This window comes from Gastrolobium bilobum, unplaced genomic scaffold (genome assembly GCF_033153095.1).
Source record: "Gastrolobium bilobum isolate Gb01-03AN ecotype WA unplaced genomic scaffold, APGP_CSIRO_Gbil_v1 utg11851, whole genome shotgun sequence".
NCBI classification, from domain to species: Eukaryota; Viridiplantae; Streptophyta; class Magnoliopsida; order Fabales; family Fabaceae; genus Gastrolobium; species Gastrolobium bilobum.
This window is the reverse complement of record NW_026898367.1, coordinates 155,844-227,932: the sequence shown is the minus strand read 5'-3', so window position 1 is coordinate 227,932 and position 72,089 is coordinate 155,844. Positions and strand designations below refer to the sequence as shown.

The 72,089-nt window shown below is 35.3% G+C and overlaps 3 protein-coding genes across 3 annotated transcripts; 1 reads left to right on the top strand and 2 right to left on the bottom strand.

Moving 5' to 3' along the window:
- Positions 1 to 3,525: 3,525 nt before the first annotated feature.
- On the bottom strand, positions 3,526 to 9,230 carry LOC133315360 (protein IMPAIRED IN BABA-INDUCED STERILITY 1-like). The gene is made up of 9 exons (XM_061516965.1): positions 8,764 to 9,230; positions 8,382 to 8,666; positions 7,978 to 8,295; positions 6,544 to 6,771; positions 6,122 to 6,216; positions 5,448 to 5,517; positions 4,801 to 5,331; positions 4,064 to 4,196; positions 3,526 to 3,880 (listed from the first exon to the last, which is right to left on the bottom strand). Exons 1-9 carry the CDS (start codon positions 9,109 to 9,111, stop codon positions 3,861 to 3,863), a joined length of 2,028 nt encoding a protein of 675 aa, XP_061372949.1. The 5' UTR covers positions 9,112 to 9,230; the 3' UTR covers positions 3,526 to 3,860.
- A 24,170-nt stretch (positions 9,231 to 33,400) lies between these two features.
- Positions 33,401 to 34,069, top strand: LOC133315367 (uncharacterized). The gene has a single exon (XM_061516971.1). The coding sequence runs from the start codon at positions 33,401 to 33,403 to the stop codon at positions 34,067 to 34,069; it is 669 nt and encodes a 222-aa protein (XP_061372955.1).
- Positions 34,070 to 58,573: 24,504 nt separating this feature from the next.
- LOC133315381 (eukaryotic translation initiation factor 5A-2) lies at positions 58,574 to 60,486 on the bottom strand. The gene is made up of 5 exons (XM_061516986.1): positions 60,231 to 60,486; positions 59,418 to 59,540; positions 59,237 to 59,293; positions 59,069 to 59,143; positions 58,574 to 58,893 (listed from the first exon to the last, which is right to left on the bottom strand). Exons 1-5 carry the CDS (start codon positions 60,351 to 60,353, stop codon positions 58,789 to 58,791), a joined length of 483 nt encoding a protein of 160 aa, XP_061372970.1. The 5' UTR covers positions 60,354 to 60,486; the 3' UTR covers positions 58,574 to 58,788.
- Between the last annotated feature and the right edge of the window lie 11,603 nt (positions 60,487 to 72,089).

Below are 72,089 nucleotides of genomic sequence, written 5' to 3'. Positions count from 1 at the left end.
AAAAATGAAGAAGAGAGGTCACAAAGCTCACAAAATGGTGGTGAAACAATGTAACAGTGGAACCAGCAGCTAACCAGCCCCTCACCCACGTAGAGAAACTGTTTTCTAGGGTTTTGTGCCCTTAATAAGGGTATTTATAGCCACTTACCCAATTAACACACAATATTAACTTTAATTGCTACGCTTAGCATTTTAATCGCAAACTCTGGATTCTAAAACTACACATTTTTCCAAGAATTATCATATTTTTCTTATAATTTTCTGAGCACCTTTCCGGTACGCGCTTTTCAAAGCCAGTACCGGTTTCTAGCACCAGTTCTCATTATTTGGACTTGAAACTCGTTTACAAGTCCTACATATCATTCTAGTAATTATCATGCATTTATTATAATTTTCCAGGATACTTTTTCGGTACGCATTTATACCGACTAGCAGAACCGGTATCTGCACTTTTCTTACGAAAAGCGACTTTCAGCATTATAACTCACTTACTATAATTATTAAAGCCTCATAATAATTATTAGGGTCAATTATGGAATCATTTCCTATTTTCTCATAATTTATTAATTAAATTCCTTAATTAACGGTGCGGGTTCTTACATTCACCCCACCTTTTTAGGATTTTGACCTCAAAATCAGAAACATACCTGGTCGAAACTCGGGGTACTGCCGGAGAAGCTCGTCCTCACGCTCCCAAGTACACTCCTCAGGAGTCCTTCCGGTCCACTGCACTTTGACCATCGAAATGATCTTGCTCCTCAGCTGCTTCTCGCCACGATCGAGAATCTTTAGTGGTCTGACGGGAGTCTTTAGGTTCTCCCGAACCTCCACATCATCCGGTTGCACCACATGCGATGGATCTGCTATGTACCTCCGAAGCTGAGACACGTGAAACACGTCGTGGATGTTAGCCAGGTTCGGAGGCAAGGCAAGCCGGTAGGCAACAGGTCCTACTCTACCAAGAATCTGGTATGGCCCAATAAACCGCGGGCTCAGCTTCCTCACTCCGAGTGCCCGTCTAACATCGGTGACAGGTGAAAGTCTCACAAACACGTGCTCACCCCGCACATCTCGCCTGCCTAGTCGCCAACTGTTTACCCTTGCCCTTCCCAGCAAACCTCTTGTCCTTCCAGGACGTAGAAACAGGAGTGGAACCAACAGTCCCCTTAGTCTCGTCGACCTTGGCCCTCTTGGCCTTGCTCGCTATGCAGACATCCTCAATGTCCTTACACTGCTGAACCAGTGTACCAAAGTCCCTCGAAGCAGCTCCAGCAATATGCTCAGCAATCACCTCACTAAGTCCTCGGCGGAACTTAGCAGCCAGAAACATCGGAGTAGGAGGAACCATCCTGAAGTGTGCAAACTTCACCAGCTCATTAGACTTGGCCAAGTACTCGTCAACAGTCATCGAGCCCTGAACCAATCTGTCAAACTCCCCCTGCTTCCTCTCCTCGTTTAGAGAACATATCTCAATTATTTTTATTTTGTGTTTTAAATTTTAACTTTAAAAAAACACAAAATCACCTATTTCGTTAGCTATTTCACAAAACAGTTTTAAAAAAATAATAATAATAAAGTACAATCAAACACAGGCTCTTACTCTCTCCTCCGTGCCCGGCCCTTAAAAAAAATAAAAATAAAAAAAGCGATAGACAAAATACATTTTTAAGAGATTAGGGTCTGTATTGGCTTTAAGGAGATATCGGCATATAAAGAAAATTATACTATTTAAGATTAAAATCAATATTTAAATCTAACATTTTTGAATTTTCAAAGAAACGAGATAAAATTCCTATATGCTACACACTAATATGATGAGAAGATTACACATGGCACAATTGATATATTCACGTCATCATATGAAACTCAAAAATCTAAAATGAGATTGAAATAAAATCTAAACTTTTTAATATATTAGTCTAAAGTTATCTAAAGTGTACAACGTGTCAACGAGGTTCCAAAAAAATAAAAAATATAATGGTAAAGACAGTATTCAAACCAAATTTCACACAACCCTTATTATTGTTAAGAAATTTAATTTAGATCTGGAATGGAACAAAAATTATGTGTATTCACATTGGGAAAAATATTTCCAGTTACTGCAGATAAATTATCTGTATTTTTTCTAAAACGATGTTGTTTTGATAATGAAATCTTAAAAAATTATAAATATAAAAACTATTATAATCCTGAAATAAATTAAAATTACAATACACCACGATTTTCGTCCCAAAATGACTTCGTATTGTACTTACTGTAGATAACTTATCTGCAATAACTACAAAAAAAACAACTCATTCACATTATCAAAAACTTTTTATTATGATTACTACTTGAAGGATCAAACTCTTTTTTTAAGTACATATATGGGGCAAAGCCCAAAAACAAGAAAACTAAAAAATAGGGGTGAAGTCTAACTCAGGCCCTGCAACAAGGGAGAGGTCCTGAGGAACAGAAGGAAATTTTTTAAAGACTTGACTCCTACGAAAAGCAAATGCAGCCATCCAATCGGCACAACGGTTGGCCTCTCGGCGTGTATGCTGGAAGCCTACGATAGAACAAGTTGACATAGAGCTCATTTGGATGAGTTTTTTTTTTTTTTTTTTTCCAAAAGCTGCTTTTTTTTATAAAAAAAAAAACACTTCTCGAAAAAAGTCTATTTGGATGCCTGCTTTTAAAAAAAACAGAAGTCATAAAAAAGTTAAAAACCTACTTTTTTCGGAAGCTAAAAATTTTAGCTTTTAAAAAAAATAAAAGTCAAAAGCCAAATGTTTTTCTCAAAAATCAAATATTTTTTTAAAAATCTAAATAGCTGTAACTTTTATAGAAAATACTTTTAAAATAAAAAAGTGATAAAAAAATACTTTCTTAAAAAAGCCAATACAAACGAGCTCATAGTGTATTGCTAGAGTGCAGGTTGATCCATGGCTTAGAGTTTGATCCATGTGATTGCAATCTCATGAATCAAACTCTTTTAATGATATATATGACATAAGTTGTTAATAAATTATTTATTTTTGACAATAAGTCAGTGCATAAGTTATTTATATCATCCAATTCTGTATATACAAATCATTACCAGAGCATGATTATCACAATTATAAAAAAAAGTCAGCTTTAATAATGTATCCACACATTCTTAGGTAATAATGTAAAAAAATTCACAATAATTTTAGATCAAAGTTACAAAATGCCGCAGGCTTGTAATCTTTTGCACGAAATTTTGTATTACGGTAACTATTTGCACCTTTTACAAGTAGATTGAAGGAGTCTAGCAAATTTTTGTTTTAAAAATTTTTCTGCCAACAGCAGTTTGCATAAGCGCAATGGCAAATTGGCAATTATAGGATGCTGAACGTGCTAGCGGTGAATATGCAAGAAGCAGTAAAAATTCCAACAAAGATGGGAAGTAAGATTTCAGGCCCACAAATGAAGCATTAGAACTAAGGAGATTATGGTATTACGCAAAATTAGGCTCCTTGCTTACTAGGAAGTTGCCAGATATAGAAATTGCTATATCGGATTCCTTTGAAGCCTAAAAAAAATCGAATAATGACGGTGACTAGACTATACCCTCAAGCCAGATGCAATATATACAATTTCCAGATGAGACTTGCAAGTAGATAATAACAATTAGCAAAGGCAAGAAGAGGGGATGAGTCTAGATCATCAGAAAAAATTATCTATAATTGACCAAAACAGTGAACTCCAACCTATATTCTTTTCTTTGCAGCAGCCCTCAGATTTCTATAAATTGAAAGTTGAAATGGAGATGGACTTCTCAGAAGTATTTGTATAATTTTGATATGATGTTCAAGGTCTACGCCGTTCCAGAGAAAACACCCTTGCAATTACTCGATTTACTTCCCAAGCTTCTTAGCTGCAATCCAGGGATCAAAGGGTTAACAAGAAATCCCATGCTAACATTCTCAAGAGTGGTTTCATTAATGGCTCGTTGAATGATTAAGCTTTGGAATAGTGTAGTTCTTTATTATTCTTTTAATGATTTCAAGTCTACGCACAAAAATGAGGTAGAATAGATAGAACAGTAATGCCATTATACCTCTTTGAAACCATGATCTACGGACAGTTTGCCGGATGTGACGCTCATGCTTTTCTAATAGCTCGTCAACTGTGTGCATTTGAGATAGTAGGGGTCCCGAAAAATCAACTTTTTCTCCTTGATCCTGGTAAAACTGAGGAGGGCAATAAAAAAGAATCATGTCTACGCAAGGACACAAAATGCACATGGTCCAAGAATTTTATACAGGTAGGGCAAAGCACAGTAAGGTAAACAAATTCCTAGGTAAAACTGAAGAGTATCAGCTTTGTCATGTATTGATCATTTATGATCATATGACAGCAAATACACAAGAAATTTTTTTGTTAAAACAATATATTATTATCTGTAAAATTGAAACGGGTCCCTAGTCTTTGCTATTGGCCTATTCCTTTAACAAATTAAAAGTCGAGAAAACAATTACTTTATCTAAGGAGTAGTAGATCGATCAATTGAATTGTTTGTCACCTAAGGAAGAAATTTAGTTACAAGCCACTGGTCTAAAACAATGCCATTATTTCATCAAAATTTGTCTTTATACAATTTTTAAAGTTCAAAATAATTCCCTGCATCATAATAAATTCCTAATTTCCTCTTTTATTTAGCACTCCATATCAATCTCTACACATGGAGACAGAATAATATGTAGGAAGAGTCAGATAAGTTTCATTTCAACTTACAGATGATGAGATCTCATGTTCAACACTATGATAGAAAATCTAGCCAACTTACAAACTTACCGGATTACTTCTCTTGGATACTGAATCTTCTCTATGATAAAGCGCCATAGACAGTTCTTGCGAGTGGTACTCATCAGAAGCATCAAATGAATCTGGACGCTCAAACTTAATCCATTGATTCTGCATTGGAAGCTTAGAAATTTCAAATAGGTCATGGTCCCTAGAGTTGGTGCGTCCCCCACAAAACTCCTTATTTTCCTGGTTTATGGTATCCAAATTGTTCCTTGAATTCAGTGTGGAAGCTTCTGATGGATTGAAAATATGTCCTCTTGACATAGTTCGACAATGGGATCGAATTGAAGTGTCATCTTTCCGGCTTTTTGCCCATGCAAAGCCACTTGAGGTTGAAACCTGTAATGGTCCAGAGAAGGGAATATCTCCTTGAGATGCATTCTTCATATGGGAAGCATCTTCAGGTTTATCAACGGATGGCTTTGGTGCCTCCTCTCCGATGTTAGTCTTCCCTTCTTTAAGGATGCGGGCAGGTCTATCACTGACCTTCTGGGAAGTCTGAGTTTGACTTGCCAAATCCTGTAAGAGAAATATTTAGTGAGAATTGGTTTTAGGTAATTAGACCATTCCTGTAAATCAGTATGCATGCAAACGAAAAGAAACACCACGATGCAAGAAGACAAAGCAAGATAGACCTCTGCTTGGACTGACTTTCTTGATGATTTCCTTGTTTCAGTTCCACGAACTCGTCCACCAATCTTTTTCCTGAAAGTTCATCACAATATGATTTCATGAAAAAAGCTCAAAGACAATACAAATGTAATGCTTGCGAAAATGGAAATCGTAAAAATAAATTTCATTCGTGGTACGTGCTGAATACTGTTGAGAGATGGAGTGTATAAAACAAAATGGAGTATTCCATTCTCCCTTGGAACAGGCATTAGTCCTTTTAATATATTTATGTTATTTTGACAAAAACAACTATGATTTGCTTTTCTCATCTTTTGAAAACATATAGTTCTAGTCTCAATAGTTGACTTACTTTTAATCACTTCATTGTTAATTTACTGCACGGGTATGTGCATTCAAATGAATTTTGGAAATAAATAACCATTCATAATCTCTCCCTGTCATTCGATGCCAAAAGCTAGACTGTGATCAAGTTGTCAAAAAAAAAAAACTCTATAATGGATCAACTTAAGAAATCCAATTATGGTAGTAGTAGACTCAACCAAGTGAAATGCACGTGAAGATATTCTCTTATTTTGATCATACCAGATAAGAGGTAATCCAGAGACATAAGTTGAAATATAACCTAAACCTTTATTTTCCAGTAACTCTGTATAAAACGAACAGTGAAGGGTCTCACCTTGACTCCTCCCTGTGTTTTGCATCAATTTCCTTGCTGGGTGGGTATATCGGCAAGCTTGATGGGTCACATGCATAAGGTTTTGTTTTGAAATACTGAAAGTAGTAAGGTAGTTGTATCAGAAGACTAGAAGAGTCCATATCATATTTAATGATTCACATAGTCATAAAGTTTGCAGAAACATGACGGATGGGTTTGTTTATTGGACTAATATTAGAAAAAGCAATTGATTAGCATGCATAGATACACATACACCCAGAAAATTGCCCAAATAGTATTATCTAATTCAAAATGGACAAGGTAAATCAACAGGCAATGTTCTGCAAAAAAGATTAATTCTATATAGAAATTATTTTTCCTGGCCATTTCCAATGGAAAAAATGACATTTCAGGAATTTCCAACAAATACAAAATTAACCTACCTCTGATGAGAGAGCAGATGTAGCAGTCCCACGTTTGTATGGTTCGACAGAAAGAAGAGTTTGTAGCAGATTTACACTAGCGGCAGGCAAATATTTAAAGGAATCTCGGAGGCAACTATCATATGGTTGCTGTGGTTTAAACAAAGTTGGATGAGGAAGTTTAGTCTTTTTCCAGAATTCATCAGGTGGGGAGCCACAAAGCTTGAAAATTTTGTGCAATTGTTCAACCTGAATATGTAACAAAAAAGAATTTAGAAGAGTTTCAAAAGAACAATTCAAACATAGTGTGGGAATTGTCGTTTCCAGTTTATTCATTTTAACTTATTAGCAGCCATCTAACGTTTTAAGAAGTGATTTTCAGACTGAATCACTTCCTTCTTTAACAGACAATGCAAATAGGTATCACATTCTTTAGTTTGATCACATTCTCCACTTCATCCATATCAAAAAATAGAATGGTGGCAACCCTAAACAACTGGACAAGAAATGATAGCATCAATTTCAAAAGGACCCATTGACAGATTTCCGTGAAACCTCATGCAATAGGTATGAGACAAAAATTTCAGCTCTGTTCAATTGTTGGCTGCAACAACATAGAATTAAATTTGAAATTTACAATGCAACTCAGATATAAGTAATATGCAATGCAACTCACGTTGTAAGCATGACCTATATTTAGGATTGTTAATTTTTCAGAAAGGGAGAAAAATGGTGAGACTGATATCTGGTGGACATGCAGTGTAAGGCTTGCTCTTGAAAGTTAAAAGTTTTAATTTTTTTCCTTAAAGTGAAAGTGGTAAGGATGGCGCATACCACAGGGCCATCCAAGCATCTGACCCAATTCCTATGTCAACATTCCTGGGTTTCAGTTTGCAAGCTGCATGTCGCTTACGTTTGATAAGATCCAGGAGCTCTTTTTAATTGCTATGCACCACAAGGATTGACCAATAATGTGCACATTAATTTATGAAACTTTCTAATTGAATTGCAATCCCAAAAGGTTCTATATAAGCATAAAGGTATGCTAAAAAATAAAGCATTTCTACATCAAGCTATCTTATTCTGAGAAGGAAATGGAGTCTTCACCATAGGGAGATAGAGAGGATATTAAAAAGTTTCTGAACTGAAATCTTACTGCACCTTGCTGGCAATAGTTATATGCATTGATATTGTTTTAAGTAGTTTGAAAATTGTAAAAGCTTAACAAAGAAACTCAAATGTCCATGCCACTCTACAATCAGGATGATCATATCGAGTGTAGTGTGGTGATGGACACTACCTCAAATTCATATTTTGTTTCCTTTCTTACTTAATTTAAGCTTATAATATAAAATTCATCCTATAAGGTTTGCCATTTTTCTCTAATAAGATCTAATAAACTTCGCTACACTAATATTCATCATGATAAGGGAATGAATCCGGAAAGGTTCCTACCTCAGTTCTCCCCTGAAGTATAGGCTTCCCAACAAGTAGCTCCGCGAAGACGCAGCCAACACTCCAGATATCCACAGCTGGACCATAATCAGTAGAACCCATCAAAAGCTCCGGAGGACGGTACCACAAAGTAACAACACGACTAGTGAGGGGATGCCTCAGCCCAGAATTAGAGAAATTGGCCAATCCAAAATCCCCCACCTTCAAAACCCCTTTATTATTCACCAGAAGATTTGATCCCTTGATATCACGGTGCATCACACCCTTCGAATGACAATGCTCAATACCAGATAACAACTGCTTCATATAGCACTTAATCTGCACAAACCAAACATAAATATAGCATCACAACAAGTTCATCTCTTTTCAATTATAACATAACATGACATGACATTAATCATTACCTGTGGTTCAGTAAACTTGATATCAGGAGTATATAAGAGCCCTGTAATGTCATGCTCCATGTACTCAAACACAAGGTATATGCTACATGACAATTTCGAAGTAATCAAACCCTCTAACTTTATGATATTTGGATGATCAAGCCTCCTCAGAATCATTATTTCCCGTGCCATGAACCTCACACTCTCTGGCTCAAAATTATCAAAACGCACCTTCTTCAATGCCACTATCTTCCCCGTCTCAATCTCCCTCGCTCGAAAAACATTGCTATACGTACCCTGCCCTATCTGTTCACATCAAAATCACCATAATCAACACTAACATAAACAATAATAATAATAATAACAAGAAGAAGCTTGTTTTCTGAATTATTATGTTACGAACCTTCTCGAGTTTCTCAAAGGCATCGGAGCGTAGCGGAACCCAGCCGTGAATGGCTTCGCAGGCGACGGCGCTGAGCCAAGCCGGCCAGCCAGCTGCCACGTGTTCGCCTTGCACGTACTTGTTCAGGTCCCCTAACCTGAAGCTCAAGGTCTCGCAGGCAACAACGGCATTGGAACTCGCTCTACCAGACTCACCGATTTCGCTCTGACTCGCTCTACATGACTCAGTCTTCTTCTTCTTCTTCTTCTTTTTCTCCGACTCGTTCACCACCGCATTGCTCCGAAACACGCCCGAGAGGTCAATTGTTGGCGTCACCAACACCGCATCCTTCGAAGTCACACAACCCATTGAATCCTTGTCAACAACGACACTGCGTTTTGTTACTTTTGTATAAGTAGCAGAGCTAAGCTAAGCTAAGCAAAGCAAAGCAATTCATTTCAATGGTTCCTCAAATCGAAACGCGGAATCAGTAACGGAATGTTTATGATATGATATTTTCAGTGCTGCAGCGATGATTGCGGAGATTGTGGACAAAAGCATTTTTATCAGGAGGGAGTATTATAAAATAAAATATTTTTTTTAAAAAAGGAAGAAATAAAATAAATAGAAGAGACAAACGAAATCAGTGGAGAGATATGTATAATGGAAACAACAACTCTGTGTATTCAATGTTTTTTTTTTTTTTGGAAATTACCTAAAATATGAGTTTTGGGTTTTTAGCTGTGACCTTATATTCTCTGCATTTGTTTGCATTCTTATTTTATTTTAGTTTATGTTTGTGAGTCAATGGATTTGAAATTATATGAAATTTGTTTGTTTGTTTGTGGTGTGTTGTTACTAAATGGCGAAGAAAAGAGAGAGGGGCTGGAATCAGGAATGGGTGGGATTGTGATTATTTTGGATTTAGAAAGCGCGTGGGTGATCATGAAATGTAATGATTCCATTCAATAAATTAACTCTTCGTTTTTTTGTCATGTCACATCACAAGATTATTTTTTTCACACACAAATCAAGTGTGGGTTCCACGCTTAAAAAAAAAAGTCAAACCAAAATCACGATACGGCGCCGTATCCTCAAGATACGTTGCCGGATCCTTGTTGCAGGAATGAACAGTGTTGCAACATGATTCTTATATTTCCCATCAATTAATTGCTAAATCAGTGTTGCTTGCGTCTTAGGTGGCTGTGAAAGTAAAAAGAGGGCCTTGAAGGCCGTAGCATGGGAGAGGGGAAAAACAAAATTTCTCCGCAAGCGGAATACACATGCATATCAAGATACATACTTTAAGACGTATGTCATACCTTGTTCGTGAAAAACTCAAGACGATCAAAGGTAGGTCTGAAGGGTTCAGACCCTCTAACGTTGATCCACACCACCTGCGTCTAGATACAGGAACTCCTTCCAGTAAAGCCGTCAATTGATCACCACAAAGAGACTTGCTATTCGCTCAATATGTGATGAGAGGAGGCTATGTAAAAGTGTTTGGAAGAGTGAAGTTTTCTGAGAGAAAACCTCACAAAAATGGCACAGGAAATTAGGAGAGAATGGCTTGGTTGGTTTTTTAAAAACCCTAGAAGGAACATATATAAAGAGGCGCACAAGAGGAGCATATTTGTTAAAAACAAATCAGATTTTTAATCAATAAAAATCCCTTCCCAAAAGGCGCTCCATCAAAGAGAGAGAGAATAGGATTTGTTGCAAATCAAATCTCATCAAATCTTGCCAACAACATCCTATCATATCTTTATGATATATTAGGTTCAAAACCTAATCAAATATCTGATCATAAATCATCATATAATCAGTTATATGGTGCGCCCCATATAGCCTAAATAATGACCAGATACATTTGAGTAATCAAATAACTCAAATATTCTCTCAACAGATTGTATCTTCTGGAGCTGATACTGATGACTAATCATCAGCCATATTAGCGCCCCATATCTCCTTGGATTATGTCAAAGAGATTTTCTCTTGATATGTTCCAATAAGATCTAATCTTGTTATGTTCCAACAAGATCTTATCTTGTCTTTTTCAAACAAGATCTTATCTTATCCTTTTTCGTAATAAAACAATTTTCATAGCCAATTCTAATTTAATTATTAAATTCAAATATTAAAATATTCAAATTTAAACTTTCAAACATTCAAATTTAAAATTCAAATTTCAAAATTTCGAATTCAAAATTCAAATTTCAAAATTCAAATTTTAAATTTCAAATTTCAAATTCAAAATTCAAATTCAAATTTTAAATTTCAAAATTCAAATTTTAAATTCCAAAATTCAAAATTTAAATGTTTGATAATTAATTAATTTAACTAATTAAATTAATTAGTAATGACTTGGATCCACCCCTTTAGGTGGAGTTCCAAACTACTTCTTGGGCTAATAACTATTATAAGGCCCAATACTTTTAATGCTAGAGCATCTAGACAATTAGGTGTTTGTGTGTGACCCATTAGGTCCAACATAGCCACTTTTATTTATTTGCGACAATATTAAAAAGGTCTACATCTATGTCCTTATTTAATCATAAGATTGTCTATAGGACACCCAAATACTAACAGGCTGTTGCTGACTTAAAAGGTCGTTTGATTAGTTTTCTATTTTCTTTTCATTTAAAAATTTGAAAGTTTTCTATTTTCTTTTAATTTAAAATTTGAAAGATGTTTTCGTTCATACATCATTTCACAGCTAAGTGTGAAATGAAATAAGAAGGAAGATAATAAAAATGAGAAATTCTTTTGCAATTCGATCCCATCATATGAATGTGATAGATCATATGGAGTTATGTTTATTTCTCAATTATTTCTTCAAAATCACTTTTTTTATTATAATTATCATTATTTTAATTTTTTAAATTTTTTTAACTTTTTTCTTATAAAAATAGTAATCAAGTCTTGAATATTTATAATATATATGACACGTAATTTTACTCAATTATTCCTCATTCATCTTCTAATATTTTACAAAATTTTGAGCATCAAAATTTGTTGAATTGATTAAATTTTTTTTAATCAAAATTGGGGTTCTGATATCGCAGTGAGAGAAAAGTGAGTTTCTCAATGGCAGATCCTGGTGTTGATGATGCTTCTGGTGTCGATGATGTTGCTGCTACTGTGACGCAACCATTGTTAACGAGTTCATCGTCCATTGCATCTTCAATGGTGCCTGATTACTACACAAATCCTTCTCATCCATTTTTTCTACATCCGAACGAATCGCCGTCCACAGTTCTGGTTCCTCAATTGCTTAATGGAAACAACTATCATACGTGGGCTAGAGCGATGACTGTAGCTCTTATTTCGAAGAACAAGATAGGTTTTATTGACGGTAGTATTAATCCACCTTTGGAAATTGATTCTTCTTATTTTGCTTGGCAGAGATGTAATAATATGGTGAATGCATGGATCCACCGTTCAATTTCGCAATCAATCGTTCAATCGATCATATGGATTGAAAAGGCTAGAGATGTATGGATTGATCTTTGTAATAGGTTTTCTCGTTCTGACATTTTTCGAATCTCTGACCTTCAAGAAGAGATTTATCGTTTAAAGCAAGGAGATAGAGATGTTACAGTGTATTTTACTGAGTTGAAAACCTTATTTGATGCATTGAATAATCTGAAACCATTGCCGATTTGCAATTGTGCTGTTAAATGTTCATGCGGTGGATATATAAAGATGAAAGAATATCGTGAAAGAGATCATATCATAAGATTCCTCAAAGGATTGAATGAGCAGTACTCACAAGTTCGATCTCAGATAATGTTACTCAAGCCTCTACCTGATGTTAGTCAAGTTTTTTCGATGGTAGCTCAACAAGAGCGTCAATTTCAGGGTGAAGGTCGTGCAGGTAATTCCATGAATAACCAATCTTTTGCTGCCTTTTCTGATACTGGTTCTTTTCGAAGAAATCATGGTGCTCTTGGTGCTCGAGGTTTTAGAGGCAGAGGCAGAACTCCTTTCAACAGTCACAATGGAGGTCGTACCCAACTTATGAGGATTTGTACTCATTGTGGTAGATCTAACCATACTGTAGAGACTTGTTTCCACCTTCATGGTTTTCCACAGGGATACAAGACACGCACTGCAGTTCCCCATGCTGCAAATAATGCAATGGGGAACACTACTGATAATTGGCTTCACAAATCCGATTCCTCTTCCACTGTTACTCTTTCCAGTGATCAGTATCAGCACATTCTAACTTTGCTTGAGAAGAATACTATGGCTTCCAACATTACTCCTCCTGTAACTCATGCTACGAATTTCACTCAAGTTTCCAATCTCAACACTGAATTGATAACTCAGCCAGGTAACATAAATATTCATTGGATTTTAGACACTGGTGCCACAGATCATGTGACATGTTTGAGATCTCAGCTCACACAATTGACAGAAATCCAACCTATTTCAATAAATCTGCCCAATTGATCCACAGTTCTTGCAGAGTACTCAGGCACTGTTCACATTTCACCCAATCTTGTTTTACTTGATGTTCTTTATGTTCCACAATTTAGAGTTAATCTCATTTCTGTTACAAAATTGCTAACCACCACCCCATGTACCTTAATTTTCCATGCTTCCTATTGTATTATACAACAGATCCATACCCAAATGAAGATTGGTATTGCTGAGCAACACAATGGGCTATATGTGATCATGGGAAAGAATATCAAAGGAGTGTCCTCGATGAAGAATATCAGTAGTGATAGAGATACTCAAGTCTGTAATGTATGAAATCATAATTCAGTTCTTTGGCATAAAAGACTTGGCCACATGCCACATACTGTAATGAAGCAAATGTCTGTTAGATTCCCTTTTATTTCTTTTGATTGTTCAAATCCTTGTGATACTTGTCATTTGGAAAAACAGAAACAATTGCCATTTAATATTTCTGAAACAAAATCACTACGTAGCTTTCAGCTTATTCATGTTGATATTTGGGGCCCTTTTGCCACTGCTTCTCTTGAGGGTTATAGATATTTTTTAACCATTGTGGATGACTACTCTAAATTTACCTGGGTGATGTTAATGAAAGTGAAATCCGAGGTTGCAGCTCATATACAGAATTTTGTGGCTTTTGTTGAGACCCAATTCAAAACAACAATCACTGTTATTAGAAGTGACAATGGCAGGGAGTTTTTTATGACTGATTTCTACTCACAAAAGGGTATTATACATCAATGTAGTTGTGTAGAGTGTCCTCAACAAAATGGTACTGTAGAGAGGAAACATCAACATTTTTTGAATGTGGCTAGATCACTTCTTTTTAGTCCAATATACCAATTTCTCTTTGAAACTATACCATCACACATGTTGTCCACCTTATTAACCGAACTTCAACCCCCATTTTGGTTCACAAAACCCCTTATGAAATCCTTTACAATCAGCCACCACCATTTCTTCATTTGAAGGTCTTTGGTTGCCTTGCTTTTGCTTCAACACTTCATGCTCATCGTTCTAAGTTTTCACATAGAGCTCGTAAGTCAATATACCTGGGACACAAAACTGGTGTCAAAGGTTCTATTCTGTATGATCTTTCATCTAGAGAAATTATTAAATCAAGAAATGTTATTTTTTATGAGCACATTTTTCCTTTTCTTGCTAACACAGCATCTTCCCTTAAAACTCAGGATGCTCTTCCTGATACCCCTGATTCAACTACCATACCTGAACCATCTTTTGAGCTTAACCATTTTTTTCCTTCAAATTCTCTTAATCATCCCATTACACCTTCAGTTCTCCCTTCCTCTCTACCTGCAAATACATCACATGATATTGCTGACCACATATCAGAAAATACACAAGTTGTATCTAACACAGAAGATAATTTCCTTCATGGTACTAGGAGTTCTATACAACATGCTGCAGAATATGACCTGTCTTCTTTGCCTCAACCTCGAAGATCCACCAGGACAAAAGCACCTCCTAGATATCTTGAGCAATATCACTATAGCCCTATTACTGTTCAGCATGCCAATTTTTGTGAAGGTAAGCCCATCTCCATACCACTCAGACATTCCATTTCCAATGTTCTCTCTTATGTCAATAGTTCATCTCAGTATTCACATTTTTGTCACAATATCTCTACTAATATTGAGCCTAGTTGTTACACTCAAGCTGTGAAATCCATTAATTGGAGGAAAGCAATGGAAGCAGAACTTCAGGCTTTAGAATTAAACAAGACCTGGCATCTTGTTGATCTTCCACCTGATAAACACCTTATTCAATGTAAATGGGTTTACAAAATAAAATACAATTCCGATGGATCCATTGAACATTACAAGGCAAGGTTAGTTGCCAAAGGATTCACACAATTGGAGGGAGTATATTTCTTTGATACATTCAGTCCAGTGGCCAAATTATCATCTGTTCGCATTCTTCTATCCATTGCAGCTGCTAAGGGCTGGTTTCTTCATCAATTAGATGTGAATAATGCCTTTTTACATGGGGACCTTCATGAGGAAATTTACATGGTGCCTCCACAAGGATTGGCTCTCTCCAAACAGGGACAAGTGTGCCATCTTGAAAAATCCATTTATGGATTGAGACAAGCTAGTCGCCAGTGGCATGCGAAGTTGTCCACTTTTCCTCTCTCTATTGGTTATACTAAAGCAAATTCAGATCACTCTCTTTTTGTCTTACATACACATCAGACCTTTACTGCCTTGCTTGTTTATGTCGATGATATTCTCATTTGTGGAGATGATTTTTCTGAGATTACAAGAGTCAAAAGCTTACTTGATGCTACATTTCGCATCAAAGATTTAGGTGACTTACGGTACTTTCTTGGCTTAGAGATTGCTCGATCATCCAAGGGCATTATCTTAAATCAACGCAAATATGTGTTTGATATCATCAAGGATGCTGGTCTCCTTGAAGGAAAATTTATTTCATCGTCGATGGATCCTTCAGTTAAACTTCAAAGCAATCAAGGAACTCTGTTATTTGATCCTTTTCCTTACAGGAGGCTTGTTGGTAGACTGTTATACCTCACCAATACCCGTCCTGACATTTGCTTTGCTGTTCAAAACCTTAGCCAATTCATCTCTACTCCTACCACTACGCATATGGCTGCTGCAAAGAGAGTGGTTTGTTATCTCAGACATGCACCTGGTACTGGTCTCTTCTTTCCAGCCGTCAATGATCTTTGTGTACAAGCCTTTGCGGACTCCAACTGGGCAACTTGTCCAGAAAGCCGCAAATCAGTAACAGGATTTTGCGTTTTCATTGGATCCTCATTGGAAACTTGGCGTACAAAGAAACAATCCACCATTAGCAGATCATCAACTGAAGCAGAGTATCGTGCACTTGCCAGTCTCTCCTGCGAACTTCAGTGGCTCCAATATCTTTTCCAGGACCTTCATTTACCATGGCCAAAACCAACTTCTGTCTACTGTGATAGTCAATCTGCTATTCATCTTTCCCATAATCAATGTTCCATGAACGATCAAAACATATTGAAATTGATTGTCATGTCACTCGAAGTAAAATCCAATCAGGCTTGCTTCGTCTTCTTCCCATTGGAACCTCTCATCAGGTTGCTGATTCTTTCACAAAGCCTTTGGGTCGTGATGCTTTTTTCGCTGCTGTCTCCAAGCTGGGGATGTTTGATATACATCGTCCAGCTTGTGGGGGGGTCTTGGAGCAAAATAAGCCCACATCAGAAAATACACAAGTTGATCCACCAAGCTGTGACACGTGGAAGAGTTAGTTAGATTAATTATAACAGATTGTTAGTTAACTCTGTAATCTGTTTTCCATGTTTGTATCGTCTCGGTTCTTTTCTTTTTCCCGTTTCTAGTGTAATTGGTTGGATGTATAAATATGACAAATCCTAATGAGAAGGGTAATTGAAATATTCAGAATGAAATGTTTTTCCATGAGTCTTAAGATGGTATCAGAGCCTCACCGTCCCCCACTTTAAAGTGGAAGCTTAAAAAAGGTAAACCAAAGATTGGGGCCTGTTGCATAATCCACGCTTCAAGCCAAGAGGGCTCTTGCGTGAGGGGGCGTGTTGAGATATATAGTCTCACATTGGTTGAAGAGCAACGAATGTGGAGTTTAAAAGACCTTGGGCACTCTCACCCTTTGAGCTAGCTTTTGGAGTGGTGTATCCCAAGGTTCTTTACACATATCATTCGTAAATCATTGAGATTAGTGCGAGTATCTAAATTTATTGGATTGATTAAAAATATCAAAATTGATTGAAATGTACAAATTAATATAGAATGAAATATTAGTGTAATATTTAACTCAATTGTTCCTTATTCATCTTCTAATATTTTACAAAATTGCGAGTATCAAAATTTGTTGGATTGATTAAAAAAAAATTAATTAAAATTGATTCACAAATCATTCATGAATCATCAGAATTAGTGCAAGCATCAAAATTTGTTGGATTGATTAAAAATATCAAAATTGATTAACATGTACAAATTAATATAGGATAAAATATTAGTGTAATATTTAATTCAATTATTCCTTATTAATCTTCTAATATTTTACTTAATTGCGAGTACCAAATTTTGTTGGATTGATTAAAACAAATTAATCAAAATTGATTGACACATCATTCATGAATCATCGAAATTAGTACGAGCCTCAAAATTTGTTGGATTGATTAAAAATATCACAATTGATTGACATATCATTCGTAAATCATCGAGATTATTGCGAGTATCAAAATTTGATGGATTGATTAAAAATATCAAAATTGATTAACAAGTACAAATTAATATAGGATGAAATACTAGTATAATATCTAACTCAATTGTTCCTTATTCAACTTCTAACATTTTACAAAACTGCGAGTATCAAAATTTGCTGGATTGATTAAAAACAATTTAATCAAAATTGATTGACACATTATTTGCGAATTATCAAGATTAATTCGAGTATCAAAATTTGCTGGATTGATTAAAATATCAAAATTGATTGATACACTGTTCCTGAATTATCGGAATTAGTGCGATTATCAAAATTTATTGGATTGATTAAAAATATCAAAATTAATTGACACATTATTCATGAATCATCAACAAATTTGTCAATTTATTCACAAAATACCAAGCAATGATTAGTTTCGTTAATAATTGTTTAATATGGAAATTTGCATATATCAATTTAACGAGGGGATTTTATATTTTTTAAAATAACACCTCTTAATCACTTTTTCAAGTAAGAATAATCTTGCATAACATATATAAAATAGTGCAAAATGAATAACAAAAAAAAATATTATATTTATTTTTTTCCTTATCTATCTTCTAATATATATTTTACAATATAATGCAACTTTGGGGTGCCATTTGTGCAACTTTATTACATTGGTTAATAAATATACATTCTGAAATTAATTAATTTTTTATAGTAAAATTTTAATATGTAAACATTGCTCACATGCCAAAGATTAGAGGTGGCAAAATGGGCAGCCCGCCCCACCTCGCCATCAACCCGCCAAAAAATGAGTGAGCCCATCCCGTCCCGCTTTTGAAAGTGAGCTGAAAAACTAAGCCCGTCCTGCCCCGTTTGGCGGGTTGAGCGGATCGACCCGCCAGCCCGAGCCTATTTTACACTGACTCGCCTCGGCCGGCCAATGCCCGCCGTCAATCCGCTAAAAAATGAGTCCGCCCCACTTTTGAGATAAAACTCAGCCCGTCTCGTCCCGTTTGACGGGTTGGTCCGCCGAGCCGAGCCCATTTTACCAATTCTACCAAAAACTGTGTGAGGGGGGAAAAGTATACATTATTAATGAAAGAAAGTAAAAGAAAGAAAACTGAAAAAGGTAAAAATAGTCATGGCTGAGGTATAGGTATTTCCCTTTCCACGTCTTCTTTTTCAACTTCCCTTCTCTTACTTACTATGCATACCTCCCCCCCCCCACACACACACACCTCTGACATTTCCTCTTTACTTTCATCACTGCTATGGCCCACCCATTATTGATTTCCATTTTTGAAAGGTAAAATAATAATAATGGTGACAAGCATCTCTATGCTATAAAATTCTTTTTGGTATGCCACTCTGGAAATGAGAATATATTAGTCTAACTTCCTAGATGTTGACATTGACCATAGTCATATCTTAGTTAGAAAGCTTTGGGATGTTGGACTTGGAAATTTCAAAGTTGGTGCAAAGGGTTGTGATCTCATTTGAATTTGATTAAAAAATAAATAACAGCAAAGCACTGAGTTTTTAAGTAAAGGAGAATTTTTTTTTATCTAGAAATTACGATTTTTAAAAATTAATCGAAAAGTGAATTTTCAGAAAATATTATCAAAAACTTATTTAATAAGCTAAAATATTTTCAAAAATATTAGGTTAATTTTCTTGATATTATATTTGATTAATTTTGTATGAAAAATTATTCTATATTTTTTCATCATTTGAGATTTCTGAAATACCACCCTCTAGATGATATTTTTCGGTGATCTTTTAATTTAAAAAATATACACAAAACAGGATTCTAAAAAAATAACTTTTCCAATTTTTTTTCTCTCTCAAATATGCTACCAAACATGAAATTCTAAGAAATTCACCCTCAGTTTCTCAAATATCTAAAAATAATCATTCTACCAAACCCTCCTAGAGATTCTAACTAGGGTCGCTTCCATTGAACTCTAAACCTTTGTCCATTTTGACAAAGCAACAATGAGCAGTCAAATTTAAATCATATCCTAATTTATTTGATGGTTTATTTAATTAATTGTTTTTATGAGAGATTTCTTTTCTAGAAAAGTAGGTATCTCCTGCATATATATGTTTATGGTTTTTAGTTAGACCAAAGAATAATGCATTTTCTGGAAGGGAAATATTACTCTCCTTTCACATAAGGTAACTTATCTCATTTTCTCTCACTTCGATTTTCGCACCCTACTTTTTTCTTCTTTTTCTTTTTTCTTACAATAGTGGGACCCACTCATTTTCTCTCTACCACATAAGATTACTATCTTATGTGAAAGGAGATTAATAAACTCTTTCTGGAAACTTCAGTAATGATTAAGCGTGGTGCCTAGTCCTCTTAACTTCTGTTTTTTCTTACTTATCGGTATGCTATTTTTTAGGCTAAACTAAGAGAGAGGGAAAAGTTTGAGTACAACCTGTCAAGGAGTTACCATTCTTAATTTGAATGAAAATTAATTGTTATTATTTGTAATTTAAAATAGTTATTACGATTTATATTTTAAATTTCGATTAATTATTATGATTTATAATTTGAATTAGAATTAATTAGTACGATTTATAAATATAATTAGAATTAATTAGTACGATTTATAATTTGAATTAGAATTAATTATAAATAATTTTTCTAATTTTATTTTATCTTAAACAACTGTAACGACGACATTCATAAATAGATGTATCTACTCTAATCATTCAAATTAATGTTATTAAAATCGGCCCGGTCAGTAACCCGGTTGATGTACTGGGTCAGTGGGTCACTGGTTCAACCGCATGATCCGGTAATTATATGCAATTTTATAATTTATATTAAAAAATTATGAATATACTCAAATATCTAAAAAAAATAAATAAAAATTTCAAATATTTTAATATAAAAAATAATAAATGAAATACTATTATCCAATAAAGGATAAAAAAAAATATAATGATCGTGATACGGGGCTAAATTCAAAAAATGATATCTCTAATTATAAATCAAGTCAAAATTTCTTGCATAATGCACAATTGAGATAATATTAGTGTTGTAGGTACAAAACTTAAATAAGTTAAAAAGCAAAAAACTATTTAAATATGTCTATTATGATTTATTTATTTTTGAAAAAAATTTGGAATTTTTTTTTTAAGACCGGTCCGGGTCACGGGTTAATCGACCGAGTCACCGATTTTCATGAAAATCGGCCAGATCGCACCGATTCTGATGCACGGCCGGTCCGTTGCTTCAACCGGACCGGTTATATGACCGGTTTACCAGTTCCCGGTTCGACCCGGCCGGGTCGGTCCGATTTTAATAACTATGATTCAAATTATGGAATATTTGATGATATAAATATATTACCTCCACTATAGAGCTCAAACATTAAATTCATCATTATCATTAGAAATATATATATACGAGATAAACATTTTTACAACCACTTTATATAAGGTTATTTACAGCTACCATTTATAACTATATTTTTCGGGGAGAACATAGTTATAACATTAAAGTTGTTTTTTTTTTCTCTCCTCATTTACTTTTCAGAACTTGTTTACTGACGTGGAAAGAGAGAAAAAAGCAACTTTAGTGTTATAATTATGTTCTTATGAGATAACATAATTATAAATGATAGTTGTAGATAATCTTATCTAAAGTGGCTGTAAAAATATTTTTTCATATATATATAATTTACAGGCAAATCTGGAATCTTGTAATCTTGTAATTCACCTTAGTATTGGTTAATCTTGTAATCTTGTAATTCACCTTAGTATTGGTTTTTGCGGATATGCTGATACAAGTAGGGGTATTAACGGGCCGAGCCGAGCCGAGCTTTGATCTTAACGGGCCAAGCCTGTATTTAAACGTGTCCGACTGGCCTTAGCCTGTTACCTGTTACGAATATAATATTGGCTTGTGGCCTGGTTTATTTACAAAAAATAAAAGCATGTGTGAAGCCTGTCTTAGCGTGTTAGCATGTTAAAGAATAAAAATAAGAGAACAGAATTCCACAAAAAATCAATTTCCAGATAGAAACCTTAGCTTCCAATTTGCAGCAATAATTTACAAAGTCTACAATAAATAAATAAAATTAAAGTGAGAGAAGGTAGATAACATGTTATATTATCTTAGCCCATTATAAAAAAAGTGCCAACAAAAATAAAAATAAAATAAATAAAATAAAAATAAATTGACACAAACGAGCAGTGCACAGTGGAACGAATGAGTTTTTGTGGGTTTGTTTGTGTGGAGGATGAAGGATAATATAGAACAACACTAGTAATTCCATAAATATACATAAATTCAATATATATTCAAATAGCATAATATAGAACAAAATCATTCAAAAAGTCTGTTAAACCAATAAAATGGGGGTGAAATAAATTGATGAGAGAGAGTTATTACAAGTAGTATAAAAAGTATAAATAAATATCTATATACTAGGCTAGCCTGGGAGTATGGGTGTAAATGGGCCAGGCTGGCCCAGCCCAGCCTACGGCTCGGCCTACATTGAGCCCAGCCCAGGCCCGGCCTTTCAGAAAAGTAGAGTAGGCTTAGGCTTATAAAAAAGCTTTTTTATTTGTAGATAAAAAAGCTTTTTTAATAAATAGGCCATAGGCCAATTTTGTGAAGCCCGGCCTACAGCCTTGTAGGCTGGCCTATTTAATTTATTAAAATAAAATAATAAAATAATATTTATTTTATGTGGCAAAGACACAAAGTACCAAATACCAATATCTCTTACTTCTTGTGCTATTTTATTTTATGAAAGGAAAACTTGTCTAATGTCTCCAAATTTTACATGCTGTTGTAGCTTAATACCATGGAGCAATGGGTACCTTGCTGGATTATGATGTTACTGATGAAGATCTTTCAATAATACTCTTCTTTCCTTTGTCTTGATGGTGGTTTAAAGATTTTTAGATGAATGACATTCTCTTGTAGACTTTATTTCAGCATCCAGTAATTGTATTTTTCTTATTTTTCCCATTTCTTTGACTCTATTCCTCTATGATATACATTCTAGAGTTGAGGTATTATGTTGACTATTTCTTGTTTGTCATTTTTTTTCTTATGAGAAGTACTAGTGCATGCATGAATGGAGCTTTATTTGCTCTATAAAATAATTTTTTTTTGCTTAGTATATATAGTGGGAGGCCTACAAGGCCCGTAGGCCATGTCAGGCTTTCTTATTTTTGAAAATGGGTCGGGCTTGGCCTACAAATAAAGCCTTTAATAGGCCAGATAGGCTGAATTTTTTTTTACGTAGGCTTGGGCCAGGATGGCCAAAGCCCAGCCCAGCCCAGCCCATTTACACCCCTACCTGGGAGGCTCTAAGGCCGAGCTTCTGAATTAGAGCCTAAGTCCTTTTTATTAAACGAACTTTTATACAAGTCCAAGCCTAGTTCCAACACGAGCTTTTATTAAACGAGCTCAGGCCTTTACGAGCCGAGCCAAAGGCCCCTGGCTCGTTTACCACCACTAGATACAAGTGTTTCAATATATATATATATACATTTTTTTGTATAGTAATGTTTCAATAATTTTATCTTAAAAGAAAAAGGCTTTTAATAATTTTCTGCATCGATCTTTTCCTTAAAACACTGGGGTGGACCACGATAGAAAATCGAGGAAGTGTAAGAAAATAGAGCATAGGGATTGGAATTTGGGGTTATCATTTAAACAATACTTAGAAAAATCAACATGAAGATTAAAAAATATGTACGTAGAAATAGAATGCATGGTCATAGCCTCGATCAATCAAAATATACATAGCTCTGTTTTTGTCTAAGATGTACTATTAATTTATTATGACAAGCTGATTACTGTCCTAATACTCCAAATTAGCAACAGAAGTGTGACACAATAATTAAAATCAATATAAACTAAGATCAGAAGGGAGTTGTTACAGCATCCATAGTGATATTATATACAAAGTGATAAAATTGATAGGTTGCTGATTTTATGGTAAATTATTGTGAATGCATTAAATATAATTAACCAACCATAAGTGTTTGACCATTTGATGGATTTTCATTATGATAAAGTTATACGCTTCCTTTTATTGGTTTTACATGTGGGTTGTCTGTGCGACATGTGCCATCACTAATATTCATTTTGATAGAAAGCCTCCTTAAAAATCCCTTCTGCTTCCACTCACACTAAAAAAAATGACTAATTTTTTTTAGAACTAAAAAGATGACTTTGATAATAAGCTATAATTGCTGCCTCCCATGAGCTAATCAAGATCTCCGTCCGATCACAAAAGCAATTATACCAGTTAACATCACAAAATTTTAGAAAATAAATAACTCTCTAAGTGAAAGAAACCCTTAAATTTGTGGTCATTATACGAGTATTCTTATGCACTTTGAAGTTTAAGGATATGTAAAATAACCAAATTGAACCGTAGTTATTTGAATCATTTTTTAGAATTGAATTTGTTTTATAAAAAACATTTTAAAAAATAAACCGAATCAAAAGAATTAGTACAAAAACGAGTTTAGAACCAATTCCAAACGGATTTGAATACTCGAACCGGTTTTGAAACATAATCTCGTTCTAAAATATAAAGGGTGTTGTTATGGACCCGTATAAGGGGCCCATTGACTAACATACTCAACTAGGGGCAATCCAAGATTTAAAAGTATAATTATATATAGATATCCATCAAGAATACTAATCCTAATACGACAGCATAACGGACAGGCCTGAGCCCTTATCAGAGGCACTAAAGGTCCACATCAGATTACCCACAGATAACCTCTATAAATAAAAGGTAAACCCTAAAGGTACGTTATGCTCTCTCTCTCTCTCTCTCTCTTACTGTTATGTTGTCACTGTGCGCACAGACACACCCCCATTGGCAAAAGCCGTTATTAGTTCGTTGTGCACAGTGATCTGCTTGACTCAAGGGTATCTCCTTCATAGATACCTTAGAGAGGGCACTAGATCCAAGATCAACATACCAGTCTATTGGGCTGAACATCTCTGTCTCCAAGACATAACATTTACGCCGTCTGTGGGAAATCTGTAAATTTGATATTCTCACAATCCTGATTGAAGATGGAAGTCCGTACAAGGAGCAATAGCCAACAGCCACAGCCTCCAAACCAACCGCTGGGTCTCGTTTTGGAAGAGGTTAATCAGCCTGATCATCAACCAGAGAACGAGGTGGACTAGAATGCAGTCCATGTTAGTGAAGATGTGTTAGACACAGCCTCTACCCCAACCCCACGAAATCGAGTTCCATATCCGACATTAAACAATCCTCCTCCCCAGCATCCTGCATGCATTGATGTTCGTGGAGCACAACCTGCAGACCCTGATTCTCGCTTGGCTCAGAATACCTTTGATGCAATTTGGCGAAGGGTGGAAGATATGGAGAATCGCAACAATCTCCAACGCCAGGAAGATTTAAGGAGAATTCAGGAGGACAATGCGAGGACAATGCGGGAGCTCGAACAACGTTTGTTGGCGATGAGAAGGCCTGAATCAGAAAGGGTCCAAGGTCGAGATGCAAATGGCCGAGATGGGAATCACAACTCGGACAGACAGGCTCGGGTTGCGGCCATTGAGAACCGAGGAACATCAAATGTGAGAACGTTGGAGGCCAAAACCCTGAAACCCAGGGAATGAATAACCGAAATATGAACATGCAACCTCTTGTCTAGAATGCTTCAGCAGAAGCAAATGCGCAGAGGAATGGGGAGGGAATGCATCTTAACCAAGATGCCCAAACCACCAGAGGACGCGTGGAATCCGATGGTTACAGGAGAAAGTGCAGTAGGGGCAGTACAATAACAGCCCTTCACTGGTGAGATATTGAATGCTCCTTTTCCTGAGGATTTTGATTCGGTACGCTTGCCGAAATATGATGGAAGTCAGGATCCACAGGTCCATATAGATGCATTTGACACGGACATGTATATCCGAGGAATTGATGAACCCCTCATATCCTGAATATTTTCCATAACTTTGATTGGGGCTGCGCAGGCATGGTTCTCAATCCTACCTGCCAACTCCATTGGATCTTTCGAGGAATTTGGAGAGAAGTTTCTTGTAAGAATCTGCACCGTTAAATTAAGAATTTAAATAGATGAATTATGAATTTAAGAAATAATTCCATAATTGACTTTGGATAAATATAGAAAGATTTGAATAATTATTGAGAAGGAAAAATAATGCTTAAATCGTTGTTCTGATGAAAAGTACATATACCGGTTCCGCTTCACGATATAAGTATGTATCGGTGAAGTATCCCGAAAAATTATAATAAGTATATGAATATTCTTAGAATGATATATAGGTTAAGAATACCAAGTTTTGAGTCATAATAATGAGTTTTAATGTCAGAACTAATACCGACTGCGTATAAAACGCGTACCGACAAAATGCAGCAAAAATTATAATAGAAATATGACAAATCCTAGAAAAATGTCTAAGTTCATAATATGAAGTTTGAGATTAAAATGATTAGAGGAGCTATTAGAACTAATACTGGCGGATTAATTAAGTGGACCTATAAATATTAAAGGGCACAAAACCCTAGGTCAGATTCTAATATTCCTACGTGAGTTTTCTGGTGCTCTTGGCTGCTGCCACCTTTCCTCCACCACCTCATTGCCTTCCTCTCCATAGAAAACCCTCAAGAGACCACTTTTCTCATTGATTCTTCCCCCTCAATCTTGTAAACACCTAGTAGTATGCCTTAGGTGGGAGAAAGACTCTTGCTTTCTATTTGGTAGCTGCTATGTGGGGTGGTTTAGGGGCTGAGTTCTTGGGTTTGTGTTGAGGGAGCCATTTACTTGATATTTGGAGTTTCAAGGAGCTATTTGATAGAACAAAGGACCTAGCTTGTTGTTCATTTTTGTGGTTTTAAACTTGCAGCATTGTGGAGTGGCATAGAAATCACCAAGCCACTTCTTTTTTCTGTTTTCACAAGCTTTAAGGTAAATCATGATCACTTCCTTTGAAATTTCATGATTTTAGCTTGTTTGAGTCATTTAAAAGGGGAACTTTGATTACTCAAGTTAATGGTTGATAATATATGTCTAATAAGTGGTAAGGAACTTCTGTTTATGGAGACAGTGGACTCAAAATCGTTGGAGGACCTTTAAAATAAAGATTATGCAGAAACTGCACGAGTTTCTGCATTCTGTCTGATAAGTATTCGAATACTTTTCGTGGAGTATTCGGATACTCATCGGGAGGTATTCGAATACTCATCAAGGAGTATTCAGATACTTTTCTGAGAATGAAAGTATTTGGATACCTTAGTAAAAGTATTGAGATACTTATGGTATTCGAATACTTATCAGGTAGTATTCGGATACTTGGTGGTATTCGGATACTGTAGTAAAAGTATTCGGATACTTTGTGGTATTCGAATACTTTAGTGAAAGTATTGGGATAGTTTCTGGAATCATGAGGTATTCAAATACTTATCGAGGAGTATTCGAATACTTCTGGCAGTTTGAGTCTAAAATCACTTAAAATAAGTTGGGAAGTTTTAAACACTATGTAGGACCTTGATGAAACCTTGGGCTATGAATATTAACGATATTTTTGGTATGAACAGACCGTGACCTTGCTGTTTAGTGACCCCAGAGATTTTAGCTTGAGGTTTTAGCTTGACCGGTAAGCTTCTGGTCCTCGGATTAATCTGTTGTTTGTTCCACTGACCTCCATGGGAGAGTGGTTTATATGCATGGTATGCTTTTGTGAAAATGATATATGCATTGGTATATGCCAGAGATATGTGGATATGCATGTTGATGTAATGTATGGATGTGATGTTGATTACTTATATGATCAGGCTGCGACCCTTATGTTTAAATAGGTCGCAGACGTGTATAAATCCTATCATGTTCCCTGACTAGTTGAACCGCACTTGCATACATCACATGAGATATGAGTTGTAGTACTTGGCTCGCTGAGCATTCATATGTATATTGTTATGATTATACTGCTGAATCTGAACATGCATTGTATTTAGCTTTTTGAACTTATTATATACTTGTAAGTGAGCTTGGGGTAGAAGAGTCCTTGAGGACCCCTTGTCTTACTGAGATTTCTTGTTAGAAATCTCACCCCGTGTTGGGGCACATTTTCAGATACAGGTACCTCTGAGGTTGAGACCTCTGGCGGCAGGAGGCCGGAGTTGAGCTGAATTATACATGATGCTTTATTGACATGATTGGTTTATCATCATGCTTTGTCATTCGATGGCTTTTGTATTTGAGACATGTCATTGTTATGTTGTTATATTTGGTGAGCATGGGAGTTATCCATGCCACATTTGTATAAGTTACATTTATCTCAGACTTGTGTTGTACTATGTATCAGAATATTGTCCGGTCTACGTGTTGTAGTTCTGTGACTTGATACTATTTATGTCATGAGGTTATTCAGTTAGTTATTTATTGCAATTTGCATACAGACGTTATTTTGAGAAGAATAAGTAAATCAACTAGGTTAATTAATATGTTCATAATTGGAAAAGAAAAAGTTAGCTTCCGCATTTATTTAGCTGCGCTTTACCATTTGTATGTTTAATACACCGGATGCACACGGGGTGTTACATTTTATGGTATCAGAGCACTTTCTAGGAAAAAAGCATGTATGTGTTACATTTTGTCCAAAATGCCCCTGTGAACTATCCACGTTTTGAACCAAAATGGTTCTTACCTTTCGCAAATCGGTCACCGGTTGTACCTGTTAATCGAACTAGTCACCGGTCGGTCGTACCCGTTCGTGGCCGTCAGTCACGGCGGTTCGCCGCCGATGGCGGTCCATCGTGACCGGTTAGTATCTATAAATAGACCCTGACCCCTTCAGAAATTTTATCTGATTTGTGCACTGAAACTCTGCTGGATTTTTTCCTCCTTCCAGTTTGCATGTTTCCTTCTATATCTCCGGTGTGCTTTCCTCTGTCATATTATTGTGATCATTTGGGTTGTTGATTGATAGTGTCATCACTCTTCAAACAAAATCTTTTCTATTCTGAGAGACAAGTGTTCATTAATCTTTGGCATCAGTGAGAGGGTAAATTGTCTTAAAGAGACACATTTTGTGGGCTCGGATTTATTCCTATACTATTCTGCATCCATTCATCATTCTGTCTCATTATCTGACATCAAGTAAGTCTGTTCTAATTTTTCATTATTGCACTGTGTATGATAATTCTGATCATTTATCTCTTCTGTCCTATACATGAGTTCAAACCTCTTAGTGATTTAATATTACCCACTGTCTTCATATAACAAATTGATCCAATAGTAATTAATTAGATAGTAAGAATAATAAGACTAAAATGATAGTAAATATAAGGAGGATTGGGATTTCAAAGGATTTTAATGGATTATTTTTGGACAAAAAAATCCATTTGAATTCAATTAGGATTTTAAAGGACTAACAAAAGTCACGCGGTATTCTATTAGGATTTTAAAAAAATTATTTTAGAGTCCATCCAAATTTGTTGGTATTCAATCAGGATTTTAAACAAACGAAAAATAATCTTGTGATATTCAAAAATCTAACGATTTTAATGAATTTTCTATTGGTGTGAATTTCGTGAGAAATATAAATAAGATGCCTCTCTCACAATCTCACCATAACCCCTAGGATTCCTTGAGATTTCTCTATTGTAGTGTTTTCTTCTTCCTTTGTCTGGTTGACTCACTCAAAATCAGGTTTCGCCATAGGAGCTTCGTCAAAGCTCAAAACAGTAGATTTTTGAGTGATTTTCATCACAAAACAACCTAAAAAAACAAACCAATAAGATTTTAATATAATCCATCTCAAAAACAGCAGATTTTTGAAAGCTTTTGAAAGTTTAAAAAATGATTTTTCAAGTTATGGGTCGCGATTTTTTTTGGCACAAAGAGGTATAATTTTTGTATTAAAAATAACATAAAACCCTCAAACCAAATTTGAGTTTTACATCAATGAAACAAGATCAATTTAAAGAAATATTGAAACTTTCATAATATAAACCCTATATTTCGTAACAATACATTCATGAACGAAATTTCTTCGCTATAGGAAACGATTTCAAATAATTTTTGTATCAATAGATAACTAAAAGCTTATTTTTCAAAAGCCCCAAAGCAATTTAAGGTTTTAATTTATCGATTGAGAATAATTTGAGAAATTTTCTAAACTTTCATGTAATAAAACCCAGATATTCAGATTCAAAATTTTCTTAGAATACTCAATGAAAATATGCAGATAATATATGGTTAGAAAACTCTCATCACGTAGAACAAAAATCCCAAAGTTTTCAAGATCAATTGCAAAAAATTCCAAACGAAATTGTATCATGAATTTTAGGTTCTATATGCAAATTTAGAATTATTAATCGGGTCTTATAATCATATATGCATAGCTCTGATACCAAATGAAGAAGATAATTTTTAGCTCATTGGTCAAACCCAAGAGCATGAACTAAAAAATGTTAATGCATGGAGGGCTAGTATAACTCTAGATACGTGGAGAGTTGTTGCTAATTTTGAATGTTTGTTAAAAATTATATTATGTTTAACTGATTGAGAAAATTATATTAGGTTTTACTTTTTTTATTAATATAATTGCATTTCTTTGTTATTTTTTTATTGATTCTTATAATTTTGAATGTTTGTAAAAATTCATATGATTTTTAAAATCTTATAAATCCATATTGTCCTTTCAAATCTTATAAATTATATTAAAATCCATAAAATTCAATCTTATGAAATCTTGATTGTAAAAAATATCTTTTAAAAAAGTCTTTAAAGTTCGTCCAATTCTAAATAGTCTTTTAAAATCTATAAGATTTTTATCTCAAAAAAATCTTTCAAAATCCTAATCAAATACACCCCCCTAAAATGATAGAAAATATAATCGCCCCATAGAATAAAATAGAATCAAATTAACGGGAAGTTTATACTTGCTACTATCTTAGTCTTACTACTCTTATTCCTGATTCGTTACTATTGAATGAATTTGAAATTAACGGCAGTTAATTTTTTCTCATTTTTTAACTGTTGATTTCAAATTAATTAAATGATAACCAATCAGTTAGTAAGAGTAATAAGGTTAAAATGATAATAAATATAACTGCACCATAAAACCAATACATATTTTATTTCTGTAAAACATATGTGAAATTGATTTAATCATTCAAAAAAGTTAATACCAATTGAGCCCATTAATAAAAAAAAAGTTATATCAATTTGAGTTCTTAAGAAAAATTGACATAAGTTTAATTTATAAATCAGAAATTCTATTATCAATTGATGTTTTGGCAATTTGTGTATAAAAGGACAATTGTAACGTCATTTTTTTTTTTTGGGAGGTTACAAGGAATTGAACACAACATCCTACACTACACACACACTTCTAACACACACCCCACACCACTAGGCTAACCCTAGTGGTGCTGTAACGTCATTTTTTATTATGAGGTAACTAAATTAAAATATTAACTTTAAAAAAAAATTGAACAAAGTAACGTCTCGTATATTTTGAGTTTTTTTTTTTTTTTTTGGTAAACAATAGTTTGAGTTTTTAAAATGGGTGTTAGATATCCATTTATTAGGTGTTTCTTCTGACTTCAGATATTTGATAAAGTTCTAGTGTGAGAATGACGACAAACCCTAGAATAGTTCCTCGTGGGCCTATGATTCAATATAGTGTGTTTGAAATTTGAGCTTGAGAAAAAAATGACAAAACGGAAGAAAAAGCGTGTGCACCTAATTAATCAAGATGAATTAGTAAATCAATTTTGTTTCATTATTTTTATTGGAGGTGATAAACAAAAATAGATCTACATCTCACAACCAAACGGCTAAGTTGGTAACTAATTAGCAGTAACTTAGTTGGAAACAAGAATCTTGAGTAAGTGTAAGGGAAAAGAGTCTCGGTTCGATCCTCACGTATCATCTCTGACCCGGTCCGTTGACCCGGTCCGTACTCCGAATTAGTCGTATAGACAAAGCTTGTGAGAATATCAGCTGAAAGGTAATTAAAGTTGGATTAATTAAAAAAAATAACATACATCTCACAAGTCCGGCATTGAAAATAAAGAGATGACTAAAAATAAGTAAATGTAAAAAAAAAAAAAAAAAGAGTTGAAGACTTTAGACTAGATTCTCTTTGTGATTTATTTTTCGTTTCATTTCATACTTGGGAGAGAAAGCATCTCCCTCTTCTCCACAAACAGAGATCTAAACGAAACCAAAAAGCAGCAATAGTAATTAAAAAACATAAAGACAGTAATCAAATAAAGAACAAAAGGAAGTGGGTGTGGTAGCTCAAAGCTTGGTCACATGATGTCATTGTCCAATTTTGTCAAGCAGCGTCACTAAACACAAGTGGGATCGTTGTCAGAATTGGCTTTATATCTATGGTTTAGTTGGTGGAAACATTCACATGAAATTTTTATCTCTATGTACTATGATTTAGTTGGTGCAAAGTACTTCCATGAAATCTCCCCCTTCCCCATCTCCCTCCCCGTGTGTCTCACGGTCAAGAGAAGATAAAAAAATATGGAGGACATACATCAACTGTATAAACGACAAATTGCAATAGTGATTGGACACAATATCTTAACAAAAATCTTAAAACTAATGAGTCAGTAAGTTTTTTATTGATATGATATTCATTTAACCAGCTCTTAATTAACGTGCAATTTTATTATTCACATTTAAATTTTTAACATTTTCTTCCTCAAATGAGAGTTTCAATATTAGTATGTTTTTCCTGTAGTGACAATCTTTTCAAGTATTCATGGGGTTACTAACTACGAGCAGCTAAGTCTTGATTAATGCTTCATAACATGGGTTTCGACACTAATCCAATGCTAACCACCACCTCCAATACTCTCCCTAAGACCCTAACTAATCCATTGACTCTGATATTACTTGTTAACACAAAAACAATTTAATCAAAATATTATAGGATTATATGAAATTAGAACATAATTTTTAAGCCTACTTATTAAGAACATGATTCTAATTGGTGTCAAGGAATTGCCACTTTTGGCTTGAAAATCCAATAAGGTTTGAAAGGTTAAGGCTTCCTCTATAGTCCAGACTCCCTATTCACAACTCTTAATGGGGTAAGTTGCTAAACAACTATATATTGCATTCTGTAAATGCAAAGAGAACCTAGTTAACTATACTAACCTCAGTCCCTTCTCATCATAGACCTATATGCTAAACTTATACTCTCACCCAAATTAATAAATGTTACAAATATTTAAACCACAACAGAAGAATCATTAAAGCTACATGTGCATCTATAAAACACTCCCATATAAATCATGACTTAACCTATTTTTATTAAAATCAAAATCATAGTTGATTACAACCTACAATAATTATTAAATAATTACAATACTCTTCCACTTACGGAAAATCAATTGAATAATTTCAATTATAAAAAATTCATTTGAAAAAGACTCTCAAACTAAGGACTAACCTGTAATGTGACTGTTAGGTGGTCTTTGCCGTCAATCAAGGGAAACTTAATTCATTTCCAAGATGATGGCCAATTGCATAAGTGCACACATCAAGTAATAAATGGAAGTTTTAATTTCCAGATTATCGTTCCCTCAGAGAAAATATTACTAATATGAATTTCGAGCTATATTAAAGAATAAAAATAATGTTTACCAAAAAAAAATAAAATAAAATAAAAATAATGGGTTAACAGTATTGAACTGTTCTGACTACTCATTCTCAGTTATCACAAGGTTGTTCTCACTATGACAAAAGGTTCAAATTAACTTAAAATAATTCCTTGTGTCGTTATGTATTTCAAGTCCTTCCTAATTCAAGGAGGAACGACAAATCATTAGAAGATATATTTGTTGTGTGGTGTGAAATAAAAGCATGATGCTTAGCTTAGGAAGTTTTTGGACCTCCTAAAATAGCTCTAGATCAGCATCTCATTGGTAGAAGCTTTAGAACAAATTCCCACGTGAAATTTATGAAAAAGATCCTCCCTAGGAAAAAGAGGCTTGAAGAATTCAAGACTGTTGCTCTTACTCAAGAGAGTAGAAAATACTTGCTGAGCAAGTTACCTCATAAATTAGAGGATCCAAGGAGTTTTACAATTCCTTGCACCATTGGTGACCACTACACTGGAAGGGCATTGTGTGACTTAGGAGCTTTGATGTCAATGAGTGTGTTTAGGAAGCTTGGGGTAGGGGAAGCTAGACCCACCACTATTACTTTACAATTGTCTGATAGATCCTTAGCCCACCCTGAAGAAAAAATAGAAGATGTTTTAGTCAGGGTAGATAAATTTATATTGCTTGCTGATTTTATTATTTTGGACTATGAGGAGGATATAGATGTTCTTATAATTTTAAGAAGACCCTTTTTGGCCATTGAAGGAGCCATAATCGATGTAGAAGAGGGTGAGTTGTCCATGAATATGAATGGAAAAAAGGTGAAGTCTAATGTCTTAAAATCCATAGAGTACCCATGGGAGATAGAAGACTGTTCTTGGATTGATGTGATTGATTGTGCTATCAAAGTAAAATTAAGAAAGGAAAAATTGAAGGAACTATTAACAACTACTATTATGGAGAACTATGAGGCAAATAATGCAGATGTAGAAGAGTGTAAAAATTGGTTGAACACCTGTTCCTAGTTTAAGAGACAAAATTTTTGAATCCTTAGAACTATCTAAGTGGGGGGTTTAGACTTCCAAACCCTTCAATTGAAGAGCTTCCTATCTTGGAGCTTAAACCTCTACCTAAATCACCATAAGTATGCTTATTTAGGAGGAAAAATCACGTTGCTTGTCATTGTGTCTAATTTCCTTACTGATTTAGAGGAAAAACAGCTACTGGATATATTAAAAAATTCAAAAAGGCCATAGGTTGGACATTGGCAAATATAAAAGGAATATGCACATCTTATTGCATGCATAAGTTTTTTTAACTGACCTAAACAACAACTCCATTGAGCAGCAAAGGATATTGAACCCCATAATGAAGAAGATGGCGAAAAGGAAGATCATAAAATGGATGGATGCAAGGGTTATTTACCTCGTTTCTAATAGTAACTCGGTAAGCCTAGTTTAGTGTGTCCCAAAGAAGGATGAGATCACTATAATTGAGAATGCTAGCAAAAAGTTAATCCCCACTAGGACATTCACTTGTTGGAGGATTTATAAGGATTATAGAAGACTTAATAAAGTTACTAGGAAGGACCATTTCATTCTCTCTTTCATAGGTCAGATGTTGGATAGGTTGGCTGGAAGAGAGTATTATTGTTTCCTTGATAGTTATTCAGGATATAACCAAATAGCCTTAGCCCCTGAAGATCAGCCAAAAACCACCTTCACATGCCCCTTTGGCACTTTTGCCTTTACAAGAATGCCCTTTGTGCTATGTGTAACACCCCGTGTACACCCGGTGTATTAAACATATAATGGTAATAAGCGCAACTTAAGTAAATTGCGGAAGCTACTTATCCAATTATGAAGACTCATTAATTTAACCAATAGAATTAACTTTTTCTTTTTAACAATATTTATGTAATTCCAATACAAACAAAAATCTGAAATATCACATAGTCATAAATAATACTTAGTCATGAGCCTACATAGTGTAGTCATGACAACATCCATACCCAATGGTGTAAACCAATACATGTCCTCAACAACAATAAGCATTATTATTAAATAGTGGCATAGACAACCCCTATGCTCACATCAAATAAACATAGTCAATACTATCAATATAAACATACCTCAGCAATAATATGTCTCATAATTATAATGCATGCACATCATGCAATCAACTCTACTCTGGCCTCTTGCCTCGAGATGCACCAACATCATGGATATTTGTACCTGAAAAATGTTCCCCACACGGGGTGAGATTTTGACATATCTCAGTAAGACAAAGGTCCTCAAGGATTCCTCCGCCCCAAGCTCACTTACAAGTATAATAAGTTCAACAGAATACTAGAATGCATAATGCTGAATATATATAGCATGACATGTGAGCAATAACAATATCTAATGGCCAGAGACAAGTATGCATTACGCACATCTGCAACATACTAAAAATATAAGGGATGCTGCCTTATGCCCTACACTCAGGGATGTCGCCTGCACATGTAGGTAACTAACACATTCACATATATATCAACACATTATGCCTCAAATCATTTCCAAATGTATCAAATATACAACAGTGCATAAAATCATTTATAAAGACATACCATGCACATAAACAACCTCTTATGGAGTTTGGTGAAACAAACAATAGATCAATCTGAGGACCAGAAGCTTACCTGTAGCGGTATAGTCCTCCAACACAAACTCAGTATCAACAGGGTCATCCACAGCCACACAATCCGGCAAGTACAATCTATTTTATGTCAAATATACCATTAATAATCAGATTCTACAATTTCATGACATTTGAACTACATTTTCTTTTTCACTTTGTAATTGCATGCTTCTTTCAATGCCACAAATACAAAATCGTATTTACCATTTTTAAAATTGCAGTTGCGTCTCTTAACCAAAAATTCTAAGATTTTATTGTGTTAAACTCTACATACTAAGATTTCTAACGACATATTTTATGCTTTAATTGGAGTTTTATAACTCCGATTATGTTTTTCGCAAAGTGACTACAGCAAACTAAATATTCAAAAGCAATGCAGAAACTTCACACTTAAACCGAGATCAATTCAATTGTACAATGGATATGAAATTTCACATGGTTATATCCCTATGTGTTTAGCTTCACATAGGTCCAAACGGCACTCGATTTGGAGCTCTGTACCTCAAGATATCGTGATTTTACCAAACCATATTTTTGCTGCACTTAGGGATTCGAATCCCTAAATGATGGATTCAAATCCTTCTCTGCCAGAAACCAAAATTCGACATTTTAACGGGAAGGATTTGAATCCTTCCCTGACAGAAGCCAAAATTCATCGTTTTTTGCTAGGGATTCGAATACCCTTTGAAAGGAATCGAATCCCTCTTCGACAGAGGACAAGACAGCAGCCTTTTTGCTCGAAAATGGTCATACCAATGACCCCTCAATGGCTCAAGCTATCATTTTTATATGACAAAGGGTCCAACCAACTCATTTACTCTTGGATTACCAGTTCAACACTTAGGTTACCATGTTCTTCTCATTTACGTGTTCAAGAATTAATATTTTTCATAAAATTCAAAGAGGAGTAGTGAGGCATGTACCAAGAGCTTTCAAAACAAAGAAAAAGAGTGGTCTTGAAGGTCCCTAGTTCGGTCTTCACTACTGTCTAGCTCAACCCACAAAGTTGGCTCACAAAGGTTGACCTTTTCTCCGCAAAATGGCTTCTTGAAGTTTCAAAGGAGTGTGTAAATGACTCACAACAAGGGAATGAATGTAAGAACCCGCACCGTTAATTAAGGAAATTAATTAATTAAATATGGGAAATTAGGACATAATTCCATAATTGACCCTAATAATTATTATGAGGCTTTAATAATTATGGTAAGTGAGTAAAAATACGGAAAGTCACTTTTCTGACGAAAAGTGTAGATATCGGTCCTGCTACCCGGTATAAATGCGTACCGGCGAAGTATCCCGAAAAATTATAATAAGTGCATGAATATTACTAGAATAATATATAGGACTTGTAAAACGAGTTTCAAGTTAAAATAAGGAGAACTGGTGCCAGAATCTGATACTGGCTATGGAAAAGCGCATACCGGAAATGTGCTGCGAAAAATAAAATAAAATATGATAAATCCTAGAAAAATGAGTAGGTTCAGATTCCAAAGTTTGAGATTGAAATGCTAAGCGTAGCAATTAGCGCTAATACTGTGTGTTTATGACTTAAATGGCTATAAATACTCTTATTTGCATAAAACTCTAGACATTCCTTTTGTTCCTACGTGACCTTGGGCGGCTGAAGTTCTCTTTGCACTGTTCCATTGCTTTCCTCCTCCATTTCTTGAGCTTTGAGGCCACTTCCTTCATGAATTATTCTCCTAAACACTTGGTGTGGGTGAGAGTTAGCTTTGGGTCTATGTTATTGGCCTTCTTCTGAGTTGAGAGTGCTGCCTTGTGTGAAAGTGTGGGGCTGAGTTAGTGGGTGGTTGTGTTGGAGCCTTGTTCTTGGTTGTGGAAGCTCCAAGTGCTATCTTTGTGAAGAAAAAACCAAGTCTTGGTTGCCATTTTCGTTTTCTTGAGAAGTCAAAATAGAGGGACTAAGTTGTGAGCTCCAAGAGCCTTCTTTTCCTGAGTTCCAAGCTTGGGTAAGTTGTACCAACCATGATCTTGAGTTTAATGCTAAAAAAATGGAATCTTGATGCATGTAATGAACCTTTGATCATAACCTAAGGTTGGGTAATGTTAAACATACCTTAAATTGCATGTTTGAGCCTCTGTATGCATGAAAAGAACTATCTTTGGGAAGGATATCTCGCGAAATGCAGAACTGCATTCTCTCGCGAAATATCCGGATATGGATATCTGGATATTGATATGTGGATATGATATCTGGATATTGATATCTGGATATTGATATCTGGATATGGGCTCTTATGATATCCGAATATGGATATCCGGATATGATATCCGGATATGTGATATCTGGATATGCCCCCGACATATATCCGGATATTATGGGTTCCCGAGAACAGTAGCGATACTGTTCATACAGAATTGAGTTAAGGGTTTGTGGACCCTAGATTATGGAAGTTGAACTTCTATAATGATTAAGTTAAGTCAGAATCATGTGATTAAGGGCTTGAGGCTTTGTGAGAAGCCTAAAGACTTGAAACGCAAAGGAAAGGCGTTGTGTTTGTGTCTTATGCTTGTTAAGCATGATTATTGATATATTGTTGATCCGAAACAGATTGTGATTCTGCTGTGTTTGGGCCTTGAGCATTGGTTGGACTCTTGGCTTGGATTGTTAGCTTGCAAGGTAAGCTTTCGTGTCCTCGGATTAGTCTGTTGTTTATTCCACCGACCTCTATGGGAGGGTGGTTTATAGGCATGGTATGCTTTTATGAAAGATAAAATATGCATTGATATATGCCTGAGATGTATTAAATTAATTGTTGGCTACTTGCACAATCAAACATCGACTTTGGTGTGTAAGACATGTAGTGTATGAAAGTGATGTTGTCACTTACACGATCAGACAGCGACTCTGGTGTGTACGACATAAGACTGCGACTCTTATGTTTAGATGGGTCGCAGACGTGCATAATCCCTATCCATTTCCCTGGCCAGTCGAACCGCATTTATATTCATCACATGATTAATGAGTTGTAATATATAGCTCGTTGAACAAGAGATTATACTGTCATGATATAAATGCCTTAACAAGAACATGCATTGAATTTATTGCTTTTGAACTTATATTATACTTGTAAGTGAGCTTGGGGCGGAAGAGTCCTTGAGGACCCCTTGTCTTACTGAGATTTCTTTTTAGAGATCTCACCCCACGTTTGGGGCACACATTTCTGGTTCAGGTAATGCGGGGGTTGAGACCTCTAGCGGCAGGAGGCCGGAGCTGAGTTAGATGTCTGCTGTTATGATTATATGCTGGATGCTGTTATGTTATCTTTATGATTATGTTGTTATTGTTGAGACTGTTGTTGGGCCTTGTGGCCTTATTTGGTGAGCATGTGGATTGTCCATGCCACATTGGATTATGTTGTTGATTAGATTTGGGTTGTATAAACTATTAGGGCTGTTCGGCTTACGTGTAGTAGTGCCGTGACTAGAGACTCAGTTAATGATCTTAATTATGTTATGTCTTTTGCATTTACATACATGCAATGTTTTGGAAATGAATTAAGTAATTCAACTTGGAAGAATAATGACGTCATAATTGAAAGAAAAAGAATATTCCGCATTTTTAATTAAGCGTGGCTTAATACGATGATATGTTAACAAATCGGGTTAACACGGGGTGTTACAATGAACATGGAAGCCCCACACCCTCCCTTATACAGAAATTTGAACACTCAAAGAAGGGATTTTTCTTCTTCACAATGCTTGCTCTCAAGTTTCTATAAGATGGGAGTGATGGAAAGATGAAGAAAAATGGTGTCTTGAGGGAATCTTAAAGAGGAAACCATAGGCTTAAGGTAGAGAGCATATGGCAGCCACGAGGAAGTGAAAATGCAGCAACGTAAGTTTTAGAAAAATGTCCTAGGGTTGTGTGCCATTTTCTATTTATAACTACACCCGCTTAAACTAACAGTATTAGCTCTATTAGTTTTGTTCTTCGTTTAACTCTATAATTTTATATTCTTGCCCTAGATATTTTTTTAGGAATTATCATATTTTTATTTTTATTTTTCGAGATACTTCACCGGTACGCATTTATATCGTGAAATACCTAGTATTTACATTTTTCTTTCAAAAAACGACCTAATCTTAATTATTATAATTTTTTAATAATTAATATATATAAATTATGAAATTATTTATTAAAAACATATTTAACTGATTAAATTCCTAATTTAGCGGTGCGGTTTCTTACAAGCAGCCTTTGCTATTTTAGGGTAGAGTCACTAACTTAACCAGTAATAATCCATAAAATCTCACTCGCTTAAATCTCTAATCATTTTAGTCCTTCGTGTCATATAAAATTTATGACGCATAAATCTATAACTTATTTTTAGTTATGAGTATTTTTCGATACCCGCTGTTTCTACTGCGGTACCCGCAGTATCAATATTTTTCACTAAAAATGGATAGATTCCAAGAATTAACATTTCCTACTAATATTATCACAATTATTTTGTTGTCATTAACTTCATAAAATTTATGTAATTATAGTCACCATATTATTTTTATATTTTCGGGCAATTTTGCTTACTGCAATTTTACCACGAAACACTTAATATTGACCTTTTTTTCCCAAAAAGGTGCTTTACTTAAAATAATTAAAATTATTAAATCTTCCATTTACTAATCCTTATTTAAATATTATTAACCTTCTAAAATCTCAATTTAACGGTGCGAGTTCTTTCACTGTGCAATGCACTAGCCATTTTCCAAAGATGCATGATGGCTATTTTTACTGATATGGTGGAAAAATTTGTTGAAGTTTTCATGGATAACTTCAGTGTGTTTGGAGACTCTTATGATGACTGCCTAGGCAACTTAGAAAAAGTGTTATAGAGATATGAGGCAATCAATTTAGTTTTGAATTGGAAAAAATGTTACTTTATGCTTAAAGAGGATGTAGTTGTAACAGTCCGTTACGTACCGGTAATGTTATCATTGCATATGGTATTAAGCGCAGTTACAATCACAGTAATTGAGTTAATTAAATTACGGGTAAACTTTTTCTTTTATTACATTATTTTCTTTAAACATTAACCATTTCCATAATCAATTAAAATAACACCATAGATTAATGCAAAACTCGCGAAAGTATAAAACATATTAATCACAACCCATCCAAGCAATACCATTAGCTCTAGGTGATAAAATGACATATTTTCAATTTTTGCACTGTGGGAATCGATTCCCAACCTCAAGGAATCGATTCCCAACCTCAAGGAATCGATTCCAAACAGCTACAGTAACACACAGAAGCTTAATTTTTGCTCCCCTGTTTTAAGGAATCGATTCCGAGCCTTCACAGTGGCTTAAATTCACGTGCTTTGCTTCAGGGAATCGATTCCCTATTGTGAAAAACCAGTTTTGATAGCTTTTTCACAACAAAAGGGATCCATGATTTCATTCCTATTACTTTAAGGGATAAGATATTGTGACACCCAAGTTATGTTACACCCATGTGACACCCAGTCAATCTCACCGTTAGATCGCTTATGTTGATCCAACGGTTATATTTATTTCCATCTTTGTATGGTCGTGATTTCCCAAATTTAAAGTGAGAGCATTAAATATGGAAAATCATAACCATACAAAGGTAAAAATAAATATAAATATTAAATTTGGGAAATCATGACCATACAAAGATGGAAATAAATATAACCGTTGGATCAACATAAGCGATCTAACGGTGAGATTGACTGGGTGTCACATAGGTGTAACATAACTTGGGTGTCACAATATCCTATCCCTTACTTTAATACTTACTGTAACCCAAGTACCATTACTAATGTAGGCTCTAGGCCTTTCCATCATGCATATTCATTATGTAATGCATCAATTACAATATTTCTCAATATCATAGCCATTTTTACACATCAAATGGTCTATTTACAACACAAGTCTTCCAATGCCTCCAAAATACAAAATATGCGGCCATGGACAAGTCCCATGCTCACTCAAAATACAAATATAACAAGAGGCATAAATGTACATCAACTACATAGACCTAGAATCTAGTCATGAACACCACAAAAACATGAAAATCTCAACATGCAATATGTTCATGGTCTAAGTCCAATATGCTAAATGTCATACTATGTGCATCAAATAAACTCCTCCAAAATGTCATGTTCTCCATATGCACATCATGCTCAGCTCATCCACTAAGCGGGCCTCTTGCCCGAAGATCCTCCATGCTTACTATAACCTGAAATGATGTCCCCAAACGCGGGGTGAGATATACAAATATATCTCAGTAAACCAAGGGTACTAGAGGATCACTCCACCCCATGGCTCACTCAATGTGCAACAAATAACATCATGTAAAATGCATAACATGCAAAATCACAACAACTAGGAACAAATCCAAGAACATCCACATAAGGAATCCGTTCAAGGACCCCATCATATAACTTCCGGGAAGCTTCCTGGTGCCTCTCCTATGGAAAAACCCAACTGGAACTCCTCATGAGCCCTATCCAACGGAAGTCCCATATTTGGATCATCCTGGTGCCACTCCCAGAGTCGGCCCCACGGCAAAACCCGACCGGAATCCCCAAAGGATATCTCCAGCGAAAGTCCAAACCACACACATCTACTAGCCAGAGATCACAGAATTTCACACACAACATGCTCCAAGCATGTCACACAATACAGCAATAATGCATGAACATACATATTCACACAATGCCAAAGGCACAAAATCCAACCACAACCTTCCACTAGGTGTGGTGGAGCACACAAGAGATTAAAACCCAAGTTCCAAAGGTTTACCTCAACTCTGCAAATATTGCTCTTCCACGTAGCTCCAAGCTTACTCCTCCTCTATTGAGTCCATGAGAGGATACCTATAATGATCAAACAACATGATCATCAATACCATTTCAAGTCAAAACAATAATTCTCAACACACAGCTTAGGCCTAATGGCCAACCTACATTTTATTCAATTACCTCAACCATTCTAGTCATTAAACTAACTTACCATTCATGCACCAAGGCATCACTCATTGGTTGTACCACATTTTCACATCATTTTCCTTATTTCCTTCCATATGGTCGAATTCCCACACATACATATATGTACCAAATTCTTCCTTCCATTCCAGAACATCCCACCAACCTACCATCCATTTTAAACACCATTCACAATCATATAACAACAACTATACCATTTTTACATCTTCAAACCATCCATGACCTCAATAGGTCGAATTGCACATGCCCACCAACCTAGGGGCATTCAATCCAATTCAACACTTCCACATGTCATATAATCCTATTATTAACTCATATCAATGCTCTATAATTCAATTATCCAATCCCACAACCATGTTATTTCACAAAATCATCAATATCAACTCCAATTTTCACTAAGTTATAATTTTCCAAATCACAACAATTTTTATTGCATCAATCATCATCATTTATCATTCTAAGCATTTAATTCCAAAGGAGACATACCATTTCATGCTCCTAACTACCATAACTCAACTTACAACTTCAAAACCCTCACCCAATTTTATGATCTCCATGAAAACTCAAAGAGAATGGAAAAACTTACCACCAATAGCCTCCAATGGTCCAAGGAAATGATCTCCAACCAATGGTTTAACACAAGAGTCCCCAAAATTTCACCAAAAAGTCATAAATTTCGTGGCTGATTTATGGGCATAACTCCTCACACAATGATCCCCACAAGGTGCACTCTACATGAAAGTCACTCACAATCTCAAGGGGAACAACTTTGTAGTTGGAAGTTTATCTCAAAAGTGTCTAGAAAAAAGTTACAAATCACAAAGCTCCAAACCCTCTCTAATGGCAACTCACACGACGGGGAAGAAGAAAAGGGAGGAGAGAGAAATCTGATTTTGGGATTAAATGGGTCATACACTCACTTAAATCACTTAAGTGGATCCCACATGCCATTTAACTTTCTTAAATCATCCATTTTAACCACAAATTCATATCCTACGTATTTTTTTCGTCCACGTCATATTTTTACTTCCTAAAAACAATGATCATATTTTCACGCTTATCGGTATAATTATACCGCAGTAATTTACACTGGTAAAATCACTATTCATCAAAATTTCCGAAACTTGCCTATCCACTCGATTTTTCGTTCTGAATCCATTTCTGGCATTAAGTTTACCATTTGAGACCTTATACTCGATTTTTCATGCCTAGCGTCACGTGTTTGGTAAAGTACCATTTTGCCCTTTTAAGTATTTTGACCCTAAATTCAGAATTTTCACTAATCCTACTCCTTTAATCCACATTTTCACATATAATTATACATTTAGAAATACGATGTGTTATAATAGTCCTAAGTCATAAAGTCTCCAAAGATGAGCTAGAAGTAGACAAGGCTAAGGTAGAGGTTATTGAAAATTTTCCCTGTCCATCTAATGTAAAAGGAATTAGGAGATTCCTTGGACATTCAAGTTTTTATAAAAAGTTCATAAAAGATTTTCAAAAATTTCTAAACCTCTAAGTCACCTGCTAGAATTGAATGTTCCTTTTAGATTTGATGAGTCGTGATTGAAAGCCTTTGAGGAATTAAAATATAAATTAATTGTCGCCCTTATCATAATAACCCCTAATTGGTCACTACCTTTTGAGCTAATGTGCGATGCAAGTGATTAGGAAGTATAAAAGAATAAAAATTTTCATTCTATCTACTATGCAAGTATAACATTGAATAGGGCATAACTCAACTAAACTATCACAGAAAAAGAACTGTTGGTTGTAGTCTTTGCTTTTGACAAATTTAGATCATACTTAGTGGGCACAAAGGTCACAGTCTACACTAACCATTCAACCATAAAATATTTGGTGGAGAAGAAAGACTCAATACCTAGGCTTATTAGATGGGTTCTCTTACTTCAAGAATTTGAAGTAGAAATCAAGTATAGGAAAAGGACAAAAAATCAAGTGACTGCTCACTTGTCTAGGCTAAATGAAGAAAGAAAAGGTGAGGTAGAAGGAATCATCACAGATTCCTTCCCTGATGAGCAATTATTAGAAGTGTCTACTAAGATGACTCCTTGGTATGCAGATATAGCCAATTATTTGGTTAGTAGAGTATTGCCTCTAGAACTAAGTTACCAACAAAGAAAAAATCTTATAAATGAAAGAAAATTCTATTTGTGGGATGAACTTTTCATGTATAAGAATTATGCCGAACAAATCTTAAGGAGATGTGTTTTGGAGGAAAAAAAGAGGAAATACTAAAAAAATGCCATGATTCACCCTATGGTGGTCATTTTTTTTTGGGGGGGGGGGGGGGGATAACAACCAAGGTGCTCCAATATGGCCTCTATTGGTCCACCTTGTTTAAAGATGCCAATGCTTATGTCCATAGGTGTGATAGATGCCAAAGGACAGGGAACATTTCAAGAAGGCATGAAAGACCTTTAAAACCCGTCTTAGAAGTTAAAATATTTGATATATGGGGCATAGATTTTATGGGTCCTTCTCCACCATCTTTTGCAACCAATATATATTGGTTGCTATGAATTATGTTTCAAAGTGGGTGGAGGCTGCTGCCTTACCCACAAATGATTCAAAGATGGTGATGAAGTTCTTGAAAAAGAATATTTTTACAAGGTTTTGAACCCCAAGAGCCATTATTAGTGATGGGGGCAAGCATTTTGCTAGTAGGCAGTTTGAAACTTTATTAGCTAAGTATGAAGTCAAACATAAAATAGCCATAGACTACCATCCATAAACCAGTGAATAGGTAGAAGTAAAGAGGATCCTAGACAAGGTTGTAAAACCTTTTAGGAAGGACTAGTCTAGCAAATTAGATGACTCTCTTCGGGCTTATAGGACAGCATACAAGACTCCTTTAGGTTGTTCTCCATACAATCTGATTTTTTAAAAAAGTTTTCATCTCCCCTTAGAGCTTGAATATAAGGCATATTGGGCAACTGACAAACTAAATTGGGATTCCAAAGCCTTAGGAGAGAAAAAGGCTCCTTCAACTAAATAAGATGAATGAATTCAAGTTGAATGCCTATGAAAATGCCAAGTTATACAAGGAAAAAAATGAAAAGATGGCATGATAGGTAAAACCTTGATAGGGCATTTGAAGAAGGACAACATGTATTGTTGTTCAATTCCAGGTTGAAGTTGTTCTTTGGAAAATTCAAATCAAGGTGGTTTGGCCTTTTTACCTTGACAAAAGTCTTCTTGCATGGGGCTATAGAGATAGAGAATGAAAAGGATAAGAAGAAATTTATAGTTAATGGTCAAAGATTGAAGCATTACTGGGGGTATCAAGTTGCAAGCGAAAAAATTTCCATATTCCTCTAGGAATCCCCAGAGCATTGAAGAAGACAAGGACCAAAAGTCTAGCTAAAGACTATAACTTAAGGAAATTTGCATTCTGTTTTTGTAAATAATTTATATTTAATTCTTCTCATGTGTTGTAGTGTTAGATTTCATTCAGTATATGTCTTTTATAATAAATTTTCTTTATGTTATCTTTAACTCCTTTGTTTTCATGTATATTTAGTGGTTGAATATGCCTGATGATGTTACTGTTGAAGATGCATGAATTTTTCTTCTGCAATCATGATGGAAATTTTAATAAATTTAATGTTGATTTGCAGGTATAATTTAAGAAGATTGTTTGCTATAGTTGAAGCTATGCAAATAAGGAGAAAAACATCACAAATGGATGCATAGTTAGTACTGAAGAAACTCAGGTGTTGTTGCTCCATTATTTCACCCTCATTCCTGTTGTTCTTTTATATTTTTCTATATTTCTCTTGATTGTTACTTCTGAAAATGGTGAGAAAAGGAATCCTTAGGAGTGGAGGACCAGATGGTCCAGAACCTTTTGAAAAGCCTAATGAACTGGATAGTTTCACTATTACTTCCTTTACTTCCAAAGAAGCTATGGACATGTATGATACATTGATAAGGATAACGGATTCTGCACCTGATAAGGAGTTCAAATCCTATATCAAGCACCCTCATTATGTTTATAAGGTGGTGCAAGCACATCAATAGGAGAAATTCTTTGTCCACTCCAAAACCACTACCAATGCCACCACAGTGAGGGAGTTTTATGCGGGTATTCTAGACAGGAAGCATAAAGATGTTCATTGTAGAGGTATACTGATCTCCTTTGAACCCAAAATTATTAGAGAATTCTACTCTCTTCCTAGGTATACCGAAAAATAATTATAAAGCAGTAGGTGATTTAAATGCACGATTAGGTAGGTTGGATTTTTTTTTTTAAAAGGAGAAATTTAGCTTTCAAATGTATAAATTTGGACATTAAGAGAAGAGTAGCTTGGTGGCTAAGAGATAATAACAAGAAAAAATTGAGAATGCTAAATTGACTAAGGCAGAGAATAAAATTGGATCAATCGGCAAGTGTAATGACAATTGAATCTAACCAAGTAGGATTTGAACCTACACAGTTGAATTTTTTTCATGAAAGATCCTCACTTGGGTAGTTGAGGTAGAACTTGTTTGGGTGCTTAGTTAATGAGTTGTAACATTTGCTTAAGTTTGAAATGACAGGGGCATTCTTTTTTGTTCACCTATTTTTATGCCAAAAGACCATCCCAAAAATATCATCCATTAAAAGCCCTCATTGAGCCTTTAGCCTATTTTTAATTATCCACATTATCCCTCATTCAACAAGTAAACTTCACCATTTAATTATGATGGAAAATAGATAGAAAAAGAGAAAAATTTAGAGGCAAGTTAATGCTATTTTATTGCTTAAAAAAAAATTCATGGTTGAGAAGAAATTTAATGCAAAAGATTGCCATTGGACAAATTCATCAAGGGCAAAAGAAAACAAGAAAGAAAAAAAGAAGAGACAACAAGAATGATGAAAAGTAGAAGTCAAGGAAGAAGCAAGTGAAAGATTGAGTTATTTCCTAAAGAGAGTTTTCCCATCATAATTAAATTAGTCATTCTCCCCATAAATTTCCTACCCTTACCTCAGTCAAGTCACAGCCATTGCAAGACCCTTAGATTAAGCTTAAGCTTGTTGTTCCACTTAAGAGATTAAAACACCTTATCAAGCCTATGCTAAGGCTATCCCCAGTGTAGTTTTAAGAGAAACATAATCCCTGAAACACTGAGTTGGAAAATGTTATGATTATGTGAGGATGTGAGAGGTTGCTATTCTCATTTGCTTGTTGTGAGAATTTTGTACTCTGCTTGCGAAATGATGAAAGATCAATTTTCTTCGTGTTATTTTTCATTAGCCACTAGGTAACACTCACACACTTGAAGTTTACACATTGATTGTTACGGTTAATTTTTTAATTAATCCAGCTGTAATGTATTAACTGACTCTGTTTATCTGAGCAGTTATTTTTGTTAGTTTGTTAGCTTAGATCAGTTTTTTGTTAGTAGGTTTGTTAGTACCTAACTAATAGCTTTCATTCTTACTTCTCTGTACGCTTACTGATATAAATATCAGTAAACTAAAATATCAATACAGTTTTTCTGTTTGTATTTTTTCCATGGATTCAAGTTGTAATATGGTATCAGAGCTCTGAAGAGAGCTCTGGTATTTTTTTCTCGCCACTTTCTTGCCTTTTCTCACTAATTCTTGCACTTTCTCACTGTTCTTGTTGCTGTAAGATATCATTCGCAATGGCAAATCAAAACCAGAACTCTCTTCCAGAATATCTCACTCCATCACATTTATACTTCCTACATCCAAGTGAATCACCATCTTTGGCTTTAGTTTCTTCCCTGCTGAATGGAAGGAACTATCATACTTGGAGTAGAGCCATGAGTATGGCTTTAGTTTCCAAAAATAAACTTTTCTTTGTAGATGGCTCAATCAATGCACCAGAAGCCACTGATCCTCTTTATCCGATATGGAAACGCTGCAACAACATGGTCCTCTCTTGGATTCATCGTTCGATTGGAGATTCAATCATCAATTCAGTCATGTGGATGGAACAGGCTTCAGATGTCTGGAACGATCTGAAGCAGCGTTCTGCTCAGTCTAGTGTCTTCAGAATTGCAGAGATTCTTGAAGACGTTTTTCGTTTGCAATTTCTTCTATTCATAATCATCGTTATTTTTTAACCATAGTTGATGATTTTTCGAGGTTTACTTGGACTGTGTTGATGAATTCAAAGGGAGAAACTCGTGGCCATTTGCAGTCTTTCATTAACATGATTGAGAACCAATTTGAACAGCGTGTTCAAATTATTCGTTCGGACAATGGCAAAGAATTTATCATGCCTGCTTTTTACTCACAAAAAGGCATACTACATCAGAGAACATGTGTAGAAACACCACAGCAAAATGGTGTCACTGAGCGAAAGCACCAGCACATTTTAAATGTGGCACGTGCTTTACTCTTCCAAGCAAATCTTCCATTAAATCTCTAGTCCTATTGCATATCCCACGCTGTCCATATCATAAATAGACTGTGCACTCCCCTGCTGGCTAATAAAACACCGTATGAAGTTTTACATGGTTGTGTTCCCACATTTTCTCATCTAAAGATTTTCAGTTGCTTGTGTTATGCTAGTACTTTGACTGCTCATAGATCCAAGTTCTCCTCAAGAGCACGTAAAGGAGTCTTTCTGGGTTATAAAGAGGGAACCAAAGGGTACATTGTCTTAGACCTCATGTCTAGAGAAATTGTTGTTTCACGCAATGTTAGCTTTTATGAAATGACATTTCCTTTTCAATCACAGACCCATACACCTTTACACCATACCAATGATATAGCACATTCTATTACACACCAACCCATTGACTTTTTCGACCTGTTGTACCCATCCAACCCATTAACAAATCCTCCAACAAATCCACAAGTAATTTCAACCCCACCCTTAGCTGTTTCGCATGGACCACTCCCTGCCATTACCTCACAAACAGATACACTACCTATACGACATTCCACCAGGCAGCATCAGCAACCACATTATCTCCAAGATTTTTATTGCAACTATTCCCACACTCAATCACCTTCACCTATCTCATCCACTTCCCACCCTCTTTCTTCTGTCTTATCCTTTGCCCGATGTTCCCTTCCTTATACATCTTATTGCCTCACCATCAGTACTGATGTAGAACCCTCTTCATACTCAGAAGCTGCCAAGCATGCTTGTTGGCGCGAGGCTATGCAAGTGGAGCTCGATGCCCTTGCTAAAAATAACACCTGGACAGTAGTGGATCTTCCTACTAATAAGAGACCCATTGGTTGTAAATGGGTTTTCAAGATAAAATGCAAAGCCGATGGTTCCATCGAACGTCATAAAGCTCGCCTTGTTGCAAAGGGGTTCACTCAGTTAGAGGGAGTTGATTTCTTTGATACTTTCTCCCCTGTAGCTAAAATGACTACCATTAGAGTTCTTCTTTCTGTCGCTGTTGCCAAAGGGTGGCACTTAGAACAGCTTGACGTCAATAATGCATTTCTGCATGGTGAACTCAATGAGGAGGTTTACATGTCCCTTCCTCCTGGATTCCTTGATTCGGTTAAATCCTCTAAGGTGTGCAAACTACAGAAATCACTCTATGGCCTCCGACAAGCTAGTCGACAATGGTACGCTAAACTCACATCTGCTTTGTTGTCTTTTGGTTATACTCAATCTCCTTCTGATCACTCTTTGTTCATCAAGTCAAATGGTGTTCTGTTTACTGCCTTACTGGTGTACGTGGATGATGTTGTTCTTACTGGTAATGATTTCAAAGAGATTGCCTATGTTAAGGCTCAACTGGATGCTCAGTTCAAGATTAAAGATCTTGGAGCTTTGCGTTTTTTTCTTGGGTTTGAAATTTGTCGTTCTTCGAAGGGCATCGTTATGAATCAGCATAAATATGCTGTTGAAATCATGGCTGATTCTGGTTTACTAGGTGCCAAGGCTGTTTCCACACCCATGGATTCCTCTCTTAAGTTGCAGAAGGAACAAGGTTCTCCCTTTCATGATCCTTTGAGTTATAGACGCTTAGTGGGCCGACTTCTGTACCTCACTAACACTCGTCCTGACATCAGCTATGCCGTTCAGCAGCTGAGCCAATTTCTGTCCAATCCCATGGACACTCATATGCATGCTGCACTTCGGGTTGTTCGATATCTGAAGAATTCTCCTGGCAAGGGTTTATTCTTTGCAGCTGATAACGATCTCGTCCCTACTGGTTTTTCTGATGCCGACTGGGCTGCTTGTGTTGACACACGACGTTCCATCACCGGCTATTGTGTTTTCTTGGGTTCTTCGTTAGTTTCCTGGAAATCCAAGAAACAGACTACCATTTCTCGATCATCATGTGAGGCTGAGTATCAGGCCTTAGCTGCAGTCACGTGTGAAATGCAGTGGCTTCATTATTTGTTACGTGATTTGCATTTAGCTCCCTCTGATGCTTCATGTCTTTATTGTGATAACCAGTCCGCCATCCATATTGCTCACAACCCAACATTCCACGAACGCACCAAACATATCGAACTCGACTGTCATTTGGTCCGAGAAAAGATTCAAACTGGTTTGGTTCGCTTACTTCCCATACCTTCTGCTGTTCAGCTTGCTGATGCTCTTACTAAACCTTTGAAGCCTTCTCCTTTCAAGTTTCTTGTTGGCAAGTTGGGACTTGTTGATATCCACCTCCCAACTTGAGGGGGGGTGTTACGGTTAATTTTTTAATTTAATCCAGCTGTAATGTATTAACTGACTCTGTTTATCTGAGCAGTTATTTTTGTTAGTTTGTTAGCTTAGATCAGTTTTTTGTTAGTAGGTTTGTTAGTACCTAACTAATAGCTTTCATTCTTACTTCTCTGTACGCTTACTGATATAAATATCAGTAAACTAAAATATCAATACAGTTTTTCTGTTTGTATTTTTTCCATGGATTCAACTTGTAATATTGATTGCTGAATGGTTTGCTGAAAGATTTGACAATCCAAGCTACCTAATTAGTTTATATATTTGTTGTTGTTCACAGTGCAAAGTTTTTGAGCACGTGTCATGGATTTAACCAATGAAAATGTTTTGAGAGGGTTAATTGTTTGATTGCTATTTTGACATATTGTTTTTATTTGATAAATTGAATAGTAGTTTGAAAGTTTTGTTGAAGCTTTTTGGAACTAGATAGAACATTATCAATGATCAGGAAGTTGCTAACTTGGAAAGAATTGTTTGACAATTGTTTTGGTAAAGTAGTTGCTGGAATAATTTTGAAAAATTGACTGGAATTATGTGAATTGTTGAAAAAAAATTGAGTTTGTGAACAATGAAGAAAATAATTCATGAAAATGATAAAAGAAAAGGTTGTGTGCAATCTAAAATCTGCTTGACTATGAATGATTTTGCTATGTTGTGTTTGGTTTGTTGATGATTAAAGTTGATAAATGTGCCAATTGTTTTGTGCTGACTTATTTTTGCTTAAGAACAAGAAAAATGGTGAATTTGGGGGTGTGTTAAGTCTCTGAAAAGAGACTATAATTAATTGGGATAATTTTATTTTAAGTAAAAAGAAAAGATAATGATGGCCCATTCTGGTTTTGTCATACCTACTGTTTAAGAAGAGAAAGTTATAATGGGCTGATCATTTGCAAGTTCATTTAAAGTCCACTTTCAGCAGCTACGTAGAAGGCTAAGTTTGGAGAAGAGTAATAACATCAGGGATACAAAGGGAAGATCAGAATTTTATATATATATATATATATATATAAACTCTTACAAAGTACACTATCTTCTCTCGGGAGAACACTAGTCACACTATCTTCTTCCGGGAGAACATAGTGCAATTTACAAAAATACACTATGTTATCTGTATTCTCCCGTGAGAACATAGTTCAATTTACAAAAATTTGTAAAAAAAAGTTTGTAAACAGATCTTTTCCATATATATATATATAATCCCCGTACAGCCTCTTCTATAGAAGATTCCTCAACAAAGATGCAAAGGGTAGGGGGCTTTTTCTGGTTTACGTTTTTAAGGGGATTTCTCTATTATAGTTTCTGTTTTTTCTGGAGAATATTTTGTTTTTCTATGTTGGAGTTCATCATGTGATGACGTTTCTGTTTTAGGACAAAAGTTTGTAATCTGATTATTTTCTTTTCGTTTCTGTTATCGTTTGCATGCTCATAACTCCATGGGTATGAGCTAAACTCTTCAAAAGAGTTGAGTTGAAATATTGCCCGGAACTCATTTATTGTTTGGATGCTGTTTTAAAGTTTTTAATGTTAAAATCCCAATTTGTGTAATGTTATTTTAGGTGAGTTATAATTGTTCTGTTTTAGCCAAACGAGAGAAATTTATGTAAGTGTTGTATTATAGAGAAATAATCTACACCACAACAGGCAATAAGCACATAGAAGTTATCCCTATGTAACTTAAAGGAAATAGTGCTTAATGAATTCTATGTAAATGTGATGTTGACACAGCAATCTATTTCTTCGTTGAAGCATCCCAATGACAAATGAGGGAAGGGGATATTGAAACCCATCTCTTCATTTCTTCAAATATTTTTAGTAATGAAATTTCATAATAATGCTATATACTTCATTGCTTATTTTAAACCTTTGTTCTTAATTTTTCTTCAATTTGATTCCCTTATCATCTTCTTGATTTGTCTTTCTTCTTGTAAGTTAAATTCAAATTAGGTTTTATTAGTCTTTTCTATCACCATTATAAAAACTCCAGCAATATAAAAAAGAAATACAATAATAAAATCCAAAAACAATTTCTGTTTCAGCATATTTTTAGTTTTCTTTTAAAAAGCACTTAAAAAATGTGCCATGATCCCTGCGGGAACGATAATCAGATTTTAAATACACCCTATTATATTTACATAAACATTAGCGAGGCAACAAACACCATTATGAGGACTAAAGGTCAAGATTAGTTTCGCCGGGGGTATTTTCATCTCTTCTCTTTAAATGGAGATGTCATGCCATACACTTATTATTGTTAGGAATGGTACGGGGAGCCCAAAACCCATTGCAAGGGATACTTCCATGGGCCAAGCGATAAACCACAATAAGTGGGCCGACACCACATTTTAACCCAAAATCTTAAGGCTGTAGGTTTATGGGTCTTTTTGCACTTATATAGTCATCACTTGGTCTAGGTCTAGCCAATGTGGTACTTCATTACAACTCATACTTGAATACTTCCAACATCTTCCCCTCAAGTATGAGACCCAACATCATGCTCCCCCTTAAGGGCAACTTCTGCAGAAGTCTTTGTTCTTTAAGTATTGGAGTCACACTAGCCTTCTGCGGAGGCCTTGAAACATCACCATCTCTAAATACCCAGCCCAGCCAAACCTTTGGCTCTGATACCATTGTTGGGAATGGTACGGGGAGCCCAAAACCCATTGCAAGGGATACTTCCATGGGCCAAGCGATAAACCACAATAAGTGGGCCGACACCACATTTTAACCCAAAACCTTAAGGCTGTAGGTTTATGGGTCTTTTTGCACTTATATAGTCATCACTTGGTCTAGGTCTAGCCAATGTGGTACTTCATTACAACTCATACTTGAATACTTCCAACATCTTCCCCTCAAGTATGAGACCCAACATCATGCTCCCCCTTAAGGGCAACTTCTGCGGAAGTCTTTGTTCTTTAAGTATTGGAGTCACACTAGCCTTCTGCGGAGGCCTTGAAACATCACCATCTCTAAATACCCAGCCCAGCCAAACCTTTGGCTCTGATACCACTGTTGGGAATGGTACGGGGAGCCCAAAACCCATTGCAAGAGATACTTCCATGGGCCAAGCGATAAACCACAATAAGTGGGCCGACACCACATTTTAACCCAAAACCTTAAGGCTGTAGGTTTATGGGTTTTTTTGCACTTATATAGTCATCACTTGGTCTAGGTCTAGCCAATGTGGTACTTCATTACAACTCATACTTGAATACTTCCAACAATTATAGACCCATATTACAATTTTCGTTCTCTTTAGCCACCCCTCTAATAGAGCTCTAAAATTTAATTTGGGACGTAATCTATCTGGGAGAAGAATTAACTAAACCCCCACTTGACCTTCTTGTCAGCACGAAGTTGACACATTTTAGCATGCTCTTCTTTGCCCTTGGACCGAACAAGCATGTTTTGGATACCAAATTCAGTGTGTGCCTGTCTACGTTGCACAGACACTAGTGCGGGACATGATACAATTCTCTGATACGTTAATTTAAAAAATATTAAATTTTAACACGTTAGGATACGTTTTGATATTAAATAATATTTTTAATATATAATATAATTTACATTTAATAGATATAACAACTCATAATAAGTCATATATGTAACATCCCGAGCGCTGACGAGAGCGGGGAGTGATCGTCGATGCAAAGAGACACGGACAAGGAGCGGCTCCTGACAGGCTTCCCGTAGAGGGTTACATGCATGAATAAATCGAATCGACACCCGAAAGAGAGAGATTTCAAAGGCTGTGCAGGTATAAGGCTGCACTTGAGATTGCTTATAAGAATTAATTGGTACTACATATACTAACAAGATGCATCTATTTTTCAGTAGCCCGGATCGGAAGAACTCCACAGTTAAGCGTGCTTGACTTGGAGCAATTCTGGTATGGGTGACCTCCTGGGAAGTTTTCCCTGGAAGTGTGCGAGTGAGAAAAAAGCACGCTGAAAAGTCTTGTGTTAGTATGTGGGGATAGTCGTTGATTTTTGAAGCGGCCAGACGTTACAATATAACTAATCAAATATTCAAATTCCATAACATAAATATAAAGCAAAAATAATAGAACATCCATAGAGTGTAAAATGTAGACTACTCAAGAGTTCAATTATTTTCATTTCCATCTTGAAGAATCTTGGCCTCTATCTCTAACTCATCAGGTGAAAGACTAGTAACTTCGAGATGAATCAAATGTGTCTCCAGCAATGTCCCACATTTGATTCATCTCCTTGTGAATCAAATAAAAGATAAAATAAAATAAAATTTGGACCGATGGTACTTGCGGTTGGGTTCAAACAAAGTAAGGAAACCGAGCTGATAAGCTCATCAAACCATGCAAGGTTGCAGATCAAAACGTGGGTATTCAAAACAAGCTCAAACTAAGCAAGGTTGTGGTTTAAAACTTGCAATTCGCAACTGCAAGTAAGAAATGAAAGAGCAACACAAAGAATAACTAAAAACATGCATACCTAGGCGCCGGAGGAAGGGAGGTCGAGAGCGACGCTAGGAAGAAGAAGAATGACGTGACAAAGAAGATCAAAGCACTACTTGGAACAACGACAGCAACGGTGAAGGAATGCTTGATAAGAGATTAAAGGAGAACAGTTGTGGTGACTGATTTAGGGTTCAAAATCGAAACTGGTGCGTGGTGTGCGCTGCGTTCATGTTTGTTTTTTTTTTTTTTTTTTAACTTTTATGTTTTATTTCAAAATTATTTTAATTTTATAAAAAATTTGAAAATTTTATATTTCCGCCACTTGAACGTGTCGGACAAGATCAAAATTGCGTGTCAAGATAGTCAACATGTTACAAGACGTTGATCACATTTTGGACGAGTGTCGGTACCGACACGCATTTTTTTTTTAAAACACATATATGTGCCTAACTTTTAACCATAGCCCCAATTTTTTTTATCAAGTTACTACTCTTTTTTTTTTTTTTTTTTTGTAATAGTTACTACTCTTCTTTGTTGCCCGATCTAGGCAACTTGGAAGGGCTTAAAGAGTCGTTTGAGAAAAAAGGCCACATCCTTCACTTACTATCTAACAAAAGCAATCTATTATGAAGGATTTTCCTATGGTTAGGCTATATAACCAAACATAAAACGCAGCAAAATATACGCAAGAATCAGTAGAGCTTTGCTAGTTGAAGCCCTTTGTCCTATGTGGGCCTATTTGGTTTTTTGTGGGCTTTGTGCCTCTTCGTTATTAAGACAAAAATGAAAAAACAGGTGATTTCAAGTGAGGAATCAATCAAAAATAGGGGCACATTTCCTCTGTAATAAACTACTTCGAGCAACGTAAAAAGTGGGGGAAATCAATGCTAGATCGATGGCTAAGAAAGTAGAAATGTCATCTGTTCCTGGTAAGGGCCGTGCACGTCCAATTACAAAAAGCTGAACACCAATATGGATTTGCATGAGGGGGTGTTACTCTTTGGTTGAGGTGAAATTTTTTAATACTAGAGAAATGTAAATACTAAGGATCTGCAGGGAAAATGAGTTAGATAGGAGAGTTTTAAAAAAGTTGTTTGGTTGGACAAAATTTTACTAGAAAAATTGAATGAAATTTCTGAATGTATTTGGTTGAAGATAAAATATTGATGAGAAAACTTAATGAAATTACAAAAATAACCTTATAAAAACACCTTGGTTTTATTACAAGTTTACAACCTTCCAACGGCAATAAAATAGAAAAATAGGAAAAACACAAGGAGAATCACAAGAAGCGACAAAGCGACTCCAACCGTGACTCCAACAACAACCCATTTCGTGGAAGAGCCTGAACCTCCATTCCCTGCCGGAGTTGTTGTTGTTGGCGGCGGCGGCGAAGATTCCGTTGGAGACACCGTTGTTTGTATCTTGGTCGGTGGCTCGTGTTTGAGAGGATCAAAATGGGTGTGAAGAAGAAAATAACAGAAGTAGAAGAAATCTCGTTTGCATCCAAAATGCTTTGTTCGTCGACACCAAATATGTCAGCAATGGAAGAAGTTGATTCGCCGTCAGAGACAATAAAGGATAAACTTGTCTCCTTTTTTATCCCCTTTTTCCATTTATCCAGATTTCACAAAAATACCATGGTGGGAGAGGGTTTCTTCAACAGTGACTTTGTTCCATTTTTACACGCATCTGTGAATAGCTGGACAACGAGATTTGATGGATAAAATTCACGTTATCCTCAACCAAACGTGGAGAAATGGAAAAAAAATTCAACTTTTTTTTTCTCTCTCTTTGCTTATGAATCCCTCTTTGCTATTGTCTCTACTACACAAAATAATTATTCTCTTATAATATGAGAAAATAATTTTCGTATAACATATTACAGAATGAAGAAAAATGTTTTTGTCAGATATAAATTTATATTATTTTAAATAAAACTACAACCTTTTGATACATATTTGTAAAAAAAAAATTATATTATTTTTCCTTCACAGTAGAGAAAATATAAAAAAAACCAATAAATAAATATCAAAGCTCAATCATTTCATATAAAATGATATAAAATTAAGTCCATGACAAACATTTCTCCTATAAACTACAACCTTTTGATACATATTTGTAAAAATAATTTATATTATTTTTCCTTCACAGTAGAGAAAATATAAAAAAAAACCAATAAATAAATATCAAAACTCAATCATTTCATATAAAATGATATAAAATTAAGTCCATGACAAACATTTCTCCTATAAACTATCACCATAAACTACCAAGTACAAACTATGAAATTTAAATCACAGATATTATGACTTATGACAAAGTTGCTCTTATAATCAGATTAGTGGAATTTTAATCAAGCATGCATCAACAAGTTTATCAAATAAGTAGATGACTTTTTCCTAAAAAAGAGTAAAAATATAAGTTAGTACTTTTACGAAAAGATAAAAAGAGTGGCTGAAAAAATAAAATAAAAAAACTTTCCATGCTTATCCAAATTCTCACATGCTTTGCCCAGGATAACTCCCAAATGTGTAAATTACAATAATTCTGAATAAAACTACAATTTTTAATACAGTTGACATACTTCAAAGAGTTTAAAACATTTTTTTAATTTAAAAGATTACAAATGCTCCAAAACGAACATTTGTAGCTATTTTTATTCCAAAAATTGTACAAAGTTGAAATTTGTTGCAAGTGAAACAGGAACGAGAATATCCCCAGCATAAATGCATAATACGTCAAAACAAAGACAATTTCTAATAATAGACTCGTATTTTATAAGAAAATCTCAGGATAACATCGAAACAGAAAAATGTTTAATAGTTTGTGTCACATCCATAAACCCCGTTGGTAAGACTAGTCTGACTGGAGTCCATAACCCAGGGGTTGAATAAAACCATACAAAAATATCTTTTTTGCTTAAATGAAAAACAACAAATTGCCAGCAATTGAGGCTAGTTCTTTGGCCCTATATCCTTCAGGGCACAAATCTGCTCCTCACCCATGGCAGACATGACAGACACAACAAGGTCCTTGCCATCAGCAAATCCATCCTTTATCTGCAATGATCAATAAATGACATATACACAGTTAGAGGAATAAAAACAATACAATCAACAAACATATGAATAGAAAAGAGGAATTGAAAGCATTTTAGTCTAGAAAAACTACAGACGGAGAAAAGTTTGCAGGTTGTGAATCCAACAGACAAAAAAACAGTAGATTCCTACAAACCTGAGTAAGCAGACTATCATCAGTTGGAAGCCTCAGGTCATCCTTGGTGCCACCATTATCAGTAAGCAGGCTCACCTATAACACATCATTCAAGTAGAGATTCAGATAATAGAAGCAAAATAAGATTAATGGGTGAATCAAAGGAATTGTCAAGACAAACAAACTCACAAATCCATCCTCAGAAATATCAATCAACTGGTAGTCAATACGATTCACATGGGGAACCTGGAATAATGATAATAATTAAAAAAAAAAGATTACAACAACACAGCAAAAGTTCCAGTTAAGTGTCATCAAAGAAAGAAATCACAGAACTGAAGAAAGATGAAACATAATAAAAAGTGCATACATCACAGTTGTGGGAAGAGGGCACAATATCTTCAAGCTTCTTGCCAGTGAAAATATCAATTCCAACAAAGTGGCACTTAGCATGACCATGCTTACCAGTCTTGGAAGTTGAAACTTCAACAACCTATAATAAAGAGAACCCATTGATAACCATAAATCAGTATCATAAAAAACAACCTATCATAAAGAGAACCCATTGATAACCATAAATCAGTATCATAAAAAGTGCCAAAAAGAGAAAACAGCCCAACACATTAAAAAAAAAAAGAAAAAAAAAACCACAACAAGACCTCACAAAACAATTAAATACGCAAGCAAAAGTCAATTAACATCGATTGGTTAATTGCTTAAATGCACAAATTAGAAATCTAAGAAAAACAAGTAACCACATGATAAAAAGAAAAACTCAAAGCATGCATCCTAAAAATACAATACAGGAAGCACAAATAAAAGCCTAAAAAGGAACACCATATGGAATTTGAGATTTCAACAGATAACAAATTTTTCTTTTTCTTTTTCTTTTTACAGTGAGAACTGCTTGGAGACTAAAACCTAATCATCTAAATCAACAACACATAGAGATCTCAGAAGCCAAATTATCCAACACATACATAATCGGGACCAAAATCAATTACTAAACCCTAAAGAATAAAATAAAAAAAATCTAAATCAAATTAATCCAGCATCATCAAATAAAACAAACAATCAAACACCGAAAAAAACAACACAAATTCCTCCAAAAAAACAACAAAGCAGAATAGATTAATGATTTGATTCGATTGAAATCAAGAGTAAACAAAAAAGAAGAAGAGACCTTGCAGGGGCGAGCCTTGATGACGATGTAACCGTTTTTACGAATGGTGCCAGCTTGCTGAGGATAGGTCTTGGAGGCTCCGGCATCAGCCTTGGACTCAAAATGGTGTTCCTCGTCCGACATGTCTCAACTCGTTCGAGTTCTCCAACTCACTCACTCAACTCTACCGACTCAGATCGTGAGAGGACAGGGAGAAGGGTGTTACTTGTTAGGGCGGAAGAAGAAGAATAGGATTATGATTTATATATATATATATATATATATATATATATATATATATATATATATATATTTATGTCGTTTTCTCTCTCATAGTCTTCTCTCTCTATCTGTTTTATGTTCTGCGCTAAGCTTAACTAGGGTTTGCTTTTCAATTTTTTTTTTCCCCTAGTGCATATCTTTTACGAATCTTGCAGTGGGCCCGCTCTCTCTTTCGACCGTTCGTGTTTTCTGAAAAAAAAATAAAAATAACAAAAACAAAAAACCGCGTCCATTGTACGCTAATTATGGGCTTATACTTTAGGCCCAAAAAACCTTTAAACGAAGGACCAAAGGTTAGAGATAATATAATCATCAGGACTTGAATTTTTAAAAAGTTTTCAGTATTTATTCGTTAATATTCTTATTTATTTTGAGTTTATTTTTAATTTAATGTTTCTTTTTTTCACAATATTAATACCTCATTTAGTAGATTTAATTATGGGATACGTTATTCCATCTACCTCTTTTTTTTTCTATATTTGCCTACTACTCTAAAATACCATTAGATCAAAATCTAAAGTAATTTTTATTTTTCTCTCTCTTTTTGAGATTCTGATCTAACGGTGTTAGAGAATGGTAGGCAAAGGTAGGCAGAAAAAATGGTAGGAAGAATAACTTATCCCTAATTATATTAAGGCTTTAATGTTTCTACATTGAATGTAGATAAATTATCTACATTCGCTCCCAAAACGACGTCTTTTTGGGGTTAAAAAATTAACAAATTATAATGAAAAAGACTATTATAACACTGAAATAAATTATAATTACAAAACTACCTTGATTTCCGCCTCAAAACGACATCATTTTGAACTCAATGTAGATAAGTTATCTACATTGACTGTAGAAAAAACGAACTCTTATATTAATTATGGGAAAAATATTTTTCATTTTAAATGACACAAAGTTATATCATTTTTAATGAAACTACGTTTTTTTGGTAAGTTTTTACATTCTCTCTCCTCTATTTTTTTTATTTCTAATTTTATAAATTAGAGAAGATGATAAAATACACCAAAATGACGTAGTTTCATTAAAAATGATACAAAGTTGTGTTATTTAAAATGACAAACACTAAACCCTTTGATTATTAGGAAAAGTATTTCTCCAGTCACTAGAGATAAAGTTATCTCCAGTGAGCTCAAAACGACGCCGTTTTGAGATTATAAGATTAAAATATTATAATGATAAAGACTAATATAACCCTGCAATATATTAAAATTACAAAAACACCTTGATTTCCGCCTCAAAACAACGTCGTTTTGGGTTCACTGGAGATAACTTATCTCCATTGACTGAAGAAATCGTTTACCCTTGATTATTACATGAAATATTTAAAAAAAATGATTTCAAGTAATTCATAAAATATTCTTCCAAATATCTTTATCTAAAATATTATTAAAATCATGGCATTTTTATTATCAGTAAGGATTTCATATATCATATAAGTATTTTGAAACTCAGATAATTTTTTTAATATAAATTAAAATACAACATTTTAGTTGCCCTTAAAATAGTAACATTAAAGAGCGATAGCAGAGGGCAACAATGAATTATTAGGGGGTAAATTGGATTAGGATTTTAAAAGACTTTTTTGAGATAAAAAATTCTACGGATTTTAAAAGACATTTTAGAATTGGAGCGACTTTATAGACTTTTTTAAAAGACTTTTTTTACAATCAAGATTTCATAGGATGAATTTTAAAGGATTTTAATAGAATTCATAAGATTTGAAAGGACAATATGAATTTATAAGATTTTAAAAAACTATATGAATTTTTAACGAATATTCAAAATTACAAGAGTCAATAAAAACAAATAACAAAGAAATGCAATGATATTAATAAAAAAAGTAAACTTAACAACGGGTTGAAAATTATCTAAAAAATTACTAAGCAACAACTCTCCACATATCAATAAAATCTAATATAATTTTCTCAATGAGTTTGAGTTTGATTTGCGAAAATAATAACCATATATCAACGGTTAACTTCCAAATTAAATATTAATTAATGAGTTTGATTTGCGAAAATAATAACCATCGATTGACGAAAATGAACGGTTAAGATATAGTTGTAAAATGTTGTAAACAAAAATAGGTTGTAAGTATAATATTTCCCATAAAAAAATAACAAAAAAATGCAATGAAATTAATAAAAAAAAGTAAAATCTAATATAATTTTCTCAATCAGTAAAACATAATATAATTTTTAACAAACAATCAAAATTACTAAACAACAGCTTTTCACATGTCTAATGGGTTGAAAATTATCTTCTTCATTTTATTTTTTCATTGTTTTATGTTGTTTTTAATACAAAAATCACACGTTTTTGTTCCAAGAAAAACCGCGACCCATAGCTTGAAAAATAACTTTTTAAACTTTCAAAATTTCTCAAAAAACTCAAAAATATGTTATTTTTGAGATAGATTATATTAAAATCTCATTGATTTTTTGTTTCTGGGTTGTTTTGTAACGAAAATCGCTCAAAAATATGTTTTTCTTTTTTTAGTTTTGATGAAGCTCTCATGGCGGAACCCAATTTTGAGCAGTCAACCTGTCAAAGGAAGAAGAAAATATTGCAATAGAAGAATCTCAAGAAATCACAGGGGTTAGAGTGAGATTGTGAGAGAGACATCCTGTTTATATTTTTCACTAAAAAGTCTCATGAAATCCACACCAATAGAAAATCCATTAAAATCGTCAGATTTTTTAATACCACGAGATTGTGATTCCATTGTTTAAAATCTTGATTGAATACCAACGGATTTGGACGGATTCTAAAATAATCCTTTAAAATCCTAATCGAATACCACATGACTTTTTTTCAATCCATTAAAATCTTAATCGAATACCAACGGATTTTTTTGTCCGAAAACAATCCATTAAAATCCTTTGAAATCCGAATCCAATACACCCCGTAGTTTTAAAGCCTCTTTGTTAGGGTTTTAGATTATGTGTCATGCAAGTGCCTATTGCACCAGAGTTGGCCTCTAAGAGGGTGTTTGGTAGGAGGTTTGTTGTGAGATTTATGGGTAAATGAGAGTGGGTATTTAATTACTCTATGTTTGGTAGAAGTTTAAGAAAAAAAATGCTAGGCAACCATCTTCCCCATCCATTCAGATTTATGTGTAAAGTGATGCAAAAGTTACTGTTTGAAAAAACCAAATTGGAGGTGGTATTTGAGGATAACAAGGCAACTGAAAAAAATGTGCACAATGGTGAGACAGAAATGCCCCGCTAGGATGGTGTTGTTCTCAATATCACTGACAGCTTTATCATGCTTCTTGGTGATTGAAATGTTTTTTAAAAGCAGGGATATTTTTGTAATTACAACTTATTTCTTCATCTATATTTCACCTCAAACTAAACATAGACTTTATAAAATTTATCTAATTTTCCTAGTAAATTTTTTTTTAACCAAACAACTTTTTTTACATTTTCCTACCAAACTCACTTTCCAACCATTTTCCTATCAATTACATTTTCTTACTATTCAAAAATTTTCTCCTCAACTAAACGCCCCTTAAAGAGGACGTAGATAACCTCCAGAGAAGCACAAAGAAATACTAGAGCGGAGAATACTCGTTTTCCAATGAGCAAAACCTGGTCACGACAAGAGGATTGGATGGATGGTCAAAGGAGTTTCAAGGAAATCTTGATAAGGCACAATAGGGAATGAGATTTGAAGGAGGACCTAGATCATGAGAAGATTGATGAAATGGAAAAAGAAAGAGAGGCGTGGTGCGATGCGATGAGGAAAAATCACTTACAACGCAAGAAGTGGTTCTGGAAACTCGTGAAGATGGAAGGATAAATTTAAAACTCATCATATGAATTTAAAGAGGAAAGCCTGGAAACCATGGAAACACACCCTTATGGTTAAGCTGCTAGGGAAGAGATTGTCGATCAACTTTATGAAGAAAAGGCTTGAGAATATGTGGGGTAGAGAAGGGAAAATCCTTGTTACAGGTATTGAGAACCACTACTATATCGTGAGATTTGAAAAACTGAAGGATGTGGATTTTGCCAAGTTGGTGGGGCCATGGATAATTTTTTTATCACTACCTAGCAATTAGGGCTTGCAAACCAGATTTTGAGGTCACAGTGTGGGTTAGACTCCCTGGGTTTCCCATGGAGTAAATCACACACGTCACTGATAAGGAATGTGGGTGACTGGCTCAGGAGATTTGTTAAACTGGATGCGGCTACCACAAATTTGGCGAGGGGAAAATATGCTAGAATTCGTGTCAAATTGGACATTAACCAGCCTTTAAAAGTGGATTACTACATTGATGGTCATTACAAACAGGTGAATTCATATGATTTGTTATGGGTGTGGAAAATACGGCCATAGAAGAGATGTATGCCCAAACATCCCTCAAGCCCTTAGTCAAAATAGTGCGAATAAGGGGAGTAATCCTACAGAGAATGTATGTCCATCAGACCATGTGAGCAATTCGGTAGAGGAGACAACTTCTAATTTCGGTCTGTGGATGGTGGTAACTAAGGCAAGGAGAGAGAGTAACCAACAAGGGAAAGTCACTGTTAAACTTGAAAGAAAAGGGTATTTGAAATATTATTGAATTGTATATAATTTGTACAAAGGGTTCTCTATTTATAGAGAATACTTGACGTAATTTTGACCTAATGGGCTTGGCCCAATACAACAAATAAATGACTAAATAATAACTAAATAATTATTATTTACAACACTCCCCCTAAAGCTGAGGAATAGATATTTATCATTCCCAGCTTGCTAGTAAGTTCTTGAAATCTGTCTGAAGGAAGCCCCTTTGTTAATAGATCAGCTAATTGACGCCCAGTGGGAATGTATGGAGTGGTAATCAACCCACTATCAAGTTTCTCTTTGATGAAATGGCGGTCGACCTCAATATGTTTAGTCTGATCATGTTGAACTGGATTATGAGCTATACAAATAGCGGACTTATTATCACATAGCAGCTTCATAGGTCCCTCACATTTTATTTTGAGATCATCAAGTACAATTTTCAGCCACAGTAACTCACAAATGCCTTGAGCCATAGCTCGAAATTCAGCTTATGCACTTGATCTGGCAACCACATCTTGTTTCTTACTTCTCCATGTCACCAAGTTACCGCAAAGAAACATGCAATAACCAGTGGTAGAACGACGGTCAGTCACGGATCCAGCATAATCAGCATCTGTGTAGACTTCTAAAGATAGATTGCCATCACGTCGGAATAACAATCCTTTACCAGGAGTACCTTTAAGATACTGAAGAATTCTCTCTACTGCCTGCATGTGCTTTTCCTTTGGATCGTGCATAAACTGATTGACAACACTAACAGCATAAGCTAGGTCTGGTCTAGTATGGGCCAGATATATCAATTTCCCAACTAGCCATTGATATTGTCCTTTATCAACTGGAGGACTCTCTTCTTCATAGCCCATCTTGTGATTCTGCTCAATAGGAGTATTAGAGGGTTTACACCCGAGCTTTCCTGCTTCTTTGAGAAGATCCAAAACATATTTCCTCTGGCTGATAAAAATTCCTTTGCTTGAATGAGCTACTTCTATCCCTAGGAAATATCTCAGTTTCCCAAGGTCTTTGATTTCAAACTCAGAGGCAAGCCGTGTTTGCAGAATCTGTCTCTCCACAAAATCATCACCTGTGATAATAATATCATCAACATATACAAGGAGCACAGTAAGCTTCCCATTTTGGGAGTGCTTGAATAAAAGAGTGTGATCTCCTTGACTCTGTCTGTATCCTAAGGTCATCATAACCTTAGTAAACCTACCAAACCAAGCACGAGGTGACTGCTTCAATCCATACAAGGCCTTTTTTAATCTACAAACTTTATTTTCCCCCTTCACAGAATCAAAACCAGGCGGGATTTCCATGTAGACTTCTTCTTCTAACTCACCATTGAGGAAAGCGTTTTTCACATCAAATTGATTTATATCCCAATTGTAATGGGCAGCAAGGTATAACAAGATTTTCACTGTATTCATCTTTGCAACTGGAGCAAAGGTTTCTTCATAATCACTGCCATAGGTTTGAGTGTAACCTTTGGCCACTAATCGAGCCTTGTATCTCTCAAGAGTGCCATCAGAATTATATTTCAGGGCATAAACCCATCTGCACCCTACTGCTTTCTTTCCGTTGGGTCTATCAATAACCTCCCATGTTTTATTTTTCTCCAAAGCATTCATCTCCTCTTGCATGGCTTGAGCCCAATTCCTATCTTTCAAGGCTTCATGTACTGATTTTGGGATTGCAATAGAGTCTAGTGCTGAAACAAAGCTTTTGTGCTGCACAGAAAGATTAGCAGAGGAAACAAACTGGGAGATAAGGTATTGAGTACAAGAGGGACAAGATTTCTTGGGACAAGCTCTTTTTCCTTTTCTAAGAGCAATGGGTAAATCATCAGAATCAGTAGTAATGGGTAAGTCATCAGAAGTATTAACATCATGATCAGAAATATGAGATTCAGGACTTACAGTGGTTCAGACGATTGAGGTTGCTGCTGAGACAATGTGGGCTGTTTCCTTCTTTCAGGTGTCATAATCTTTCGTATCTCTGGTGTACTTGATGTATCAATCACAGGAGAATCAGTCACAGGAGGAACAGACACAGGAGGAACAGGACCAGGTGGAGGATACACTGACATAGGTAAAGGAGTAGACACTGATGATTCAAACTCAAGGAAGGGAGGTGATGAGATTTCTGGTGAAGGATTCTCCCCCTGAAGATGAGGACCTTGGAAAAAGGACTCAGATTCCTGAAATGTAACATCCATAGAAACAAAAAATTTCCTACTACTAGGGTGATAGCACTTGTAGCCCTTCTTATCAGGAACATAACCAAGAAAAACACATTTAATAGCCATAGGGTCCAACTTACTGCGATGATGTTTATGAACATGAACAAAAGCAACACACCCAAACACTCGTGGAGGAAGACTCATCATAGTTGGAATAGAAGGGAAAAAAGAAGTCATAGAGTGAATAGGACTTACATGTCAAGTACCCGAGTGGGTAAACGGTTGATCAAGAATGCTACAGTAAGAATAGCATCTCCCCAATAGTATTTGGGTACATGTGTCTGAAACATTAATGCACGAGCCACTTCAAGAAGGTGACGATTTTTTCTTTCAGCAACCTCATTCTGTTAGGGGGTGTCAACACAAGTAAGTTCATGAATCATACCGTTATTTCTTGTAAATTAGGAAAAGCTGTGATTAACATATTCAGTACCATTATCTGTTCTTAGTCTCTTGATTTTTTTACCAAATTGGGTCTCAATCATTTTATAAAATTGAAAGAACAGTTGTGGTACCTCAGACTTTTCACGCATTAAGTACACCCAAGTTACACGAGTGCAATCATCAATAAAAGAAACAAACCATTTATTTCCAGAAGCATGAGGGACTTTAGAGGGACCCCAAACATCAGAATGAATAAGATCAAAAGGTTCAACACTCTTAGTAATACTAGAAGGAAAAGACACACGATGATGCTTAGCAAATTCACAAACATCACAATGAAAAGACTCATCAGATTTAGACAAAAACAATAACGGAAATAAAGATTTGAGTAAACTAAATGGAGGATGACCTAAGCGCTTATGATGAAGCCAAATCAAAGAATCAGCAGTTGATTGACCATGAGACATCAAGATGTGATCTGCTACTTTATTTGCAGGAGATTGTGACACCAGATAGTATAGCCCACCTTGCTCTTTAGCACTACCAATCGTCTTCCCCGTGGCGAGATCCTGAAAAACACAGTGGGTAGGATAGAAGTTTACAGTACAACTCAAATCTTTTGTAATTTTATGAATAGAAAGAAGATTTGTGGAGAGTTTAGGAACATGAAGAACATCCTTAAGATGTAAGGACTGCTGTAAGTTTATGTCACCAGAACCCGCAACTGATGTATGAGAGCCATCAGCTACGGCTATTGTATGAGTTCCAATGGTAGGATGATAAGAAGTAAATGAGTCAGCACAACAAGCCATATGATCAGTAGCACCATAATCAACAACCCAAGAATGTTTAAAATCATTACATGAAGAAAGGAAAGAATAAGTTTTGGAGCTCATACCAGTCATAGTCAAAGCACTAGTATCAGATGGCTTACTCATAGAATCAAGAATGGTTCGGAGCCGTTCCAACTCATCTGGATGAAATGCAGGTTGGGTCTCATTAGGTGCAGAAGTTATTTTAGTAAAATGCGGTTGACCACGCAACCTTGCCATCTTTTCTAAGACAGTTTGCTTTCCATAAAGGCGAAAGCATAAATCCTTGATATGACCTGTTCTTTTACAATAAGAACACCATCGATCATCTCTCTTAGGTCTAGAAGAGGTACCATCATAAAATTTTGAAAAAGAACTCCTTTGAGAAGAGGCCATACTGCACAGAAAATGGTCAAAGAAAAGCTCCAAGAAGCCAAAAAAAATCACAAAACAAATACCAAACGACGTCCGATCTGAGAGGAGAGCACAGATCCAGAAAGAGGATGAGGAGAAGATCAGAAATTTTTTTGGCCAGAGCTGGAAAAAGTGGCCCACGCGCCGGTGGAGGTGTCTGCGAGTGGGCCTCACTCGCCGGGAGTGTGGCGGCGCGTGAGAGCGCGTGCGGCGGCTTCCGGAGCTGAAATTTTGGCGGCGAGGTCGTTCGACGGTCTCGAACCTTTCTGTGGCCGGTCGGAGTTGAAAGGTTGCCGGAAAAGTATCCAAAACGCGATGAACAGTAGCGGCCTTGTGTTGTTTTGGGAAGACCCGGTCGTCAAACGATTATAACACGTCCGTAAGCTGATAGATCAGAGAAAAAGGATTTGAAAACTGGTCCTCTTGGTCCAAAAGATCCACCGGAGAAATTTTCCGGTGGCGGCTAATGGCGGCAAGAGGCTAAGAAAGAAGGTTTCTGTTTTAATGGAGGTAATTGCGGAAGCAGAGCCCTCTGGATCGAGAGCTCTGATACCAACTTGAAAGAAAAGGGTATTTGAAATATTATTGAATTGTGTATAATCTGTACAAAAGGTTCTCTATTTATAGAGAATACTTGACCTAATTTTGACCTAATGGGCTTGGCCCAATACAACAAATAAATGACTAAATAATAACTAAATAATTATTATTTACAACCGTTAATAAGGACAAGAGGATGAAGGAAGGTATTAGGAAGACAAAGCTAAAGGCTAAAGTCACTAGTGGACTCATCTCAACAAGAGGCTCTATGAAGAGGAAGGAAGCTAAGAATCCAGTCAGGGTAATTGAAACAACCAATGAATATAAATTAGTTGGGGATGTTAACATGCATGGTATGTATCATCATCGTAGGGAAGTGGTTATTATTGAAGAGAATACTAGGGGGACACACAACAGTTACAACCATATAGTCAACCCAGGTCATGAAGTGGACAACAATTCCCTTGAAGTGATGGTTACGTAGAACAATAATCAGCAGGTATGGCCCCTCGAACTGTGCTTTCGAGTTTCAAGGAACCGGAACTGGCAGACCCTATAAGCCATGCAAAGGGAAGAGGGAATTCAAGGGAAGGTATAAGTAAGGTAATCGAAATTGAAGGAAGTAAGGTGAGAGATATTATGTCGCAGGGACAAGCTCAACTTGGAACTCTACCCATGGTCCCACAATGTCCATCCTCTTATGGAATTGTAGGGGTGCGGCCAACACCAAGGTTGATCAAACTATAAAAATGATTATGGAAAAACATGTTATAGGCATCGCGATTCTTCTGGAGACTCGTACAAAAATCAAAAAGAGTAGGTTAATAATAAAGAAGTTGAACTTTGATAAAGATATTTTTGAGGAAGCTGATGGCTTCTCAGGAGGTTTATGGATGTTATGTGTAACACCCTCTCTTGTAGGCCTCCAAGAGAGTTGTTTAGAGTTCTTTAATAGTATTTTAGAGATTGAAAGAAAATCGCTTTTACATTGCCAATTAAAACTAAAGAGGGGATCTGGTTAATTACAAAAATCAGAGTACACAAAATTTCTTAAACTTATTAAAAATATAAATTTCCTGATAGACCTTGCTGTCTTTAAAAATTCGTATAAAATCCAGTTCAACGATTCAAAAATATATTCTTTGTAATATGGAAACTAGACATCTGGGGCTTCACGTTCATATAAAATAATAGTGATTTGGAGATCGTTTGACCCTCGAAACATAACTCGCAAAATAAGAGAGAAAACAGTGAAAATATCACAAACGTCCTGGCTGGTAAAATTCATAATAAATCGATCTTTCAGAATTTCTTTGCAAGGTTTATATATATTGAAACTAGACACGGGGCTACGCGTGCATATAAATTATAAGAAAATCGGAGGTCCGTAGCCCCAGTACGACAACTTACAAAGTGTTCGCAAAGACTTTTCAAAACTCAGCATTTAGATAACATGTCAAAATCCTTTTCGCAAACGTTTCAACATCTGTTTCCAAAATACTTGCTGGTCATAAAATCGTAATGCAATAATAAAATCATAGTTCACAGTAATAAAAGCTTCTCAATTTCATACAGTCATCCATAAAATATCACATCAATAGCAGCATGCCCAAACAGTAGAAGCCAACAACAAATATCCAAGTCCTCAAAAGCTTTTACGTCCTCCTGCCATTTTGTAAAAATAGCAGCCCCAAAGGGGTGAGAGAAAATCCCAGTAGTGTGGCAACAAAACCATAATGCAACAATATTAACTAGGCACAAAATCATAAATAGTCACTTCAAACATTTAATCCTTTTCATCATATATCATAACGCGTATATAACGCCCTTTTTTCCTTTACGCTCATAGCACTGTCGTGCGCGTAGCATCACAGTGGGTATTCCTAATGGCTCCCATGAAGGTGAATCCCACTGTGGAACCTATGCGGACTGAAGCCAAGTGTCCCCTCTCCTGGTACCAGGCATGCCTATATGATGCATGCTCAGTCACATGTCCTCAATACAAATATATATATATATATATATATATATATATATATATATATATATATATATATATATATATTCAAGATGTCATGAATCAAGTATACATGCCATGTTATGCAATCGCATCCAACAGAAAAATGTATTATGATGTAAAATGCATGCATATATCATATCATCCTTTCATATTCTTACCATTGGCTCATCATCATCATAACATACATAGAACAAATGTGAGCAACACATCACAATTCCATACACTAGCCAATAGTCACATTAGGTAATACCGCCTACACATACCTTGTGTCCAAGCAATAATTGTCAGCTCCAAACTTCAGCTCACTCAATACGAGTTACGTGCACCTAAATACATGCGGTATAAATCAGAATTTTATTCATACAATTCTATTATTTGTAAGCCGATTTCATGCCTCCCAATATTCTTGTATTTTTACTCAGCTTAACATGCATCTTATACCAACCAAATTCTTGGTTTCATACTAATTTCAAGACTGATTAACAATAATAAAATCCTAAGTTCTCAACATATACCAATTCGGTTTCCTAAGGTTGGAAGGGTGCTCAAGGTATTTTTGTCACAAAGCCACTTCTTCTAAACCTATGCTTATACTAATGGGGTCTTAGACATGCTGCCCC

Bases quoted from the DNA above. Each gene is read 5' to 3' on its own strand.
- LOC133315360 (XM_061516965.1), bottom strand. From the start codon at position 9,111: ATGGGTTGTGTGACTTCGAAGGATGCGGTGTTGGTGACGCCAACAATT. The intron at 8,667-8,763 runs GTTCGTAACATA...TGATGTGAACAG, and splicing joins CCTTTGAGAAACTCGAGAAG to ATAGGGCAGGGTACGTATAG. The intron at 5,332-5,447 runs GTCTATCTTGCT...TTTCTCTTACAG, and splicing joins GAAAGTCAGTCCAAGCAGAG to GATTTGGCAAGTCAAACTCA.
- LOC133315367 (XM_061516971.1), top strand. From the start codon at position 33,401: ATGAAAAAGATCCTCCCTAGGAAAAAGAGGCTTGAAGAATTCAAGACT.
- LOC133315381 (XM_061516986.1), bottom strand. From the start codon at position 60,353: ATGTCGGACGAGGAACACCATTTTGAGTCCAAGGCTGATGCCGGAGCC. The intron at 59,294-59,417 runs GTATGCACTTTT...TCATTATTCCAG, and splicing joins CCTCTTCCCACAACTGTGAT to GTTCCCCATGTGAATCGTAT. The intron at 58,894-59,068 runs GTTTGTAGGAAT...TGATCATTGCAG, and splicing joins ATGATAGTCTGCTTACTCAG to ATAAAGGATGGATTTGCTGA.